General features: G+C 37.3%; 1 long non-coding RNA gene across 1 annotated transcript; it reads left to right on the forward strand.

The window, feature by feature from the left end:
- The first annotated feature begins 36544 nt into the window (after window positions 1-36544).
- LOC137850206 (uncharacterized) lies at window positions 36545-58577 on the forward strand. Its single transcript, XR_011092358.1, has 3 exons — window positions 36545-36793; window positions 43840-43925; window positions 57514-58577. It is a non-coding gene; the product is annotated as an uncharacterized lncRNA (long non-coding RNA).
- The last annotated feature ends 13512 nt before the right edge of the window (window positions 58578-72089 follow it).

Genomic DNA, 72089 nt, shown 5'->3' on the forward strand with positions numbered 1-72089 from the left:
AAATAAATAAATAAATAAATAAATATGTCCACATCTTATGTCTTATTCATTAGACAGACAACTGTAAGAAATACAACTGCCTGCACTATGTTGATTCAAGCTGGGGAGTGCAATGTTCTGAGAATTTCAGAGCACTCTGTGAATGTATAAAACTACATAAGCAAAGTCTTCTTCTCCCTTTCCCACAAACTTGCTCATGTGTGACCCATTATCAGTAACTGTTCAAGATATGCAAAGTAACAGGGAGTACTTGTGTTTGTACTACTACCACTTACCACTTACGTAGTAGAAGCCTAAAATCAAGGCCTCTGCCAAGTGCTGTCATGAAATAGGAAACCCTCAAGTGCCAACTTATTCCTCTATTACTCACATAGGGCAGGCTGTTTCAGTTCATCTGTGGGATTTACATTATCAACAGAACAAGCCAAGCTGTACTGCTCAAGTGGTGCAGCAATGACCACCGGGTGAAGATGGGTATCAACATGCCAGACTGACGTGTGCCTGAAAACTGCCATCAGTTACTGCTTATGATCTGCCTTTCTTGCCACTGAATGTTTTGCTTTGCCTTTCCATTTCAAGTAAGGCAATAGCTGCATTGAAAGGACATAAATTTATGGGGCTAAAGTGGGAGAGATGAAAGGCCTGCAACATCCATGGATTTCAAAGACTGTCTTAAATGGAGAATCACACTGGTTCTACACACTTCTGGATTTTTCCCTATCTGATCCTGCTGTGCCATGGCTACAGGAGTGCAAACCGTGTTGTGAACCCTGTGGCCTTTCTATTCCCCACATGGGAGTAAAGGAACAGCTGGAGGAACTGGAATTATTTACATGTGGGCAGACTGTATAACTGAGGCTGAACAGAGATGAAGACATACATATTGACAGGCAGTGTCTCTTGATGATTTTACCTTCTTTCTCTCAGGTTTTCTTTTATTTTCCTGTAATTTTTCCTAAAGCCATAAATCTTGCTACTAAATGCAATTTTTGTAAAAAATAAATAAATAAGTAAATAAATATACACACGCTATATATATAAAAAATCATTCTATCTGTGACAGACAGAGGTGGCTCTCAGCAAAATAGAGAGTTGCTAAGAAATACATAGATGGGAGCAGTAAATAAGGTATGACTCATTTACTACATTATCAAAGTGTGGTTGCCTTTGCCACTGTTGGGGAGGAAGGAGAAGGTGGTGGCAGCAGAAGTAATGGTCCCTTTCTGCAGCAGCATGCACCATCCCCTGCATTTCCCCTCCCTTCTCTAGCACCAGGAAACCACAACTCTGGAGCACCTAGCTCTCCCAGGCCTGCCCTATGCTGCAACTATCTGCTCACCAGTTTTCAAGAAATGCATGGGAACCAAGATTTTTAAGATGCAACTCTATCTATAACATTTCTATGTTACTGCTTAAAGTGTTTTAAAAGGTGGTGACAGTGTGGCTTCACAAGCCCTGTTTCTGTCTGAAATGACACATCTGCCATCTCCCTGTGACCTGGAGAATTGTATCCTCCCTCTGCCCTGAAGAGGGGCAGAACAGATTCCTCTCTCTGAAAAGGTCTAGAATCCATACAACTTGGGGCCCTGATGTAGCAGGATAAGTGTTGCTTACTTTCACTTAAACGTGGGCTCAGAAGGATCAGGGTTGAGTTTGAAAAAGATATTTAAGTTAGTTAAGAACTCTTGAAAAAAAATATCCTTATTGTACTTAGTTACTTGTACTGTGTTCCACCTTGTCTACACACACCAAGTAAGGAAAAACAATGTAGTGTTTTGAGAAGTTTTTATTTTTATTTTTTAATTTTTATTTTTTTCCTTCAAACTCTATACATTTTTATTTTAATTTTCTAAAGGTTTTGTCACTTATGACAGGAGAAGGGAGATTGCTGTGACTGAACACAATACCTACACAGAAAAATGTATAATCAGAATTAATCCAAATTCACTTTTTAGCCATAGATAGAACTAAGCATTTTTAGCAGATGATTCATCTCAGACAGAGGAGTTGCAGCCCTTTCCAATATCCAATCTTTCTGAGCTCTGTCACTTTTCCAAGCTCACCCACAGAGGTCAATGACAAACAGCAAGATTGGAAATATTTTCCCCTTGTTTAATTTCTCCTTTGATTTTGAGCTAACCTCTTACCTGCCTTGTTAAGTTAGACTGTGCCTAGAGACAGATACTGGCACCTGACCTGGCGATAGCCAGAAGAGTTTCAGTGCTCTTTCTTCTAATGGGATTCTTCTGCTTTTAAGTCTTTAAGCTCTTCCAGAAGTGCAAATTTGAGGAAAATAAAAAAATGAGAGCAGCAAAAAAAAAAAAAAAAAAAAGCCTTTTTTTTTTTTTTGGTGGATTAATGTAGCATGGTGTGGGTTCTCTATTGTTTATGATAATAGCATAACAAAGATGGCAGCTCCAGCCTTTCTCTAAGCTGTACAGCCTCCTCCTGTATTAGACTACCTGTCTTCACAAAACACACCTATAATGATTAACTTCTTTATCTCTGACCTATCACACGATTTGATCTAACATGGGTAGACAAGACAGACACATATTTATATATATCAACACACATAAGCACACAGCATGATCACTAAATCCTATTTAGATAGGCAAGCCAAAGCTGTAAGGGTAGAGTACCTTACAACTAAGATGTTATCTCAAATCATTTAGCTGTGATTATCAACATGAACTACATGTATACAATTTTTGTGATCACACCTACATGAGCAGTTTGCACTTGTCTGGCTCAAGAGTGTAGTTTAAACACTGCATATCCCGAGCTGAAATTATCCATGGAAATTAGAGATACTTCTAAATTAAACTGAGTCAGCTTTAGTGGCCAGGTGGAGTGTGGGTGGTGTTGCCCATGGCTTTCTTGAACACGTTTTACCATCGGGGAAGTGGCGGAATGCTGGAAGGGTTGTGAAGTGGTCTGGCTGAGCAGTAGCAAATGTAAAACCTTTTGACCAAGTAATCTCCTTACGCAACTTGGTGTTTGTTTCCACACCCTGAACACTATCTGCTGCTCGATGAAGAAGTGTGCCGAGGAACATCGGCAAGGCCCAGTGACAAATTTTGGATCCAGTGGGGTTGGAACATGACTGGCAAGGCTGCTGGCAGGTCCCCTCACCACTGTATATTAGCATGCTACTCATCCAACAGAGGCAGAATACTTACCATATTGTAGTTGTCAACACATTCTGAAGAGTATTTCTTTATTTACAACTCACTTAATATATGAGAAAAAAAGACAATCCTCAAGTTAAATGCCAGTTTTACATAAATAACACTGAAGTTAAAATCCAACCCTTTACACAAATGTTGGAAGCCTGATTTAATTTCTGGGAGAGTTGCCTTAGCCTTCTTAGTTCCCTACAGCGCCTTTCTTACTGAAGACAGAACAGCTCTGGCATCCAGTCAATACCAGGACAAGGCTTTCACGAGTACAAGCCCATCATTCACAAACTTATATATGATTTCAGCTGTTTGACAGAAAAATAACCACTAGATAACAACACCCTCTACAAATGGAGAAAGGGTTTCTCCAAACCAAAGTTAAACTGGGGTAAAGATAAAAGTCCTTCTCTCAAAGTACATCCCAGGCCCCTCTCTCTTTTAGTTTCCTATCATGTTAGCATTTAATACTTGTTGGCTTCAGGAAGAGAAAGGAGATGGCATTTCTGATGTAATGTCACAAACCAGTCATTCTAATTCTGTCTTCATAGTGAAGGCAAAGGTCATTGGGGGTAACTGAAAAGAAACCAAACCCAGCAATTGCATCTCCCTGTGTATTGTACTGACAGAGAAATCTGGGATTCTCTTTACTACAGGGAACAGTATAAACACTATCCTTCACCAGTACTTTTCTATCAAGATTGATTCTAATACTAATGGAAATGTCAGTGAAAAAAAAAAAAAAGTATATATTTTTCAGAAGGAAAACGAAGTGCGGAAAAGGAAGGCTGTGATTGCTAAAACCAACATAATAAATCAGAATCTTAATTTGGCTTTAGAGGGGGAATCCCTACTTTGTGGAAATTGCTGTCAAAACTCAGAAAGAAAGAACATTAAACTAGAAGAATTAAACTAGAAGAGAGGTATAACAGGACAGAAAAAAGGCTTACTAACAATCACAGCCTCACATCTAGAACCTATAAAAATAGTCAATATTGAAAAATATGATTTTGTTGAAATAGAGATAAAAGTAACATTTTCCTGAACAAAAATATTATTTACATAAAAGACAATGAAACAAACTGATGAAATAAAAAACTGAATTTCACTCTTTGAATGCTTAAAATAACTATTTTAAAATTTTTAAATTAATATGAATTCATATAAATAAAACACTTCAAAATAATAATTCTGTTGAAAGCATTTTTTTTATCCTTTGCCTTAAATGACAGATCTGAGGTACTACCAGTCACTGAAGTCCATGAGGTGGCACACTCACTATTATGCCATTGGTCTTCAACTTGAAAAAAAATATTCTGTGTGTGATATGAAGGCAATAAGATCAATGGCAGGAAAGCTAAACTAAAGGCACTATAGCAATTGGATTGATGAAAACAAAATCCAACTAGACTTTGTCAGTATAGACACATCACAGATTGAAGGCAGACAGGATGGTGCTCCAGAGACAATCTATAGAGTAATACACTACATAATCTAATTATGCAAGAGCTTTTCATCAAAATCTAGTGGCATTTCCTCATAGATTTGTCCTCTCGTATATTTTGGTTTAATATTTTAAAATCCTCCAGCCCATTATCTATTGCTGTCTATACTTCAATCTCTCTAAATCTCTGGACCAAAATAACCCATCAGACCTTAGCTCCACTGTCTCTAGTTCATTGACTTTTGCTTCATTTTGGTGCCAGGCTTTCCTTTACTTCAGCTATTACTCTGACTCCTGAATTAGATTAAATGACCCTAGGGACATTCTTCAATGTTCATATTGATGTTCTCTGCAGCTATTCATCGTCCTAATCTATCATCTACTAATTAGTAAAATTAACCTTTTGTATTCAGTACCTTCCAACTAACAAAATCCCTGACACTGCAGCAACATCCCCTGACTGCAGCAACTTGTCAAAATGGTGATATCAATGAATGGATGTTGTGACGAGGCCAGGAAACTCCATACTGTTAAAGGTGTCCAACACACCCTGTTACATGAGTATGTTCCTTGGCACTTGAGTTGAAATATTTTCATAAGGTGAAGTTCAGAGGAAGAATACTAAACTATGTGAAACAAGAAAACTCATTTTTGCCTAGCATTTGGTTTTTCACACTCATTATGTTTTCCATGTTTCTTGGCTGTCTGCTTAACATCTTGAAATTTAAGCAGCAGAAACAAGGATCACATAGCAGTACAAACAAAGTCAGTGAAAGCTCAGCTGTAGTTGCATGTGTTGCATGATGTTAAATATGCCATAAAATAAAGTCTCAAGGGCATCCAAAATTGGTGGAAAGTTTCATCTCTCAGTGACTCAGTTCACTACCTGCAAGATGGACATAAACCCCCTCTGCCTGTCAGCTTAGAAAGTTCTTGTAAAAATAGATTCAAAATTATTATTATTGTGAGCATTAAGTAAAAAGTAGATTCAAAATTATTATTATTGTGAGCATTAAAAGAAGGACTATTGCACATACAAAACAAAACAAAAAGCATAAACTAATATTGCTTTGTGTTCTGGGAGAGAGCTTGAAAAGAGTCAGTAACAAAGGTCTCATATCACATACTTAACATGAAGAAGCAAAATCTCAAATAGCAGTGAATTTGAGCTGTCCCAGGTAGCCTGAGATCCTGAGTTTTGATGTCTTTATCTATATCAGTGCTAATAACCTTCTTGGCCCCTGCTAAACTATTATATATATTGAGATATATCTCAATAGCTTCCTGGTAACTAAGGTAGATTTAAATTCTTTAATATAAGCACAAATATATACAGAAGTGTAAAATGGCCTTCAGAACAGATTTCACAATGGCACCTCTTTTTCACACAGCCGTCTGACATTGTTTAGAGTCAGAGGGTACTTTCAGTACCTGTGAAGTGAGTATTGCTAATGACAGCAGCTTGGAAGTGATTCTTCTAAGAGTTTGTCCTAGCTGGGAGAAATATAATGAAATTTGGAAAAATCTGGAGATTTGCTCTTGATTATGGGATTTATTTAAGAGTTTTGAATCCAAGACTCAATCTCTTCTGGTCAGAAAGCAGCCCTAGAAAAGAAACAGCAGTAGGCACAGTGAAAAATAGGATTCAAAACTTTCTCAATTATGTGGCCTCAAAACAATACTCAGTTTTCAGGCTGTCTAGTTATTGGAGTGACACTTGTATTTTCATTTCAGTCACTAGTCACTACTGCCTGAAAAGTTTTGCACTCCTGAAATCATTAGGGCTGGTATCACAATGTTTCCAGCAAGGTAGATCACAAGGTAGCAGAGCTTAGGACACCCTGCATAGCCTCACTTGGAGACTCCAGCTCACCTGTGACTTCTTTCTTCCATTTTCTGTGGGACAGAGTTGAGGTTATGTCCTATACTTCCCCAACACCCTTCTCCAAAAGAAAGCCTGAGGCTCACAAGTCACCCCTCTGATCCTTTCTTTTCCTGTACTGCGTTTTGTGCCAAATAGACCTCCTGCTGCAATCTGTTACAGTAAATTCAAGAGATTATGATAACTGTTGAAGACAGGGAAAAGTTTCATATGAAAAGGGACTGAAAGGACTGTTTTTTTCTTCTCTAGAAAGGAAATAACGAGGATGAGTGTGATAAATGAACATGAATCAATAGCTGGCACAGATAAAAAAGATAATGAGTCTATGTGTTACAAGACATTAAATGCTGCAGTAAGACATTGACTGATATAAGCATCAATTAATGTAAATAGAAGGTTATGAATGTAAATCTAAGAAATAAAATATTTTTCCATATAATGTATTGTTGAGCTATGAGACATACCCACGCTGGAAGCCATCCTGGCTGAGGATTTAGGAGTGCATGAAAGGACCAACCATTTACAGAGACAGTAAAGATATCCAGAATTATAATAGTTAATGCAGACGAAGTATTGTAGAAGTTTAAAAATCCATTTACCATGCCCTAGCTATTAGGGAAGATATGAAATGACCTCTGTCAACTGTGTGGTTTTTGCACCTTCTTCTGACATGCCTGGTACTAGTTACTATTTAGACAAGCTACTAGACCAGATGGATCACAAGTCTGATCCAATATGGTAACTCCTTATGTTCCTAAATGAAGATATTACCAAAGGCATATTCAAAACACTTTTGGAAAATCTCAGCAAACTAACACAAAAAATATCTATGAAATTGCCACCTTCTGTCTGCTAAAAGAATGTCAAAGAATAATCATTTTATTCTTGTCTAGCCCAGTATGCTCTCTCCTTTTTCAGAGCAACTATAGTCTTCAAACTGAACACTTCCTGAACTAATTTTTTTTTAAACTTATGAATCTGTCTTTTAATAAACTAGCTCTGATCTGTATTCTGCATGTTAGGTTTTATCTCCAAATGTTTTACCTGGTCAAATTCTGAAGCATCTACAAAGTGTTTTCAAGGTGGTTATATTTCAATGCTGGAACAATGTACATGAGGGAATTTATGGCCCTTCAGTACGGCAAGAGTGTTATTAATATAAAAACAAACAACAGAGTAGGCAGTGCTTACAAGAAACAGGAGAAGAGAAGGCATATTTTCCAAGACATATTTCTGATCCCCTCCCTTATCACATCTCTCCCTCCAAGATACAAGCGGTCCAATAAAATTCCTCCTTCCTTGGTAACAGCTTCCCTTCAATCACCAGTAACTCAGTTCTGCACTCTCATGTAGCACATTTTTCTTCCATCCCTAAATCATTTTGTTTTCATGATATCTGATTATTGAACCACTGTAGAAGTGCTGCATGTGTTACATGCAGACAAGAACTGGCTCATCGGTCCTTGTTCTCCACTTTTAAAACAATCTTGGGCGCAAGAAATGAAGATGTACTCAAAAGGCTATTCTCTGCTCACTCTCCCATCCAGTAATATTTTACAGCCATTTTGCATAGAGGAAACCGTACAGTGAAGAATCAAGCCAACTCCCCAAAGCAATGATAAAACAGCTTCTGACGACACATATTAAAGCCTTCAATGCAGGATGCAAATGACACTGCTGCACAGTGCCCAAGAGGACATAAGAAATACATTATTTCCCAGTGGATTGCTTCCCTGGAGGACATGGACGTTTCTCTACCTAAAAAGAAGAGAAAATAAAAAAAAGTCTAATAACAAGCTTCATGACATTGCCTCCCTTAGACTCCCCATTCAAGTTCTCTCCTACCAGGTCTTTACCTACTAAATTTCCAGGGACATCCTGAACATCTGTTGCAGAGGGGTCTTCCTGTTCTTCCTGCAACACTACAGGAGAGTATAGTACAACTGGCACGTTCACAGGACATGGGGAAGGTTTTCTTATTATGTCTTGATCCATAGGCCCCAAAGCCAGAGAAAAGCCGAGACAGCATGCTGTAGCTGAAGACTATATATTTATCTTCATGGCTACAACCATGTGCTGTGCCCATATCTTTACCATTTACCTTAACAACTGTGTCATGTCCTTATCCACGATTTAACACAGAGGCTGCAACCCCATTCTACCATTCAATAAAGTGACAAGGACAAAAGTATGAAACTTAAGGAAAAGGGTAAAGATGTGACCACATGTATTTATAGCTATTTTGTTCACCTCATGGCCTCATTGACTCACCTAAATGTATGTCTGTGTATGTATGTGTGTAATGGTTTACAGGAGGCCTTATAAGTATATGGCATAAAATTTCTATGGCAGATGAGATTTTGCAGACATAACAAAGTTACTGACAGCACAGTGGGCAACTTGAGACACCCTTAGTAGTGATTCTTACAGGCTGAACTTTACCAGTGGCTCTTTTGCCATTTCAAAGTGTATCTTTAATACGTGTCAGATGTATAAATGCATTAATCAACTTGCAATAGAAACTTTCCCACTTTCAGACGGCACCCTAAGTCATTTTCTCCTGGTTGGTTATATGCCACACTTTTACTTTCTATTTATATTTTTATTTATGCAATTTTGCTTGTCTAGGTACAGAGCAGGCCTGTCAGTTTGACCTCAGTACCAGGGAAGCTCATGGAGCAGATCCTCTTGAGAGTCATCACGCAGCACTTGCAGGGCAAGCAGGCGATCAGGCCCAGCCAGCATGGGTTTATGGAAGGCAGGTCCTGCTTGACGAACCTGATCTCTGTCTATGACAAAGTGACGCACTGGGTGGATGAGGGAAAGGCTGTGGATGTGGTCTACCTTGACTTCAGCAAGGCTTTTGACACCGTCTCCCACAGCATTCTCCTCAAGAAACTGGCTGCTCTTGGCTTGGACTGGCACACGCTTCGTTGGGTTAGAAACTGGCTGGATAGCCGGGCCCAAAGAGTTGTGGTGAATGGAGCCAAGTCCAGTTGGAGGCCAGTCACTAGTGGCGTCCCCCAGGGCTCGGTGCTGGGGCCGGTCCACTTTAACATCTTCATCAATGATCTGGATGACGGCATTGAGTGCACCCTCAGTAAGTTTGCAGATGACACCAAGCTAGGTGCGTGTGTCGATCTGCTCGAGGGTAGGAAGGCTCTGCAGGAGGATCTGGATAGGCTGCACCGATGGGCTGAGGTCAACTGTATGAAGTTCAACAAGGCCAAGTGCCGGGTCCTGCACCTGGGGCGCAATAACCCCAAGCAGCACTACAGGCTGGGAGATGAGTGGTTGGAGAGCTGCCAGGCAGAGAAGGACCTGGGAGTGATGGTGGACAGTCGTCTGAATATGAGCCAGCAGTGTGCTCTGGTGGCCAAGAAGGCCAACGGCATCCTGGCTTGTATCAGAAACACTGTGACCAGCAGGGCTAGGGAGGTGATCGTCCCCCTGTACTCGGCTCTGGTGAGGCCGCACCTCGAGTACTGTGTTCAGTTTTGGGCCCCTCGCTACAAGAAGGACATCGAGGTGCTTGAGCGGGTCCAAAGAAGGGCGACGAAGCTGGTGAGGGGCCTGGAGAGCAAGTCCTATGAGGAGCGGCTGAAGGAGCTGGGCTTGTTCAGCCTAGAGAAGAGGAGGCTCAGGGGTGACCTTATTGCTCTGTATAAGTACATTAAAGGAGGCTGTAGCGAGGTGGGGGTTGGCCTGTTCTCCCATGTGCCTGGTGACAGGACGAGGGGGAATGGGCTAAAGTTACGCCAGGGGAGTTTTAGGTTGGATGTTAGGAAGAATTTCTTTACTGAAAGGGTTGTTAGGCACTGGAACGGGCTGCCCAGGGAGGTGGTGGAGTCACCATCCCTGGAAGTCTTCAAAAGACGTTTAGATGTAGAGCTTAGGGATATGGTTTAGTGGGTACTGTTTGTGTTAGGTCAGAGGTTGGACTCGATGATCTTGAGGTCTCTTCCAACCTAGAAAATTCTGTGTGATTCTGTGTAATAGAATCTAGTTACTGAATGGGAATATGAAAACCATTTTGGATTGCCAGCTGGTGTAAACTGTCTAAAGCCTGTTTTTTAAACACTGAAGTTTTTTGATTTGTGTGGAACCAGTTTATACTAAGAGTCTTATTCCTTGTCAACAATGCAAAAGGAGATATAATACTCTGTGATGTTAGTTTATCTAAGCAGAATTCAGGGAGGCAGCATCTGTGTAAGTTTTAAGCAGATCTCAATTTTGTAACAGTGAATGTCTCAGTCAGCAGTCATGGGAGGAAACAGCAGGAGCAAAACTGAACAGTAGGTGAGGAAAGGCCCACTCAGGCAGAAAGCAAGATAAACCCAAGATCTTTATCATTTTGTAGGTATGTGAAGACTGGAATACAGTACACCTTTCAGAAGGGATGTTTGGAAAGAATCAGACAACAGCACAACCACACTGCACAGCTGGAATTGAGACATTTGAGCTAGCACCAACTAAATCAGTTCCAGAAAGAAAGTATCTGTATTTGTAGCATAGCACCCTTGTTAACTAGGCCTGCTAGGAGATGTAAATTATTGGTTTATTTAGAAGTACCAAGTGACTGTGGCTTTGTTTCTTCCATGAGCCAAGCTTGACCCTCGACCTGTGAACCTCTTCACCAGGTGTAACAACCTCCACTATCTAGCCCTTTAATAGTCTGTTTGGTTTTGGTTTCCTTTTAGTTTGGTTTGGTTTGGTTTGGTTTCAGGGGGAGGGGAATATACTCAGGCATGCAGTTTTTAATTACAAAAAATTATTTTTAACTTTAATGGAAAATAAAGAACAAGTAAACTTTCTAGGGGATAAATACTTGCCATTTAGATCACCTGCACTTAAAATCATTTTAATGGCAAGCATAACTTGTCTTTCCACTTTCAGCAGTCTGACATACATGCATAGACTGAACTTCTCAACTTTAAGTAGGTGAAAACACTTTTCCCCAACCATGCTAGCCTTCATGTTAACCTGAAATATCATATCACAGTAAACCTCAGTTAAGAGGTTAAGCAATGCTTAGAAGTTATGCATGCTTCAACTCAGGGTCAGCAAAAGTTAACAGTACAATAAATTAAAGTCTTCTGCAACAAAAGATGAACTTGTCAAAGAAATTGTGTTATGGGAAATACCTGATGAAATGAACCCATGAGAGGTAATTTGTAACCCTCACCCTTTGTACTCAAAAAGCAGCCCTAAGTATTTGTCTGCACTTATGCACTCAGAAGTACAATCTGCAATGAATATTAATTTATTTCAAATACATTTTTTAAAACTGTTATCTGGGCTGTTTTTTTTTTTTTTGTTTTTTTGTTTTTTTTTTTAAAAAAAAAAGCTCTATATTATATGCAATGGGAAAAAAAATTGAATGGATCTGTGGTCCAGTAGAGCCATTCACACTGTGCTTAGTTACACCTTTTGTTTCCAAGAACAGCAAGTATTGAGGGGCCTCTCTCTCCTACCAGCACTCTCCTTGACCTCAGCCAGGCCCCACGGTGGCCATATCCCTGCCTAGCTCTGGGCCCCACTAAGCCAGGCACCACCCTAACACCCTAACACCATCCTGTCCTTTCCCAGTGGGACCTGGAGCTGGTGGTGGCATCTGGGGATGGCAAAGCCATGGCCAACCCCCTGTCACCAGCCCCAGCCCATCCTGGCCTGCTGGGGACAGGATAGGGCTGGTTGGGGAGGGAGGCATTGTAGCACCCTGGTAACCCTGTGGCCACTCCTCACTGCTGCACTTCAATGGGAAATTTTCAGTGGGGCTGTGCTGGGTGCAGGTGCCCAGGCAGTGGCCCAGGTCTGTGGGGCTGCTGCATGAGGTGATGTCAAGGCTTCCCCATGCCAGCCCCAGCTGGCCCCAACGGTCCCACCGCAGGGCACAGCTGGGCCCCACAGCCAAGATGGCGGCACCTGAGACAAAATGTATTTAAGAAAGGGCAAAATGTTGCACAGGAGTGAGGGGAAAAATATAGTGTGAGAAACAGCCTTGCAGACACCAATGTGAGAGAATATGGAGGAAGAGTATTTGCTGAGGTGCCAGAGCAGAGATTCCCCTGCTGGCTGTGGAGGGCCAGGCTGCAGCAGGTGAATGTGCCCAGAGGGAACTGCAGTCTGGGGAGGACCCATGTTGTAGCAGCCCTATTTGAGCCCTTGGGAAGGGCTCATGCTGGAGCAGAGAAAACACGTGATGAGGAAGTAGCTGTTATGAAGACAGCCCAGCTCCTCCCTGCATTAAGTCTCACCAGTGGGGGAGAGGTGATTGGAGAGAAGTTGAGCCTGGGGAAGGAGGAGAAAAGTCTTTACCCTCAGTGTGTAAACTTTGGGATTTTGTTGTTGCTTTCTATTTCCAACTACCAGAATTAGTAATTAAATATAGTAATTGGCAATCAATTGTCAGTTTCCACAAGATGAGTCTGTTTAACCCACAAAAGTAATTGGCAAGTGATCTCCCTGTGTTTGTGTCAAGTTTTCTCACTCCCTCTCTTCCAGTTTTCTCCCCTCATGCTCTTAAGGACAGGAAGAAGGAGTGAGTGGCTGGGTGGGAGTTTGACTGCCAGCCAGGACAAACCCACAACACTGCATTGGTACAAAACCCATAATGAAACAAAATCCAAGGGAAGGGGGCAGAAAGGAATCGTGTATCCCTTGTCCATCCAGCCAACTGACTGCTGCACAACGTCTGATTGGCTTTATTTATCCCAGTCATCTATACAAATGAAGTCTGCCTCAAATATTGGCACTACTAAAGGAGTAACAAGAACGAGCAATAAGCATCACCAAACATGTGATCAGTGATTTGGCACAGAATATATTATTTATTAATGCTTTTTATGTACTTGGCTTAACCTAAAGGATTACATTATGCTTTGATGTACATTATCAAAGTAACTATAACACTAGCACGAATTTACAAAACATTGTCAACATTGGTAAAAGTTTGGACAGTATCCAACATAAAAACTAAAACTAAAAATAAAAAAAAAATAATAAAAAAAAGTACTTGTCCAGCAGTAATTTAGAGATGGCCATAATGATCTTTTCAATCAAATAGTTACACAGGGAATAATACAATTTTCTTATCAGTGGTTCCCCTCAGCTTGTCTTTACTCTCCTAGCAAAGACAGCACTGAACATACCAAACTACCTTTTTAAAACATGCAGAATGAATAGTAAAAGTTCGAATAATGTAACAGGATAATATAGTTACTACATTGTTCCAAATAGTAGTTCTAGGTATTGCCTCATAAAGCATCTTTCCTCCAAAAGCCTTCCTCTTCCCACATAAGCTTTTAGGTGAAAACAGCTCTATGTTCACATACAGAATCATCTCCTTCTGAGTGCACTCCCCTTGCCCTCTCCTATGAAGGCAGAGGAGCTGCCATTCCATTTCCTATCCATTTCACTCCACAACACTTAGTCTGCAAGATAGTTACTGTATATTACATTTTCGGATTCATGTCTTCCTTTTCCTCTCATCTTCTTTTTGCTGCCTCAGGATTCCCTCACCTTTTCTTGTCTTCTGCCAGCATTGTCAGTCTTCCTGTTACTTTTCCTCTCTAAAACTTTCCCTTGCTCCCACTCTCTCCCTTCCTCTTGTGCTTTTCAAATAGTCACCGTTTTCCCTCTTATTCCATAAAAATATTTGATTGTACATGATGTATGAGGAACGGCTGAGAGAGCTGTATTTGTTTAACCTGGAGAAGGTGAAGCAGGAGATCTAATTGCTCTCTTTAGCAACCTAATAGGTAAAGATTGAACTAAAGATTGATAATAAAGTATTTTCAGAGGTGCCTAGCAAAAGGATGTCAGATATTAGCAGAAGCAAGGAAAACTGAGGTTAGGTGTAAGGAAAAAATTCTTCACAATGACAGTGGGTCAGACACTTTAAAACTGAAAATTTTAGAATGTTGTATTGCTCTCAGTCCAAACAGCCACAGGTATTTTCTGTCGGGTATTCTGCTGCTGTCCTTTTCATATATTTATAGCACACAATAGCATGATTATCCAATTTATTGCAAATGCTAAGATATAGCCATTTCAAAAATTTTAAGCAATCTTTACAAAATATTACCAAGCAGATTTTCTCCAATCATACTATGGTAAATCTTTCTAACTGAAAAGCTAAAAATCTAGTATCACTCCAAAATACACATATATACCATCAAAGCTTTCCCTTTTCCAGAAGCACACTGGAGGGAATGTCTACATCTCCTTTTAAGTACTTCTGCAAAAATGAGGCATTTAATTGGAGAACGAAAAAAGCCTCTTTTCACACAGGCTACGGGCTTTGATATCAAATTATAATTTTGTTCCTTCTTGAAAATTGTGTAAATTTTTCTTGTACTCAGGAAACAATATTTAATATTGCAACATTTATCATTTCATTAATTAGGCTACTTTGTAACTTTCTCAGTTTTGCTAACCAAAAATGGTGATCTAATATAAACAAATAAAGTTCAGGTACAATGCTAGAATCCAATCCATAGTATTGGATTCAGATCTATAGCTATGTTGAGCTATGTATAGCTTAGTCTCCATTGCTTCAATATGTACATAAGACATCCACAAAACGGAAGAAGAGTTAGCTGTAAAACATAGCTTATTCGCTTGGAAACAAATTCACCCTGGCTATTTTGTTCTATTGTCCTGGTTCTCCACTGTCTGAATCAAACCCCTCCATGATGACAACTGCTAGTGGTAATCATGTCTTCTTGTTCATGTGGCTTCACATGAGATGATACTGGCTGAATTACAGGAAAGAATGATGAACAAGAGTGAAAGAACCTTCAAAGGAGATGTACTCTGGCACTCAGCCCCACAGATTGCACCACTGCCAGGACTGAACACAATTCTCATTTTTCACTGCCTCTGTACTTTTCCACCCCTACAATTAATAAAACCCTAGCCAAAGTAAAATCCAAACATTTGATTTGACACGATTTATTTTTAATTTTAATGAGGAGTCACGTTTGTTCGGGAGGAACAAGACCGGAGGTAGATATGTGTAAGGAGTATAATGCCATTACTTTGTATCTCAGATGAACAAACAGTAGGAAATCAAGGAGGAGGGAAAGGGGGACAGAATTTCACCTCTTGGGGCTGGGTAGAGCAAAAAAGTTGGCTTTCCCTTCAGGTCTACTGACCATTGGTTTCACACTATTTCCATTAGTTCTTCCAAGATGTATGTAGTTTCGATTCCAGTCCTCACATGTTTCCCTCCCTCCTCCAAGAGTTCAACTCTGTGCTGCTCCTGTCTTTCCCTAGGGAGAGCCACAGGCTGAGAGTTTTTCTGTTGTAGCTGTTTCTGGACACTGAACAACTTTAAGAACTAAAGCTCTGAATTCTCTGTTGGTAACCACTGGAGAGAACAGAGCTGAGCTATCTCTACCCAACAGCCAAAGTTTTTGGCTTAATAACATGTCAGTGCAGGCTATCATCAACTGTTAAGGATAGATATCACATAAGGAAGCAAAGCTGAACATTGCTTTGACAGAACCATTGATTGATATATGAATAAAGATGATATAGGAATAACACAGGTCATTTTTGTAAACAGTCAGTAATTGCTGTTGAAGGGCAATGTAAAGAAAAATACAAATGATTTTGACTTATTAGTAGACTATACAAAATGTAGACAGTTAAATAGTGGAAAATCTATATCTCTATATTTGATATATAAAAGGATGGTGAAACTACAAAACACAAAAGCTAGCTGTGCAAAACAGCAGTACCATGGTAATGGCTCCAGGAGATGAGTGGGTGATGGTGGGAAACAGTTCTGAGCTTCCATCCTTTTCCCACTTGACACTGATATGCCTGAGGAGTTTTCTATCTACTCATTAGTTTCCCACACAGCCATCACCTCCTTACAATATCACCTCCTTACTGTCTGGGAAGATGGTGCATGTGAAAGAAGCATTCATTTTTAATGCATTCACAGCAAGATGAGAGCATGCTCATGTGCTCAGGGTATTGTTATTTGACATGATAAAGTACAGTTTCAGGACCTTCACTTGGAAAAATTGGCTGGAGCCTAGTTATTCAGGTGTAAAGGTGTCCTGAGAAACTGCACATGCAATGGGACTGGTTAGCACAATTGCCAAGGTCAAAAAGAGTGCAGTTGCACACACCACAGACCTAGTGAGATTCATCATATGGTCTAGGAGCTTGGGACTCTGTGATAATAGGAAATTGATTCACTTTAATGAGGTGGATGTAAATATCAACTTCTTTGCACCACTGTATATATTATCAAGAAAAGATTCCAACTGAGTTGAGTTGAACAACTCTTTTGACAAACTGCAGGTGTTGGGCCTGGCATGTATTCTCTGACTGCTTGGGGTTGCTTTGCCCTGGTTGTCTACAGTAGATCTTACAATACAAATGATTTAATTTCTCAGTTGAAGAAAAAAAACAACATGGGGCTGAAATGTCTTCTGTCATCCAATGAAAGGAAAGGATAAAACATACAGTACACAGAGCTGCTTTATATGATTATAGCAACTTGAGTTCTGAAAGAAAGAAGGCTCAGAAGAGATTTCTTTTCCTTCCCAGATAGAGCTTTTGTGAAACATTGTCCTAAACAAATAAAAGATTTTTACTCAAATGATCTACCTTGCTGTTTTCCTTTCCTTTGAAGAATCCTGTGGTACAATAGGCAACCCATCAGGAATAATTAGATTATACGGCGGCATCCATGGAAACAATACAGCTTTTGAAAAGAACTCCTACAGAAGATCTTAGAAACCACATCTATTATGGATATCTTTTACTGTTTCAAAGACAGCACAGCTCCAAATTATGGGAACTAACAGTGGGGCAAAATCTGACTGCTCCGTGCTTTGTCCCTTTGTCAATAATTATTACTACATGAAACAGTCAAGTAGTCACAGAAGAGAACATTTGGGTGACAGGAAGAAGTTGTCCATGTTTTATTCTGAGTTTTGGGAATCGGTAATGAAAACTACATGTATTTTATATTGTATGTTTAATAAACTCACACCTTTCATAGTCTTCAGTTTTTCTCTAAGAAGGCAGTTGTGGATGTTTCCAAAAACAAGAAGGAAGCAGTATCAGACAAAGTCATCTGCATTTTTGGGCCATGTCTCTAGCAGCAACATAAGCTGCAAACATATTGGCCTTACTGTGGCCATTTTTATGGCCCAAGGTACTTTATCTGTTGCACTATATTAGTGATTTCAAAGTTGGAATTGTCTTAAAGGTGATTAAGTTGGAAGAAAAAAATAATCATGGATGAGTATAGTAGAAAACAGGAAAGAAAAACACTGGTTCTGTTTCTCAGTTACACATTTTGAATCACCAGAGGAAGCAAAGACATTTGACTTGATGATCCTACATATTGCGTTGCAGATGATATGTATTTCACACATCATTCTGTATTGTTATAAGTCTCACTGTCTGTCTGACCCCATTTTCACTGGTGTCATTGTCCTTCTGAGGTCAGGAAAAGGACTTACATAATGAATCATTTTCTTTAAAACAAACAAAAACAAAACAAGAAAGAACAGTGATTGTGCCTTACTGACTAACTACAGTTTGGAATTTCAGAACTACCTAGTTAACTGAAGAAGTCAAGGCTTTCTGAGCATCAATGAGACGTACTCCAATGTCTCTGCTACACAGCCACGTTCTTCTTTCCAGAACTGGCCCAGTAGCATTGGTTAAGATGCCCTCAAGTGCACCACCAATCTACTTTTATGACACAACAGGCAGAATAGAGGTAGGACAATAAAAAATTCACCCACTAAGCCCATTAAATCTATGTATACACTGGGCTAAGTGCCATGGTAGGATTTTTCATAAATGTAGGTTAAAGATTTCTATACCAGCAAGTGAACTAAACCCCCAGTCACTCAGGACTTCATAGAATGTATTACCATAAGAAGGTAATACCATACCATTCTTAAACAAGACTGAGATTGAACTGAAAGCTAGGCACACAACAGAGGAAAATGGTCAGATGAAAAAAATTAAGAAGATAAATATTTATCACTTTATATATATATATATAAAGCCAATACACTGTTCAATGTACTTTTCTAATAAGTTTGTATGTGTGTGTGTGTGTGTGTGTGTGTTCAGAAATAGGATTTTCTCCCAGTTCAGATGGTTTTTAGGTGTGTGCCTTTCCACTCCATTTCATTAAAAAATCATTAGTGGAACCAGCAATGGAGAATATGGAGGCTGCAACCCTGGAAAGCACAATGTCTGTAGTAGCAATATAAGTCAGGAGTCACCTCCATTTCTGATGAATTCAAGGCCTGACTCACAGATGTGGTAACCATCCAGTGTTCCCACTTACGTTGTATGGAGTGTTGAGGTCTGGGTAGCTCTAACAAATGAAATCCTTAACTGCTGTCACTAATCTGGAGAAAGCTTGAAAGACTGCTATTGAAAGTGCAGGTTGTGCAGAAAGAGCAGTGCTGTTGCTTTATGTATTATCCTCCTAAAGGAACTCTTACTATTCAACTAAAAAGAAATCTATTTTCAAATTTTCCTTATCTTGAGTCTGGAGGATTATGGAAGTAATGAAAGCTTAAAAACAACAATAAAAAGAAAATATATGTTGAAACCTTAGAAGCTAGGTAAAATGCAAGATTACGTTAGGCAACAATGGGAACAAATTTATTTAATTAAACAACGCTGTTCACTGTAGTACACAGATTTTCCACAGAGGTGTGCTAGCTCTCCAAATATCATGACCCACGCCCTTCTGTTAGGCAACTAAATGTGCTGTTATATTCTCAACAATGTCCACTACTGTGTCTCGGATTGCTAACCCTTTCCCACAACCATTTTATACACAGCATGTTTTCAGGAAATAACAGCAAAATAGCATAGAGAGAATCTGCTAAAACAAAAGATGATCTATATTTTTAAATTAGACAGCACAATTAGTTCCTGTCTGAAACTGGTCTTCTTTCTGAAGGGACTGACATGGATATTAGCTTTTAATTCATCACAGGGTTTGTGTATGTTATTCTGGGAGAATTCTGAGCAATCTTTAGAGTGTGCAAGATGAGATTTTCATGCTGTTTTGACATTTGTCTGCTTCCAGGAGCCATTGTGTGATGTTGTACCATCATTATTGCTACCATCATAATTGTAAGCTCCTTTTGCTTTTACATCAGACTGATTTCTCCATTATTCAGATCTATTTAAACCCCAAGGATGCTCAAGCACATCTATTGGTATCTGAAAAACAGATAACACAGTGGGGCATTTTAAATAAGCCACATAATCAGGAAAGTAACAGAGAACCAAAGGTTTAACAAAGGTAAATCTGGGCAAAGGGGGGGGGGGGGAGTGGAGAGGGGAGGAGAAGGAAATTTCACTTTGTCAGCTTTTTGTTACTCACAGATCCTTAAAAACAGATTACCTGTGATTTTAAAAAGAGTTCATTCTATTTGAAGGGAGTAATGACACAATAATTTTCAGCCTACAAGTAATCACTTTAAATTGCCACAATGTGAATGCTGTGATAGCTTACTTTCTCAGCACAAAGCTCATGGTATTCTAGTGTAGCCAATATGGAATATACATTTATTGGTCCATCATCAACAAGGCGTGCATTCCCCCCAAAGCTTGGCAGTTCTTTAAAAGTGACTGCAGTATGAAATATAAAAAAGGGGGACAGAAACGATTTTAGAATGTGGCTGGAAGTAATTGAACCTCACAATAATGTATGGGTTAACTCTAAGGTTGTCTTGGAAAATAACACTATTGTTTCAAAGCATTATGTAGACATGGAGGAAGGATACACCTCACCAAATATTACATACATTCAGTGCAGATATCTGAAGTTCTCTATGTGCTAAATATAGAGAAAGAAGCACACTTTAAGCATTAAGTGAAAAAGCAGCTATGAAGCAGGCTTAGTTGTCCTGAGGAGTCCCTCAAGAAGTGTAAGAGAGGTTCTGTTAATTTATTCTTTTCCCTTCCTCTATTATATTGCAGTGTAAGAGCTCTGCTTATGGAAAAGGAAGCATGGACAAAGTACCCTTTCAGTTAATCAGTCATCTGGTTGGTGGGCTGTCCATGATGATGGGTTGTTGCAATCTGCAGCTTGTGTTGAGAAACTCCTCAGATCGTACCAAAACTGGTGGCTCCAAGAGCTATAAGCAGCTCAGCTTGTTCAGGGACAATTAAAAAACAAACAAACAAACAAACAAACAAAAAAAAAAAACCAAAAACGTTGTAACCTTCCTCTCTAAATCAACAATCCCCTAAAATATCATCTTAGACAGAGCCAGGGCATTTATCTGGCTCTGATAAATGATAATAAGTCTCTGATAATAAGTCTCCAATGAATTTTCCAGCTTAGGGAACTGCAGTCAGGGTATTGGACAGGTACCACAGAGCTATAGCATACTGTGAGCACTTAACAAAAATGTCATCTGGTAGACAAGAAGTCCACAGAGGTCACTTTTATATGACGATTTGATTTACAGGTTAAGAGGACAAAATAAGCTGATTCAGACATTTTTGCATTTGCATTTTCATGTCTCTATAACAGGGCTTGACAAAATATTTTTAACTAAGGTCTGCCAGTGATTTTACCTAGATCTTTTGAGTAAGAACCTCCATCCTTCTGGCCTCAAAGCTGGAAACTGAAGTAGCACACTGTAGGTGCTCTTCAAGAGACTTTGGTAGGTCTCCTTCTGTAACATAAGAGATATAAGAGGACTTGAATCTGTCTTTTAAGCAGCCTCATCTTCAAATAAAACCTGGTTAGACTCTGAAACATGCATTTGAGAGATGGGTAGTCCATCAAACAGGGGATGGAAATTCAGAGAATGAGCAGAAGAGTGAGGTTTGCCAAAGGGTTACACAGCTATTAGGTAAAATTAAAACATTACAGTAAATACTAGAAAAGCAAAAGGAGGAGAAATTATGGGCTTTCAGGGTAGTTTTAGAGGGAAAATGATCACTGCTGAGTTCATAATTTGCATAGATTATTATGCAACTAGTCAGTGTTTCAGCACAACAGGGGTCTCTCAGGAAATCATGTACAACCTTTGTCGGCTATAGCTGTAAAGAGCCAGGAGGTTGGGCCAATGCCTTTCCATGAAGGAGCACAGTGACTTGTTCAAAGCTCTTTTGCTACCAATAAAGCAAAGCTATTAGTGATGGAAATCATCAAGTTGCCAGACTTACCCAGCTCCACCCAGAGAAGGGGAGAAATGCCTGTCTTGGAACTCTACTGGCTGTATGAGCACACATTTCCCTTTGCATTTAGAGCACCCTTTCAGCAAATACAGTGTTGGCAGGCTGGTGGCATACCAGGAAGGTCAGCAGAGAAAAGTAAGCAATTTCTAAGGCAACAGGCTTCAGCGAGTGGTGGAATGGTCAGACCTAATAGCCAGAGACATGCTGCCGAGTCGAAGTAGCAGCAGTCATGGTGAGGAATGGTCGTAGTCCCTCATGAAAACAGTAGCGACTGCACTAACCCTTTTATCTCAGCAAGTGCTAAATGGGCTGTAAATCTGGCTCTCCAGGGCTCTTCAAAGCACTCTGTTGCATCACTAAGCCTCCCTTCACTCCTTCCCCCTTGGTAAAAGTAACCCAAATCCAGTCAGTTCTGAGCTCTTCATAGCTGGGACAGCAAAACTTTTATCAGCTTTTCTTGTACCTAGTGGAAGTCACATTTGTCCTCTGCAAGAGCAGAAAATCTTACTGACTTTCTTCAGGAGCAGTGGTTTGGTGAAGAAAGAGAGAAATACTTTGAAAAAAGGGGTACTTGGGGGTAATGGGGAGTAGAAAATCCTGATATAATTGAGTGGGGTTTTGACAGCTGTCTGTTTGGCCATTCACCCGGTGTTTCAAAGTCAGATACGTTGAGTAACCAAATGTTTGACCTAAATTTCAGTGCTCTTTGAACAATTTAGCACTACTTAAAGGATTCCCAACTATCAAACAAACCTGAACACAAAATGCCACCTCTATACATGCAGAAGAGTCTGTATTGTCTATCCATATCTGTTTGGAGTCTTTCAGAAAAGTCAGTGAAGTTAAAAATAAAACAAAACCAAAATATATCTTTCCTATAGTTTATTTCTTTATGAATGCCCAAAACACTTATTTAAATTTGTGTTCAAGAGTACTTGGAACTTAACTTTGACTGTCTCTTTGTAGGAAACCACAAACTTTAAATCGACATTGAACTTTCCCAAAGATCTCGAGGATTCAAACTGATGATTTTGATTCAGATCCATATGTAGTCATAAGGTCAACCTCTGATTTTGGTATGTGTTTTTTTTAAATTGTATTGTTGAGAGTGATCAGTAACACAATTATAATATTTGCCATGTACCAAATGCATATTACTGCATCTCAGTGATTGCTGACTAACATCAGAACATCAGACCTTCCATTTTCCTTCTCTCCTTTTTTTTTTTTTTTTTTTGAGGGAACAAAATTTCAGGGTGTGAGTGGTGTGACTGTAGTTTAGAAACTATTCATTGCATGTTTTCAGAGGTATTATAGAAAAAGAGTTAATTTTGCTAATGAACCATTAATTATTTTTCACTTTCCACTTTCCTTCCCTGTTCTTTTAAACTTCACCCACCCCCAATAACAAAAGACAAGAGACAGTGTGTATCCCTGGTCACTGACAAAGAAAAGCAGCTGCAGAAGTGATTTCTAGAGATACAGGTAAATGTTTTCCATTTAACATTTAAATCTCTCTTTCTGTTGCCAAACCAGATCCCAGAGAGCTTTTACATCACCCAAATTCTTATTCTTTTGCATTATCCAAGTTCTTACTTTAAAGACCAATGTCCATTTCTAGAATCATGCTCAGGAACACGCAAAAAGCTAAGGGGATTTGAATTGGTATCTTTACATCACTAATGATCTCAGCCAACTAAGTAGTCACAGACCAGATTTTCTTGGGTCTAGGGCCTACATCAATAATATGAAAATAATATATTAGAGTATTAAAACTTAGACATAAGAGGAATTTGAAATGCTATTGTTCTCAGAAAACCAAATAAAAGCAGATATACAAATAGAAAAAGAAAGTTCATTTCCAGCAGTGATGACTCATGCATAAAGCAATGAAGGAATCATGGCTAAACCTAATGCTAATTGTTACTGTTGATTTTCTTAGCTTTTGCATGAGCAAAGGTCTGAGTGGTGAGAAGTAATAAATCAGAAGAATGGCTGGGATACTGGACGGTATAGGTGAATGTAACCACTCATCTGGGACTACAGGGAAAGTCAGGAGATTAATGTATGACCCTGATAGCCTGTTCTGTGTTGCACCCCATGCTGAATGAAGCAGAAAGTGTAGGACCAGAAACTAAAATGAATGTATTGAATATATGCACCCTCTCCACTAATTATAGAACCTTCACCTCATCTTAAATCTGAGTGCTAATTGTATTTTTAAAGGATCTGACTAGTAAAGATATGATCCAGCATGATGCTGAATTCCATTACCACTCCTTGGCTTTTGAAGGAATAGGGGAAAGACATCATCTTTATGGGATTGAATCTAAAGGCATGGGAAGCCTATTTTAAAATTGTCTAGACTGTAAACGTGTGACAATAACATCCAGTCTGAAAAACCCAAGAGAAGCTGAAGCCTGGGTGACTTACGTTGTATTTAAGCTGCTCCAAAAAGCTGTTCAGTAGAGAGAGAAAGAGGCAAAAGCTGAACAATTCCCAATGAAAAACGGATGATGAGTACATGAAAAAGATACTTGAACATATTATTCATTCAAAAAGGAAGTAAAACCAAAACAAATACATTTAATATCAGAAGAGCAATGAAGAAGATTCAACAGAGCCTCAATAAAATGATGAAGTTGGTTGAGGAGGAACATTCAGCAAGACCACAGAGGTTTTTGATTTCCTGAAAAGAATCATTGTCTCTTAAACCATTCACCTTTTCATAAGTTTGAGGTAGGTAATAGTAGTGCTGTCCTCAAAGCTAAGGGGACTGGAGGGTAATTAAAAGTGAGTTCCATTAGGAGTATCTCAGACAATTAGTGATCTATATTTAAAAGGAAGTTTCTTTTCAAGAAAAAACTTCTTGCTTCATAATAAATGAAAACAGTGGTGCTATTCAGAGTGCTAAATTTCCTCTAAGGAATATTTCAAGAGAATAACAGTAAAAACACATCCTGTAAAACATGAGTTGCACATATGGATATGTTTGAGGAAGCCTTAGTTTTATATCATTTACACAAGCAAAATAAAGACAAATACATGAGCTTTAGTTTCTTCTAAAACTATAATAAAGCATTACCTGAGTGTGTAAAAAGGGACAATTACAGGATTCCACCAAAACACCTACTTGTTCCCCTAGAAAGTCAAAGCCATGTGCCCAGTCCAGAATCTGATTCAGTTCTCTAATAAATAAGAGTCTATATATATGTAAACCATCTGACTGTTTCTTTTTTATATATCTATGTTAAATTTAATAGGTTTGGAAGACATTTTAAAATTTGGTTTGCATTATCACCCTTTTTCTCTCCTTTCTGACCCTGTTTCAGAATAAAATATAAAACACTACTTGAGATTTTTGATTGCTTCTACAGGATATGTAAAACTGCACAGCTGAAGATAGTGTACTCAGCCTCACTATTTAGATCTTCTGGTTTGTATTTTTGTCCAGTTGATATCTGTGAGAAATTCCTACAGACACAGGATGAGTCAATGATTAGAGAAACATTTTGCTTCATTCTGTGGTCACTTTCTGCAGGGTTCAAAAGTACTGCAAAAATATGAAGCCATAGCATTTTAAGAGCAGAGTGTGGAAGAGGACTCATTAGTGCTTAAAGTCAGCCAAAGGAGTGCAGAGAAGAAAAAACAAACAGAAAACCCCAAACCAAACCAAAAAGATACTAGAATGATAGAACCATAGTGTTGGCTGGAAGCAACCTCTGGAGGTCATTTAGTCCCAACTCCTGCTCCATGATGGACCATTGCCAGCACTGGATAAGGTCACTGGATCATGGCTTTGTCTAGCTGAATCTTGTAAATCTCCTAGCATGGATATTTCACAGTGTCCTGGGGTAACCTATTCCATGGCATTACCACCCTCCCAGTGAAAAGTACTTTCCTAATGTCTGATTTGAATCTCCCAAGTCAGTGTTACAAATGAAGTCTCAACTCAATCTGAATTTAGTAATATCTATAAAAGAATATTTATAAAAGGTATAAAAGGCAAGTAAACAGCACTGGGTGTGCGGGGAGTCTATGCTCTACCAACATGCACACAAATATCAAGCATTCTAAATATATAGAACATTGCTTTTACATACTAAACCCGAGTACATCTATACTTATGTACAATCAGAAAAGGTAATAAACAATCCTTTAAGTTTCATGACTTAACAGTCTCCATTTTCCATTCCTTTTGAACAATATGTCTCACTTTAAGTTGTCAAGCAACTTAACCTTCGGGCCTTATGTATCCCCGTTCTTCCCAGATCGAAGAAAAGCATATCCATCTCCTTTTCAAGGCCAATGAGGCCTGGGTCAAAAGGCATATCCAGGTCACCAGGGGGTGTAACAGCAAAAGCCTTCGATGGCTGTAGCAGCAGAGGGTCCGATGGCATGGCAGCTGGATCAGTAAAGGAGCCCGCAGCTCCCTCACTGTCTGGCAAACCACATGTTTCCGACTGTGGTCCCACAGGGATCTTGAAGGCCTCAGAGATTGATTGCCAGGTGCTGAGCAATCCCACTGCAACCTTGTTGTTTTTAGTTGCAGAGTCCACTCCCCCCCCCCCCCCCCCTTGACCTCAATTTGTTTCCATATTTCAGGATCATAAACCGTCTGATTGTTAATAAGGTGAATAAGCTGTAAGGTTACCAGGACAGTCTTTGCTCCTAAGGCCGTATGATTCCCCATAATGCGCAACTGCTTACCAGCGAGAGGCAGTTGTGTGCGCAGGGCAGTTGTGTGTGGGGTTAATCACCCTTAAGCTTTCTTTTTGTCATATCAAAGAAGTGTAGTCCTTTCAGCCTTCAATTGTATATCAGGTGGTCTAGGTCCTGATCATCTGAAGAGCTCTTTGCTAAATGCTCTCCAGTTTCTCGGTGTCCCTTTTGAACTTGGACATCTAACATCAGTCACCAGTCCAGGTGTAGCCCTACAAGTTCCGAGTACAGTCAGGTGCTGCCCTTCCCTGATCTGGTGGCCCAGTCCCTCCTGATGTTGCCCAGGACATTGTCTTGTCCACAACTGGAGCACACTGTTGGCTTGTATTCAGCTGAGCATCAGCTATGAACGTAGTTCCTTTCCATCAATTACCACTCACCCAAGTGTTTCCTCACCAGTTTCCTTCACTGGTGCAGAACTATGTTCTTGTTGTTGAACTTCAGGAGGTCTTTCTTAACCCAGGTGTCACAGGGTCCCTTAGGATGGAATTTCTCTTATTTATCTATTTACATATTATTTAAGTATATCTGTAATGCCATAACTACCTCACAAATCCCTGATCATTGTCTCCACAAACAGGTGAAGAAGATGCACAGTCAAATAATGAAATCCTAGCATACTGACCTTTAGAAATGTTTGGAAACCAAAATGGATTGCCAAGGACACAAGCAGAACAACCAAAGTCTCATTTTGGACACCCTTGAAGCCTAACCATAGTAAGTCTAGCTAGTGATCAGGCTACTAAAACTCCAGTGGACCAGGAAGTATTTCAAAAGAGAAAGAAAATGTGCATAAAGCCAGAGCAGAAAATCAACGTAAGGAATAGAAAATCCCATATATATTTTGAGAATAGCTTAACTGATGACAAGGTCAAGATTCAAGAGTGGTATCCCCATTTTTTTCTTCTAGTAGTAACTAATGCTACAGCATACACATAAAGAAATTCATCTCTTCCTTCTGCTATGCAAAATATTTTTCCCCTCATGTCTCACTGCTATGAAACTATTCTTACAAAGTTTTGTATTATTGAATATCATACACTTGTTTCAGCTATTGAAAAGCACTGTCTGGGAATAGGTTTTCCTATTTTGATCTCATCATTACTAATTGTGTAACAAACAGACATAACCTCTTTGCCATGAAGCAGATTTCTCATTGTGCTAGATACTGTACAAAGAGAGAATAAAAGGCTGATGGTGTGTGGGAATTGGTTTCTTGTGTCATGTGGTATCATTTCAGCTTCCCAGTAGGAAGACTGGCATTTGCTCTAAGCAATAAGGCAGAAATGAAATAGATTTCCAGGAGAGATAAAAAACTTGTAAGAATAAGCATTTTTTAGATATTTATTTTCCACGACCAAAAGGGACATGAATTTGAAAAATATAGAAGAAAATACTCATTAATCTTTTTTTTAAAATTATTTTATAAGTATATATTATCCATCCTATTTTACTGACATCTACAGATTATTTTGCTTGTGCAGAGTTACGTTTAGAATGGGTACAATTCCACTGACTTTGGTGAAATTCCACCAGGCATGAAAGGAGCCCACCCACCGACTATACATTTTGAAAGCAAAGCTGTGCAATTGTAACAGGCACCACATTATGTCTTTGCTAAATTCAAAGACATTCTTCTACCCAAGAGCTCCCCCCCTTTTTTATACACCTTGCTCCTTTCTTTACTTTTTATTACCACACTGCTCCCTGAACATGATTGTATCTGCATTTTATTAAGATTACTGCTACTGTTTAAGAAACACCATATCTCACTGCATCATGCTGTGTTTTAATATTTCCTGTTTTATTCTACTTGTATTTCCTTTAATAGATAAGTATATATTTTCACATGCAACAAAATCAGACTGTTTTAAGGAATAAATTGATAAATTGGCATCTAGAATACTACCAAACATCCTAACTCTGTGCCAGGCTCAGAGGAAGTATCAGGGCTTCCAGTTACATTGGCTGAAGAGTCAGACTATAACCAGCCAGCATGAGATTGTCTGTCTGCTGGAAATGATTATTGTAATTATTTAGGCTTGAAGTGGTGCCCTCTGCTTCCTCGTCAAACATAGGCAAGGTACAAGAAACCCTGCACCCAGAATCATACAATATAAATACAGCCTTAAACATACAAGCCATCAGTGAGCCAAAGTAGTTTCTAAGGGGAGTCAGGGAGGATGGAGTAGAGGAACAAATTGCTTAAGGAAGGAATAAACCTGCCAAAGTTCCTCTTGCAAAATACACACATGTACATGTATGTGTATAAGGTATGTATGTATACAAACACACTTTTTATAGGGCAAGACTCAGCCTCTCTCTCTCATTCTGAAGAACGTCCTGATTCTACAATAGATTCTATGTTTGTACTTTGTAGGCACACTGGAATCCTTGGTTAACTGAGGGAATCTGCATGGAGATGCCATGAAGAGACAATTGCAGTCTCGGGACTATACACTTAGAAGAGTCCTGTTAAAAGAGCAGCGTTACTGCACATGGGTACAAATGTTGTCCATGACTTTGGACTATACTACAAGAGGAAGAATCTACTATGGCTGTCAGTCAAATGGGTATTGCCAATTTAAAACAGGAATATTAATTAACTGTATGAATGCCCCTTCCCCATCATGCCTTCCTGTCCCAAAACCTATAGTTTTGGAGGCAGAAAGAGAAGCCCTGGGGACAGCCTACGGACAGGTGCTAAGGTGTCAAAGTAAATTTGGGTGCAAGAGCCCTGTGGGATCCAATGGATTTGGTTAGGCTGTGTTCAAAGCAGTGCTTGTAGGTTTGCAGTGGCAAAGGCCAGCAGACATTTTCTGAGCCATCTCTACTACTTAGTAAAATTATGGCCTGCCATTCCTCCCTCCCTCCCTCCACTTTTATTCTCTTTTATACTGAAATCCTGTACTATATATCAACCCACGTTTGCAAATTTCTCTCTAGAACTTCTTCCTTTATTTAGCCAGTATATTCTCTGCCATGTAAAATGGAGTAATTGAACCCCCTGCACTACCACCACCTGCCCCCCCCCCCCCCAAAAAAAAAGCACAAACACCAAACCAACAAACCAAACCATACGCCAACAACAACCAAAATAAAACAACCTCCTTTCTCTTCCAGCCTACCCAAGCTGTAACATGCTTTGGTCTAAGGAGAAGGGAGTTTGGTCTTCTGTGAAAATAAGACATGGTTCTGACAACAAGGTGTGGCATAAAATAACAAATTACCTGGAGAACCATTTACTTGATTAGTTGCTTCTTCTTCATGAATTTCAAACATTGAAATTGAAACATATTCAGCCTACCAACCTTCTGGTCTGAGACTACCCAAAGGGCAAAGGAAAAGCAAAGAAATAAGGATGTGCAAACAGAATAGGAAAGGACTTGGATGACTGCCCAATAATGAAAACTGATATCACTGTAAGCCAATGTAATAATTCATCTCAGCTGATAGATCAGCTAACTGCTAATATATTGTGAACACAATAGACAGTGTGGGCTCTGTAAGATGAATGTTTTTCTGCATGCAAGCTGCAACTAAAAGGGCTATTTTTCCCTTTCATTAATCTAGAATAAAAAATGGTTATAATATTACATATCTCTTGCCTTATCTCTGGCAGTTTCTTCGTGCTGAAATAGGAGATTGTTGCAGTATGCAGCACAGCTTCTCAGTGTGCTCTGTGTGAGAGACAAAAAGGGAGTCATTCACGCTGGAAAATATCTGGCAAAATTTCAAAGTTGCTTCCTCTTTTAATAATTCTTAAACATGGCTACGATGTGTTCCTGAAATTTTAAGTACATTTAGATGTACATTTCTGTTCACTGTTAGTGAATTATCCTTCCACCCCACCCCCTTTTTTTTCCCCTGTATAGCTTCCGGTGGTTCAAGACTAGTGTGATTCTAAACGGAAGTACAGCAAAATCTAGTTATCATTTCTGGAATCTACAAAATCCTTAGGCTGAGCAGACTTTTGTGACACATGACTTATGAAGCGCAATGCAATACACAGAACAGGAGCAACTTACCTCTGATAGACCTGACATGACAGGCAAGGTAAGATCAAATATAATAGTCTCTAACACTCTCTAAAATCTATTTGCATTTGACACTTACACAAGAGTATGAGATTGGAAGACATCTCCTCAGTCATCAAATTCTGCCCCCTGCTATCAATGACAACCATATCATAGTCTTCTTGACACCCATCTTCCCCCATGGCAGACTCCTTTTCCTTACCTTGCTTCTACTTCTGTGAAGAAATTAGCATTCATTGCTGCTAAACATCAGCTTACTCTGTGTACACGCAGAGTTTTCATATGTTACCACAGACTGGAACTTTTCTTTTAAAATATCTTGGAGGCTAACACCTTCTTTCAAGCTTACTGATCTATGTGTAGATCACATAGGCAATTCCTGAGGAGTCTTCATGATATTCCCCTTTATGGCCCTTCTCAGACCTGCATGCTTGGTTGAAATCTGCCAGTGGTACTAGGAAAGTGCTAGGAGGGTAAATGAAAGAAAGCGACCTATTTTGTTGATTTCTTTTGGAAGACTCACAAAATGGTGGCACCAAGGCAACTGCTAGGAGCTGGTGGACTTCAGTTTCTCCTTCCTTTCCTCTCCAAGACGAGTAGACTTGCACCTTTATATAAAACTTTTAGGCTAGAGAAGACTGTAGGACAGACTTGTATTTTTTAATACATTCATCCCTCTTTTTTAAAAAAAAAGATGTCCTTCTTTCTTTGCAGTGTTAAATTCCATGTAAAATTCTCCAGAACATATACTAAATAAAACTGGCTAAAATGACATCTTATGAGCATGAAAATGATAGAAAAGAACCTTGTAAGCTGTCAGCACATAGACAACAATGGATGCCTCTTTTGCTTATTTTGAATTGAGATTTAAAAAACATTTTTTCTCTTTTATTTTTATTTTTTATTTTTATTTTTATTTTTCTCCTGTACTTTTTTCCTAAGAGAAAATGGATACTTAGCAGTGTTTGAGTAAAAGTATTGCAAACTATATAAAATTATCTCACTTTAAAAAAATTAATTTATTATTGTTGTTGTTGTTGTATTTTAATTCTGTACATTGGGTGAGCATCAGCAGTGCTGCTTATGCTTTCCCCTTGCCCCTTCAAATCACAACTGTTTTTGTAGCTTTCACATCATTCAAGGATTAATCCCTTCATTTCACCTGAATGCATTGTTTTGATATTGTTGTGAAAGCAAGGAGAGTATTTCCTTCTGATAAATGGGTCTATCTCGGTAAAAACTTCTGTATTTTGGTGAAGAATCTCTAGACTCGTTCAATATTGAAAGGAACAGCTCAGAATAAGTCCCACCGAAGTAATAGACCTAAGGGTTTAGACCCATCAGCATTCATGATGGGAAGGTGTTGAGAGTGCAATTCAAATCTTAGCAGAAGGTAAACATAGGTATCATATTTACTAATTGGTAAATTGTTTACTGTGAATCTGACATCAGACTGAAAATGAGGTAATGTGTTGGCTCCTACCTGTTAGAAAATTTACTTGACTCTCTTACTTTAACTGTACTGTTGTCCTAACTGCAGAATGAATCTATTATGTACCAGGGCTGATATTAGTGCTTATTCTTGAGTTCAGTAAAGGAACACTTTTCATACACCCACACATGGCCCTTCAGTCTTCCAAAAATGATAGGTTACAAAAACAATAAATATGCTAAAACAATGAAAAAAACTTCCAGAGAAATGAATTCGGGTAGAACTTTGATGTATAAAAGTCAGCTTAAGTGAGATCTGACAGCAAAATTGATGACATGCATTTTCTGTGATTCAGAGATATCGTTCAGTATTTATCTCAGTGCACAAATAAAAGCTCTTACTAAAGCTTAAACCCAACATACAGAGAAGGAAAAGATGGTCTTGTTAATGTACTTTAAGAGGAGCTAAGGAGGGCTGGAGTCAATTGCTGACTTTCCTACAGACTTCTTGCAGGACTCTTGGCAAATCACACAGGACATGTCAACACCATGTCCTGGAGGCCACTGAGTGGCTTCTGTTAGCATCACTGGTGCCAGCTGTGGGACACAATAGCTTGCCAGCACATTCCAGCAAGCCACAGTGCCAATGACTGGACTGGGGGCCAGATGAGTTTGTGCCACACAACACTGAAGCTAGAAGACCAGCCCACATGGGTCAACACTAGCTTGGGCTTCTCACATTGCCCAACTCAGCATCAACAGGTACTTTGTCTCTTTGCCTTAGTCCCCCATTTGTAAAGCGAGGCTAAGGCACAGTTATAAAGCACCGTAAAAGGAGCATTGTGCACCAATAATTTCAAATTTACTGATATTTTTTTTCTTTATCTGAATGAAATATGAATAAGAAAAATAAGAACATTCCAAATAGTCATACCAAAATGTTCATTGTGCTTAATTTCAGTGCTATGAAATAATGACTGAGTCTATAAAGGCAGACTATTGCATGAAAATAACCTGGACACAGGAAAGTTTACTTTGATGTAGTTCACTGGAACTGGGCAGTAGAACAGTATCTCCCTCCCTCATTTTCTCAGGAGAAAGGAAGAAATATTTTTTTTGTTTTGTTTACAAAACTAAAATGAATTAAGTTGATACTATGCCATTGAAGAGTTAAATCCATGTATAAAATACTGTAACAATTTATTGGAAAGAAAGGGAAAAAATTCTCTGGAAGAGGGAATTTAATACTTTTGTTGGTGTATGGAAAAAATCAGTATGGGACAGTAACCTGCAGTGATATCATTCATTATCACAGTATCCAGTCAAAAAATGGCAGATGGCCAGTTAAGTACTTTGATGTTGTTTAGGTTTCTCCAACCATATCTACAAGTGCATATACCTTTTATAGCCAATGATGGACAAGAAAGCTGTTTATCAGATTTGCAGCTCTAAGCACTTATAAACTTACTTAATTTCGAACAATAAAATAACTGTTCTCCTTTCAGACTGCCACAGAAATGTAGTGTTTACTTGCAGCTTTTGAAACCAAAGAAAACGTGTCTTTCTAGTTATTTTCATAACTAGTACAAAAGTGTATTCTCATGTTAACAGCTCTGAAAAGCATTATGTATAGGTTGTAATTTACTATTTTCAGATGCAAGATTTCTCTGTGAAATAGACACAGTTGATTCATAGTAGGTTTTGCTCATATTAAAGATATATAGACATTTTACTTCTTCACTTGGAGAAAGCTGAGGGGGCTCAGGAGACTTAGAAACTAAAGTTGTTTATCTCTACTTCAAGGAAAGCTGTGAAACAGTTTACAAAAGTGTCACCTCAGTGACTATAGGACTGAAAAACAAATGTAAATTTCCAGTACAGAATTTGTATTTTGATATATTCCACTAAAAAATTGGAGGCCTCACATATCAAGAAAATAATTCCCTGACTTATCTGTATGCAAGTAATATCAATATAGCTCAACTAGCTTGTTGGTGTGGCTGGGTGGCCAGAAAAAATGATTTTTCCTTCAGATTACATTGGTCTGCTTTCTGGAAAGTGAATTGTCTTTATGGGTCCTCCAGAGACCCATAAATATTTGAAAACTCTTTAAAAATAATCATCTGGGGCTTCTTGGCGACTATGTTGAGGTATACATTTCACAAGTATGTATTCTCACAGCACCTCACAATGGCTTGCTAATCATGCATTCCCTGGCTCATTCACATACATAAAACTACTGCTGTACATTTGGATGCATTTATAGCACATCTATAGAATGTATTTTATTTGTAGCATAAGGGCAAAAGAAACCATTTCAGTATGAAGACATAATGCCCACTCAAACCTTGACGCTTGTTCGCCATCTTTAGAATATGCAAAAATATTTTCTTGCACTTTTAATAGAATTAAACTGTTTTCAGCTATGTGTAAAACAAAATAATTTCATGCAATTTAAGTATTATGTCAACTTTATAAAAAGGACTTATACAGATTAAAAAGTGTCCTATTTGTTTCTTTTTTTTTTTTTTTTTTTTGTTGAACAGTTGGTGGACATACCTTGTTGGACAAAGTTAACAGTACCTGTATTTGTAGTTAACTTGGGATCATCTTGTATGAAAATGGAACACTCAGTCCTATAATGATCAAATGTGGAAACATATTTAATTTAGTAATTAAGGGACACTAAAATAGTTTATTAAAAAAGAAAAGGACACTACAGAATTTGTTGCAGTTAACACATTAACTAATTGCACCTCTTTAAAAAAAAAAAAAAAAAAAAAAAAGCATTAGGATTTTTTGATTCAGTTGAGTGAAAGATACTATGCCTCTATTATTGCCAAACCGCAAAGTTAAGAACCTATCCAAAATTTGTGGGATTGTACACAAATAACATTTAATGATACTTTCTGAGTATTTCCTGATTTTATAAAACCTCTCTTCTCTCAATGCATGCATGACAATGGGTTTTATCAGCTCTAAAAACGTTACCATGAATAAATGATTTCAGTTCCAGCTGCAGCAAGAAGGCTCACTCCCTCCCTCTCCTTCCTGCCAGTATGATCACATGAATGCCACAGCTTCATAAACCACAACAAAACTGCCTGCAGGACAGACTAAATTTGCCAAAATGGACTGCACTGTATCAAGCAACTGCACTGATTACAATTGTAGGAGTACTTACACCAAAATGTAATGACTGATACTTTTCAATGTTGTGCTCTTAGTAATAAAAAGCTAGTAGAAAAGAGAAAAGGAAAGATGACCCTACAGTCAAGGAACTAAATTCAGATGTTTCAGTTGATTTCGGTTCTTTCCTTTCCCTGAAAGCCCTTAAAGACTCCCATGGAAGCTATGTGATCACCTCACTTCCTAATCTATTAAACAAGGATAAAAGGCTGCCTTTGCATGTCTCATCTATCTAGCAGCATACTGCTTGAAGATGCAATTTCTTTCTAGAGGTACATTTAGCACAAAGCTTTGTGAGATCTTAATCTTACTGAGGACCCTTCTGCCATAAAAATATTAGGAAATCTGTGTTGCAAATCATGTAATTTATAGCACTCTGAAGGTTGGGTGGCATCTTTTTTTTTTTTTTTTTTTTTTTTTTCTTTCAGATTTCTACTCATTAGCTTTTACAGATGCAGAGTTCAATCCTGAGCTTTAGCCAAGTGTGACTTTGATAATCTTCCCTTCCCCCTGCTGCACCTTGGCTGCCTGCTTGGCTCTCAGACAGCAGTTATTGCCATCCCAATTTCTGCATGCAGCGTATGGCACCAGAAGACTATTAAGGCAGCCAGACATGCACAGCCAGCATCCAGGCAGACTCTTTACTTGCCGTGGAGGGTTAGGTTTATGAAGGAGTTGCTAGAGTACTTGTCTGCTGTGCAAGAAGCTCCTATAAATACATTCTTCTTTGCCAGGCAAATACTGAGGGGAGAGGTTCACACAGTTTTTTAGGGAGATACATATTTCCACTTACACCGTTCCAAAGCCTCAAAAGAAGACAACAGGGCAGCCTGAGTTTCCCTTCTATTGTTGAGATTCACTGATTCTTTCCTTGGATAATTGAATAAGCTTCATGAATGTATAAGCATAAATCACAAACAAGCAAATCTACAAATCAAACAAATCTTCCCTTCCCCAGTGCCAGCTTTGCCAAACTTCAGCTGAGACAGCAGATGACCTTTCTACTACTGAGGTGTTCATTCTGCAGTGGCAATCCCTGCCTGCCAGCCAGAGCTTGAGGGAAGAAAGGAAGCCAGCTTCTCTTTTCTGTCTACACCCAGGAGTAGACGGCTTCCTGCTTCCGAAAGATCCTGATCAACATTTACATACATGCCAATATATTTGTGTATATATTATATATTTATATACATGAGTGTATATATATAGATGTCTTTAGAACATATTTGATTAGCACTATTATTTTTTCCCCTTTCCCCAGGATTTCTGTGTAAGTGATAATAATGTAGTCCATTTTCATATGGCTCTGATTCAGCTTTATACCTGGTCTGGAGGTCATAAACTGTGCTTTGTTTCAAAGGAGCAACCAGAATGCTATGTTTTTATATTTTTGCTTCTTGTCATAATAATTAAGAGCCAGTTTCCAATGTGTTTCACTTAGGTCTGACCTCCTATTAAAGTCAATATACGTGTAACTAGTAGATTGTTGCAAAATGCCATTTAGATTATTAGAGCCTTATGGGTGGTAAAGTAAAGCAGTTACATAATTTTTACACAAATAATAGTAAAGATGAGAAAACACTTGGCTGAAAACATCTTTAATAAACTGCTCTGAAGCTTTACAGATATTGGGATTCATCACAGCTGAAAAAGGACATGCAAATCTGAAGATGTAATGCATCTAGAAAGGAAGCACACTCCTCTACAAGTAAGTCTTCATCTTTTTATTCCTGTTATAATTTTCTCCAACCATTCATACCTCCCATACATCCAGACAAGAATTATATTAATATGCTAGCAAAGGGGGATCATTCTTGAAATTCTCAGCAAATAAATTAAAAAAATAAAAATCAAAGATCATCAAACACGAGTGTCACTAACCAGCCCAGTTATAACTACGGCATATACGTGCTCAGAGGCATTGTTCTTCTGAGCAGCACCTTAGATCCTGGTATATGGGCAATTCAACAAAACGAGCCTTTACACACCTTTCTTCATCCACTCCAGGGAAGAAAAGGATTAGAATCCACCTCACATCATCCACATTGGTAGTGCTAATCAATATTCAGTATAGCTAATCTATCAGCTGGCCATGTGATCTTAAAATTTCATTGCACAGACCATAAGTTCCTAAGACCTGAAAAATTCGAGGTCAGCAGTATAGTAGATCAGTGGGCAAAGAGCACATCAAGACCTCACCAAGGGCACAACTGGGCCTCTGTTAAGCACATTTCATGCTGGAGCAGCAAGATGTGCCACAATATTTTTCATAATCACATCTTCTCAAGGTGTTATCAGGTGCAGAAGCCTTGGTGGTCCTCTTTTTAACCAGTTTTTATTTTTATTTATTTTTCTCTCAAGTCTACCAATATATAAAGATAATATTTCAAGGCCCACATATATTGACGTATTCAGAAGAACAAATCTGATCTCAAAGAATAATTTTGCCCTATAGGGAACCATGAAACAATTTTTTTTACTTACCTTTTGGACTATTGTCTCATCACATAAGCAAGTCTGTGTTAGCTTACCATTGTTTCTATTTCTTTTTAGCAAGCCTAGAAAATTAGCTGATCAGTGTGGTTTGCAGGGGATTCCAGCACTGTCATCTTCCAGGGTCCTATTTTTTTCCTAATTGGCCTGTGAATTGTCATGAAATCATAAAATATTTCAGAATTGGGCTTTTCCCAGATGGTCCCAATCCCAGTGTACAGACTTTTTAAAAAATAACAGGTAAAGTCCAATATAGGCCACAGTTTATCACTGTATGTAGTGATCCTTGCCATCATTAAAAATAAAAAATTAAAAGCTGTAGTAGGAATTTTAAGAAATGTTCAATGTCTTTACAAGTGACTATGGCACACATAGTTGTATTTCCTGCAATAGGGGATAGCAGATTATGAACAAATAATTTTCATAATTTCACAGCACTAAACTGTCACTAAACAACTGACACTGCTTACAGTTGGGGCTGCAGAGATAGGACATACCCGTATACACATTTCAGGTTCAAAAGAAAATCTTCTTAGAAACAACCAAGATAATGTACTGTCTGAAACAGATGAAGAGATAAGAGAATATGAGATACTAAATGGGTGCCAAACCAGATGCTAAATGACATAATGTGGTGGACTATAAAGCTCTGCTGTAACTGAGCATATGTGACATGTCCAACTGTAAACTGGTCTGACAATAATCAAGAGATAAGATATAGACACATAAATATGTGTAAAGTATCCAGAGCTCCTGTCTTTCCAGCCATGGGATGCAGCCTACTTACAGGTGAAGTATAACTACTTTTGAATTCCAACATAAACCACTTTGCTCAAGATCCAGTTTTGAATCGTTCAATTTTAGGCACAGCTGTGAGAAGCATGATGGTGTCTACATGTTATAATAATGGGATTATCCCATAATTTTTTTCCTGCAACCACTGAAGCAAAGGAAGGTTTTGCCTTTCTTCTGTTCTGGAAAACTAGGAATTAACATGAGACATGTCTCTCATGTCTTCCTATAGTGAAGGCTATAAATATGTAACAAGCCTTTGGATGGTGGGAAACCAGGAATCCCTTATAGATGAAACACCCATATAAAGGTAGAAATTTTGTTTTCACTACTTCACATGGGTTAGAGAGAGATTTATGTCACTCAGCATTTGATCTAGCTTCCAGAAAATATTGCACTCCACACTCTGTTATATTTCTGATCAATTGTGCACTTTAAGATTAGTTAAGGAGCGAGTCAAAGTGAATCAAAATGAGAGAGATTTTCCACATTTCTTCTGAAGGTACAGGTCATTGAAAAGTAAGAGTTAAAAGGGAAAATAGAATGTGACAGAAAAGACTTTTCACAGTTTGTGACTGTGTTCAGAAGAGAAAAAGACTAAAAGGGGCAGCCTAAATGTCAAATGAGAACTAATGCTTGAGGAGAGAAAGGAAATCTGAAGCTTTCGTAGAGCAAATATTCCTCTTGACTTCACTTGGTCTTCATTCACTTTAATCTCAATGGGTCTGAATCATTCAGACATCAGCTGAGCCCTGGAGATAAATATAGAGATCCTGTCTTAAGTTAGTAGATCAAGAATGGGAACCCAACAAATGCAAAATGGGCCCAACTAAACATCTGGTATGTGAGAAAGGGGGAATGGATGGTTCCCCATATAATTTAATTAATAAAGTTGTAGCCTGATGCTTAAATGCCTTTTTTTCAGCTCTTCAATGTCTTAGTCTAGCTAAGTATCGGCCATGATTTGTCTTCTTCCTGTGACTGGTTTAGCTAGAGATCTGTCCATTTCTATTGCCTATTATTGATAATACTGATCACAATGAATATTTAAGAACATATATCTTAATTAAATTTATCAGAATGTGCTTGCCCAAGCAAAACTTGTTTTCCATTCTCATGAATCAGAATAGTTGATCTATTTCTTCTGACTTATGTGCCTATATACACTTTTAAAAACCCTTGCCAAGAGAACTGGAATGGGAGCCACCTGCTTAAATATTTTTTTCCAGTGTCATAAATTTTAGAATAAATAAGTTTGTAGATTAGTGTATATTTTTGATTCAAGTAATTTGGCATGTCTTCAGAGAATAAGAAAAATTCTCATCTGATTTTCTTTGCATTTAATAGTCTTTGTATGTGTTCTGAAACATGAAGAGCTTCTTATATACTTCAGTACCAAAGGGCAGATTTAAAATCACTGTATCTAATTAACATTTAAATCTTAATCAGAACTTCACTACTTACGGCTTTGCATATCATAAGCTGCAAAGTAACTTCAGGATGAGCAACTATTTTAAGATTTGTTATTCTATTTTATTTAAAAGGTCTAGACATATAAATCAGAGAAACAAAGTATAAAATATATACAGTAAATTAAGTTTCAAAGGATAGCATATTAAAGGAAAGTTTGAAGAGACATTAGTCAGGTTTAATGGATAAAAGTCAGTTTTAATGGATAAAATACTTCAGGATTTTCTTCTAGATTTCTTTTGTACTCCCATGAGGATTTAACAAAGAGTCACAGCATTTGAGATTCCTCACAGAATATTTATGCTTTCTGTGCATGTGTGACTTCAAGGCTCAATTCTGTTTCTACTGAACAACATGGCGAAATTCCCATCAACTTAAAAGAAAGTGGAATAGTGTCAAATAGAAAGAGTTATTGGTGCCTAAAGAACTGGCAGTATTTTATCTTTAAGGACTATTTCTAACTAATAAAAAGATTTTCTGCCTTTCCCCTTCCCAACACACATAGATATTTAAAATCAAAGCAGTCTGTTCATAGGGTTAGCATTAAAATACTAATATGAAAGATGCTGTATAATTGGTCAGTTTCTTTTAGTAGCATAGTAGTCTTTAATATATTGTTTCATAAAATTTGGAGCTTTAGTTTTAAGATTCCCAGTGATGTTCTGACCAAATGTGCAGAACTTTAGCTTTTGTCTTGAAGATGCTCAGGGGGATATTTACAATTTATTTTAAAGATTAGAGAAGAAATTACTTCTACAAACTCTGCCTGTTTCTAAAAGTACAGTAGCAAAACTTCTAAAATATTTAATAGTGACAGGTGGAGCTTCACTGAATGATCACATCACTGTTTTTGAAATAGTGACATGATTTTTCACAATGCAATGATATTGCAACACAACATCATGGCTAAAAGTAATGACCCCATGACACTGAAATACAATTATCAAGGTTATTAATACTATGTATGGCATACATTTAAGAGAGAATAACACAAATTGGCACAGATAGAGTGAAGGATTACTAGAAAATTTGAGGAATGGAGAGCTTTTCTTACAAGAGGTATGTTTCTTAGCTAGAAATATATCTAAACATATGTGTCTGATACATCTACATGTGTGTACCACACTTCTAGTTGTCTTTCACAGATAGGGCTAAGCTACCTCTGCTCCAGACAAGCTGAACTAGATGTACACCAGATCCTATCCAAAAGCCACAGGAGTGCTGTAACATGCCGAGCTTCTAAAGCCAGGATCCTGGCAGGGCTTACTAACCCCAGCCCAGAGCTGCTTCATGCAGCTTCACTGCTTTGACTTCAAAGCTGCCTCACCCTCAACTAGCTCAGAAGATAGGCAAGTATATTCAAAGTATTTCAGGGTAAACAACAGGAAGACACAGAGCTACTCAAGCTAAAGGAAAATGTCAGAATAAAGTCTTCTCAAACCAAATCGGTCTGGAAATGAGTAGGTTCATAACCAACAAAGAAGAAGATTTGAGATGACCTTTCAACTGGACTAGTGAAAATCTAAAATCTAGCCATTTTTAACAAGTACTTTCTGAAGAACATTTTAGAAACTCAGTATGCATATCTACAGGAATTGCATTTAATACCCACATAGTTCCTCCTAGGCATGTGCTCCTAATAATTGCTTAGACAAATAGATTATGTAAAATCTATAGCCCAAGTACTGGGAAATCTCTTCTTATCCTGCTGAAGAGAACATGGATGAATCCTGCCTCCTTGAGGTCTGAAATGCTTAATGGTGCAAGTGTTTCATGGATAGAACTGCAAACTTTTGATGTATTCAGTGCCTTCGGTGCTTCACGGAAGCATTCACACTACTGGATGCCTATTTGTATCATCAGAAGCTATCTAGTTTCAGAAAAAAAATTGACCTGGTAATTTTGTGAGAATGTTTCTTGCAAATTTTTTAGTGTATTCATTTTAGATAAGATTAATTTTTATGTTGTTTGAGGTTTCTTTTGAGATAGGCATAGGGATGAACTTATTCCTGTTTCTCTCCAGGTTTCATTTGAGTAAGATCTACAGAGATTTCATTTTATTATTATTATTATTATTATTATTATTATTATTATTATTATTATTATTATTATTATTATTATTATTATTATTATTATTATTATTATTTAATTTTGAATCATGATTTTTAAAAATATCAGCAAGCACATTTCCAAAAAAAAAAAAAGCATCTTATTTGTCTTAGCTGCAGTCTTCAGAAAGCTGTGAATTCTGAATGAAACAAGTATATCTCCTTTTCACTGGGAGAAAATCTTTCCAAGTTAGTGATTCATCACTGAAAATACATAATTGTCTGTAAGCATGGGCAGCAGCTTAGGTGCATTGATTTGTGTATTACAGTGATTCCAGGGTATGGATGCTGTAGAAGTGATACTAATTCAATAGTTAAGGAAATACTTATTCAATTCTTACTCTTTAGTCCTGAAGACAACTTTTTCAAAAGTTTTAAAATTAACTTAGATGAGTAGTTTTGGTCAGGACTCACCTGGAGTACTGTGTCCAGTCCTGGGCTCCCTGGTACAAAAAAGACAGGGTTCTTCTGGAAAGAGTCCAGCAGAGGGCCACAAAGATGATACAGGGCCTGGAGCATCTTCCCTATGAGGAAAGGCTGAGAGACCTGGGTCTGTTCAGCCTGGAGAAAAGAAGACTGAGAGGGGATCTTATTAATGTTTACGAATACCTTAAGTGTGGGAGACAGAGGAATTTGGCCAACCTCTTTTCAGTGGTTTGTGGGACAAGGGGCGATGGCCACAAAAATGTGGACAAGGGGCAATGGCCATAAAATGGATCACAGGAAGTTCTGCACCAACATGCGAAAGAACTTCTTCACAGTGAGGCTAATGGAGCACTGGAACAGGATGCCCAGAGAGGTTGTGGAGTCTCCTTCTCTGGAGATATTCAAGGCCTGTCTGGACACCTACCTGGGCAACCTACTCTAGGGAACCTGCTTTGGCAGGGGGGTTGGTCCCAATGATCTCTTGAGGTCCCTTCCAACCTCTACAGTTCTCTGATTCTGTGAAATAATGTAGCTGTTAAAGCACTGAAAGTCCTGCATCCCATTCTACAACATTTTTGAAAATTACTCCTATTAAAAACTGTTTTCACATATGTATATCTTGTACTCCAGTACTCTATGTGTCATTAACAGCTTAATCTTAGAAAGACCATGAAAAAAGTTATACAGATTTAAAAAGGGACTTGTGGACCATGTATAATTTCTGTTACTTTCCATTTCACGTTGAAAAAAATACATTTCAGAAAATATTTGAATGTATAAGAAAAAGCAAATCTGTAGGTGCATATGTAGGTAATATAATAAAGCTTTTTAGTGTTACATAAGGGAATAAAATAATTCCTTCTGAATCTATTTTTAAAATATATTAAATCCGTGGCACAACTGAGATTATAAACTTTCACCATTCCCAGCAGCTATAATAACATGCATTTAAAATCTCATTTTAACAGGAAAAAAAAAAAAAAGTTAAGCAGGAATATTATGGCATCTACTTGTTGTATTCTTTACAGAAACCAACTTCTTCACTCTGTTCCACTGCTGCGGTTCAGATAAACATTTTGTCAATAACGAATAGAACTCACTCTTTCCTCTTTTGCAAGAGACCCAAAGATTTTGATATTCAAGGAATAGGAAAGTGTACATTCATTTATTGAGTGCTCTTTTGGAGAGAGATTTCTTTTAAAGTGCATGCAGGAAAATGTATAATTGTTACTATAAGTTTATGTATAAATTGTTGGCTATTTTGGAGATGCAGTTAGGTTGGGCTTTTAAAGTAACAATGTTTATAGAGATTTTACCTCTTAAGAATTAATAAATACATCTATGTCTAAGTTGTAGGTTAAACATATATTTTTTCCCATTCTAATTTTGACAAAATACAATGTAATATACATGTTAGAAATCAATTTTCTAAGTTCTAATGAAACTTCAAAATTTTCATCTACAGAGAGAGAAGTTTGAGCAGAAGTTTGAGCAGCCAACTGCCAGTTCCATTTTCTAGGACCCTCCCTAGCAAGGCAATGTGGAGATAAGGTAAACCGTCACCTTAGTTTTGCAGTTTCCTATGGTTATTTAAGTTACATGGATGTGTCTCTTCAGTTTCCATTCTGCAGTGTTGAGTAAATGTTCAAGCATTTAGCAGGCAAGAACAGGGCTTCAAAGTAGTTATGCCTTCAAAAAGCTCTGATGTACTCGCAAAGGATTAATAAGAGATTATTGGAAAGTTTCATATTAAGTACCGTGGGTTCATTATATTTAGACACTGAATGAAGCTGATCTCTGTCAGAATTGTTTGCTAGGACTGAACTCTGAAAAACACAGCACCAGGGCAAGCTGACATGCATGAGGACATGCCCTCAGTGCAAGAATGGAATGTTTAAAATTCTCATCAGTATTAGAATGAAAATGCACTAAGCAACTAGAGGGAGTTTAAATATCTCCTCAACCTGTACCATTAAACAAAACAAAAAAAAAAAAAAAGGAAGACTGTTGTCAGATAATTTCTGGCAGTAATCAATGTTTTAATAGCTTTCAGTTTTCTTTGAAAAATATGCATGCGTACTTAACTGTGAAGCTTTATTTCAGAACTCAGTTCTAAAACCACATAAAAAAATATAGTATTTTTCTTAAAAAAAAGCGGAAGACACAGAAAATATTCTAATAGATCTACAAATTAAGAATTAATCTTAAAGTTTTAGGGGTTTTAGTTTTAATCTTAAAGTTTTAATCACCCATATCCTAGGAATGGGGTTATAACTAGCATCTTAGACCTTCAGAAGTGAATTTTAGAGGAAAACAAATAATTAAACAAAAACAAAATAAAACAAACTGAAAAACAAACAAACAAACAAACAAACAAACAAACCACAAACAAAAAAGCAAACTGTTGAGCAAAAGAAGCCACCTACTCCAGAAAAATAACTTGCACTGAGTCCCTGCTTTGAGTGCAGGTTGGATCAGGTGTCCTCTAGAGGTGCCTTCCAACCTAAATTATGCTGTGACTCTATAATTCATACAGCACTCAGAAGTCAAAGCCCACAACAACTCACATTGAGCAGTCCATGTCTTGCCAAACACTGTAAGTCAATCCAGTGACATATGCAATGAACTATATTACCTTGTGGTTAATACCAGGCCCAGCTGTGATTACACAGTATTGATGAAGAGGATAACAACAGTATCACAAGCCAGAGGCATTCTCCATAAACCAATGGAGAACACTCTAGCAGAAGATGAATGAGAGTCTATTTTATCATCATAAAAGCAAGTGAAATATTTACTGAGTAGGACTAGCTGCACCAATGCCAAAATCAACAAAATTAACACAGAAGGAAGGAAGTACATGAATAAAACTCAGAGCTATAAGGTTATCCATACTGAGGGAATATGAGATTTACTGCATCAGTAAATAAATCAGAAAAACAATATTTAGGAAGAAAGCTGATACCACCTATTTTTCTAAAGCATGGCGAATATTTCTGGAAGATATTCTTTGAATAAACAGAATCTGCATACTTCTTACTTGGATATTATTTCACATTCAAGGCATATACCAAGGCAAAGTAAATAAAATTTGTAAAGATAAAAGATGAAGAGATAGTATATCTGGAAGAAAATGTATAATGAGTAACTCCATAGGCTACAAAGAGCTTCTGTAAAATCCCTAGTTGAACAAAACCTTGGAAAATATTAGCGGTACCTTACAGAACTGTTGAAGCCAGCAACAGTATGCTTATACCAGTGGCAATGAATGGATAAACATATTATTGAAAATCGTGAACTAGGGTATGTGCCTAGTGCACTGCAACCATTAGTGGTGTTTTGTTTGTGGGACCAGAGTAGCTGGAAGACAATTTCCCACAGACAGAGTATGTATAGTGTGGGTGTTGCATCCTCAGGACCAACAGGCAGATCCACATCTGCTGGTCTGTCCTACTGGATAATGTGGACATCACTGCTGTGTCTGCACAGCTCTTCTTCATCCACCTGATACTTGCTTATATGCTATGGATACTGATGAAACCATGTCTCAGTGTACTCAAATACAGGAGTCCTTGTGTTCTTTTCTAGCAGATATTTTTTAACCAACATTTGGTCGTAAACCTGTCAATGATACTGACAAAAGGACAAAAGGAGTATAGCAAATATGTCCCAGTCAGGAAGGCAGAGAATATCTTTTCATTTACAAATGCTGCAAATAGTGGGGAGACTACACAGGTAGATTGTATTAGAAACAAAAACAAACTTTTTTTTTTTTTTTTTTTTCCCCAAACACATATTATAATTTCCAGGGTTACTGTTGTTGGGATTTGGAAAAAAAATAAGAAAGGCTATTAGGTCAGAATGCCCAGAACATCATGTTTTAAATTCCAATTATCATTATAAAACCTTTCTGTTAGTATTAAGTGTGCTTTTACTGTAAAAATCATGTTTCTTGTTGTGCTAACAATAGGGAAGACACACACACACAAGTTTATGTACAGAAGTCTAGCACAAAGCCTGGAGACACTTGACAGTTGTATTAAATGAGGAGCTGTCACAGCTTATTGTATACATCAAAAAATAAAAGCCAAGCAGCCACATTGGAAACACAAGAGTTATTTGCTCTCCTCTTCTGCTCTACTTCCAGCAAACGAACTGAGTCCTATTCTTTTTTTTGCATAGTTTGCCAGTGTAGGCCAATACTGTTATAGATAATATGCTTATCAGAACCATTTTCACTTGACATAGTGACATAAAGCAATAGGCTGCAAATAAATAAATAAGAATTTAATTTTTCACGCAATACAGATACAGATATATAATCATCATTCCCTTCGCTGAGTGCAGAGGAACTAATAGTGATTATGTTCCCAGCCTAGCTACTCCAGTTGACTAAAACAGTTGTGTGGATGCAAGCCAGGGAGTTATGCTCACACACTGAGTTTCTGCACACAAATGAAGCACTTGCAAATGTGTGTAACGGTGCTCTTTAGTAGATCTGGCCCCGTGTGACTAATATTTCTTTCCAGAGCTTAGTATTCTCTAGTACTGTGTTATGTTCAATGTTAATTTTCACTTGATTTTAAAGTATATATTTACTTCTTGGATTGTTAGGCAGTACATTAAACTTTCAATAAATGCCACTAATTCCTACACCCACTGAAACATAATTTACTCCAATGTTTTAATCCAATCTGTACTGCATTGACAAGAAAGATTATTTGCCAATGTTTTGAAGTCAGGCAGGGTGAGAGGGAAGAGCCTTTACATTTTCCAAGTTTATATCTAGGCCCCAGATGGAAACAATTCTACAACAAAAGAATGAAATCTGGTAGGATATTCTTGAGATCTCGTAAGTTCAGCAGCACGTCACTGGTACTGAGGCCAATTTTCCAGAAGACTAATTTGAATTGCAGAAAAGAAGAGGAAAGGAAGGCCAACTGGTATTGTACATTAACCCGTACACTGCTGAAGTCTGGTGTTAAATGGGAATTTTGTATAATGCAGTGCACATTATATAATTAACTCATGTTACATGTTTGGCTCAATTGTTAGTATTGGCTGATAATGTATGTGCCTGTGGTTTTTAAAAGGAAAAGCCTTCAGCACTTTAAGGCAGGCAAGTGAAAGATGTGAAATTCTGTTACTGATTACAGTACTTACAATACTTTAGAGGATCTGTATTTATAATCCTAATGTTTATCTTTGACATCAGAGGCTTCAATCCACAACACTTAAAAGCTCTATACATTTTGTTGCAAAAAGCTACCACTGAAACAAATAAATGATACCCTCGTATCAGCCCACATATCTTTCAAAATAGATTGTTCTACTAATCAGCGAGCAAAAACAAAAGGCCTTTTAAAGCCTGCCAACAAAGATGGAATGAATTACTTCTGAGAAGCAAGACTGCAGAGCTGGTAGCTTGCTAAGTAATGATTCTTGGAGACTATTCGCCTTTCAGAGTTCTTTAAAAAAGTTTCATGGCAAAATTAACATCCAATTTAACATCTGTTTCCTAGCAGAGGAAAGATGGCCTTGTGGATTAAAGTTGAGGACTTCTGGACTCAGATTTCCTGGGGAGCTCTGGCCAAATCACTTAATCTCCCTCTGCTCCATTCTTTGTCAGTAAAATGGGGGATAAAAATATTTCCTAGGGCTGCCTTTATCACTTACAGTGAAAGCTCTTTTAGTGGAGGTTTGTGTCTTTTATGGGGACACACAGCTCTTATGACAAAGTGGTTCTGATCTCAGGTCCTTTGGGCCCTATTGTATGACAAATGAAGGAAAGTAATCAGAGAACAGGCTGATATATCACACACTCAGGAAGTTATACAGACTTAAGATGACAGAAAAAAAGTCACTAAAATAAGATATGATTTTATGGTTTTCAAGGTTTATTTTATTTTATTTTTTCATGAAACTACCAGGAGTTTCTTGAATTTTGTGAATATTTTTTGTGAAAAGTCATCATGACAGACAATCACCCTCCACAAGGACGCTGAAGTTATCAAAATTAAAGTAAATAAATGGAATTCATTAGGTCTGTGAAGAATCTTCAGCTCAGAAATATTGTCTATTTTGAAAAAAAATCAGTCCTAGATAACTTTTAGACATGAAGCCAAAAACCTGATGTTTATGCTGAACATTTTCAATTGAAATTGAAATAATTTCAATTTCCACTGAAATAATATTTAAAGTGTTTGTTTGTTTTTAAAGTGTTTGTCTTCCCCTAAAGAAAGGAAAATTTCCCATAATGCCTATAATATCAAGCTTCCCATTCTTAAAAGCAAACAAATATATTTCTTTAAAGAATAACAGAATGGTTAAGGTTGGAAGAGACCTCTAGAAGTCCTCTGGTCCAACCTACCCTGCTCAAGAAGTGACACCTACAGCAAGTTGTCCAGACTGTTTCTGAAGATCACCAAGGAAGGAGATTTGCACAATATCTCTGGGCGATCTGTGCCAGTGCTTTGTCACCCTCACAATAAAGAACTGTTTCCTGATGTTCAGAGGGAATTCCCTGTGTTCCAGTTTGTGCCCACTGGCACCAGGCACCGCTGGAAAGCACCTTGCTCTGTCCTCTTTGCACCTTCCCTTCAGGTATTGATAAGATTACCCCTGAGCTTCCTCTTCTCCAGGTTGATCAGTCCCAGCTCTCTCACCCTGTCCTCGTAGGAGAAGTGCTCTAGTCTATTGATCATCTTGGTTGTACATTGGACTCTTTCCAGTATGTCCAGGTCTTCCTAGTACTGGGGAGCCCAGAAGTGGACAGAGTATTCCAGGTGCAGGCTCACCAATGCTGAGCAGAGCAAAAGGATCACCTCTCTCGACCTGCTAGCAACACTTTGCCTAATGTAGCCAGGAATTGGCTACAAATATTAATTATTATTAATTAATATTATAAGCCTTCTTAGCAGCAAGAGCACACCGGTGACTTATATTCAACTTGGTGTCCACCAGGACTCCTAGGTCCTTTTCTACAAAACAGCTTTCCAGATGGATTGCCCCCAGGAATATTAATTTAAATTAAATTATTTTAACTAATTTGAATGCTTTAAAATGTCATAACTAAAATGGTGACTGTGTGAATGAAGAGATTTATCAACCTGTTTGAGACTAAAAACTGTTTGAGATTAAAATAATAATAATAATAATAATAATAAAATATATATCCAAAAGACATGAGATATGATAATATGGAAATCTGATGAGTTTTGAACCTTTCTGAAGTAAAGAAGTCATTTTATTTTTTCTTGCAGAAATGCTTGGATTTTTTATACTGATAGCTAATATTTAGTTTCTATGAATGTGCTCTCCTGAAGGTTGAAACTCTTGGTGGTTTGAAAATGGAGTTTTATTCCTTCTTGTGCATTGCAAATTTGGATTTCTTCAATCAACCTGCCAATCAACTTCCTTCACTGTAAATACATTCTCTGAACAAAACTGAAGTCAAAAAGAAACACAGAATGGGGATTTCTGTTAAAGATTATAATTTTTATCTTTCATTTCATCTTTCATTTATCTTTCACATATCCTTCTCTGTTTCTAGAATTGCATGCAAAATGGCATGAAAAGCAGAAGTCAGGGAGCAGTGAAGCAAAATGAGGGCAGAGGGGTGCAAGGGCAAACACAAAATGGAGAAGACACAGCAAGCTGAATGAAAAACCATCTCATCTTAGAAATTTTCATGTTCATGCAGTTCTTCAAAGCTGGTTCAAGCAGAAAACGGTTAAATGGAGCATAACCAGAAATGAACTAATCAGTTGTTGTGTACTCATTACTGCTCAAGTCAGCATAACATTTCTTCACAGAGGAAGTAATAGCTGTAGTTGTCATATTTTGATACATTGTTAATCTCAGCTTTTAAGCAAAAAATAATTTTGCTCTTCTGATGCAAATCTCATCCTTCTGAACTATTTTTTTTTTTCAAATGAAAAAGCTACATGTACTAGAGAAGAAGAAAAATCTGTAACTAGACCTAAGCAGATATAAAAAGATAGTTTCCACAATAATGCACCTGATTGTTTAAATTATATTATTTGAACTTTGATACTGCCAATATGCTCATCACTGCATATGTTATGACCAGGAATGTATTGTAGACATTTTTATTAGATAATTGTGATCAGGAGAGTTTGTGTGTAAAAAGCTTTGAGCAAGAGGTTGGACTGTGGGACTTACATGGGTTTCTTCCAACCTAAATTATTCTATGATCCTATGAAAATAAAATTTTGTAATTATGCATATCTAATCATATGGTGTTGATCAGGGTGTTGATTCATCTCAATTGACTCATTAGAAATCAAAAGTGCTTATCTCTCTGAGATACTCAAAATCAAACTATGAGCAAAGAATTGTCCAAAATAAGTTGTCCAGTGACCTGTCAAGCAGTGAAAGTATTTCTAGAAAATTGTAGAAATTGTAGAAGTCACAATCAGGACAAAGAACAAAACTAAAGCAAACAGATAAATCAACAGCAATAGCTTATATGATGTGTGTAGCTTATAGGATAATAGCTTATATGATTGTGAAGAAAGGGAACAGTCCTAAGATCCCAGAGCCCATTTTTCTGTTTTCCTTTAAAAAATTTCTTCATTTCTTTGGGATGCCAAATTATTTAGCTTCATTATTTACATGTTTTTCTGATTTGTGGAAAGTTCCAGAAAGGACCAGATTCTGCAACTTTTATACACTTTGGTGAGTATCTATCAATTTAAGTTGTCTCACTGAAGTAGGTAAGCTTGTTCTTCTCTGTACTTGTTTGCAATGTGAAAGCAATCTCTAACACTAGATTTATTTCTCCATATTTCCACCTGGTATTTACATACTGTACTTTATCACAGTTTGAGTTACAAATCAGTTTATGCACAGAAAAGTTTGGCATTGGATGGCAATAAGCTAAAGCCCATATAACATCTTGAACAAGATGTCTTCAATGCATCATCTTCTTCTATCTCTCTTCTATTTGTAAATTATAAAGAAAAATAATAGTGGCAGCAGAGAAGACATAGTGGACATAATAATGTATGTTTAAAGAAGACTTTCATGCGTATAGTTAAAACTGTTGGCTGAAACATGATGTGAGTCATGTTCCATTATAGCAATGAAATATCAGCCGACAAAATTTGAAAAAAAATACAACTCAGATTTCTTCTCATTTAAACAGGCTGTGACCTAAAGAAATTAAAATGTATATAGGGAAGCTGGATCAAAAGCATAAAAGACAGAACTGGGTCTGGAACCTTCCACTCGCCCAAAAGTGCATGGTCCAGTGGTTCAGTTCCTCTTGATCCTGAGAGGGAAATGGGTGCCATCACAAAAGATGCTGAAGTCAGTGCTCAGGAGTTCAGGAGCTTTTGCACTTGGAGTTCTCCTTAGCATATGGAACTTGTTGCTCTTTACAGAGCAATAAAGGCTGGGTTTTATGCAGGATCCTTTCCATTTCAAAATACTTTACTTAAATAGTTAATCTCTTATACTTTGTACAAAAACTAGTTCAAATTAACTTCCCCATGAGCTTTATGAATTTGCCTATGTGTATCAAAGTGTACTTTGAATCAACTCTGAATAAAGGATATGAAAAAATGATACTAAAATGATGAATTGGGAAGGTAGCCAATGGGAGGAGTACATACCATACAGAGATTATGAAAATTCAGTGTAATATTTAAACAAAAAATCAGGTGTAATTAGCCTGCTCCAGAATGATCTCTTTCATTTTTCAAATCTAAAAACAACTCTTATGTGCATATTCTTGAAGAAAGCAATGCAGACCCATAATACCAGAGATCCAGCCAGTTTGGATTTTTCTCCTGCTTCAAAATCTCTTCGTTTACAGCTGTCTTCAGTTTTATTTAGATAATGCTTTCAGATTTCAGAGTTACTTCTCTATAAAGTGCTGTAGCATTCTTTTCAATGAGTCAATTACTATCAGTCTTGTCTTCATTTCAGAACACTTAATTTTTGTGTCCCTGTTTGGTTATAACTCACTTATATTTAAAAATTATCAAATATTTTCTTATGAAAATCCTTTTCATTAGGAGTCTCTTCCTTTATCCCATTTGCAAAAAGATTTTATCCCATTTTCTTTATCCCATTTGCAGAAAGATTTTATTTCTTGGCTAACAAGCTGGTTGTGTTTGTTTGCTTGTTTGTTTTTACTTGAGGAATGTCAGACAGCTCCTTTCAAAACTGTCTTTATTAGATCAGAAAACACAACAATTGAGAAATTTAGATTCATTAAAAATTATATATATTTTTTCCCATTAACACTGCCATTGCATTTTATAACGTATGTTAAAGAAAATGGTTAAGTGCAGGCTTCCTAACACCCTTGTATTAGCTAAAACACTGACCACATATTAAGCACAGTGTACATTCAACACAATCACATGCCTCAGCCTTATTTCCTTACAAATATAAAAATACAGTCACACCACATCAAATACACAAGATGTTATTGCTCAAACCATAAGTAAAGATAACTTTAAAACAGATGTACAAGATCACTCTAAGGACAGTACTCTTCTGTGCAATATCTATTTTAACTGAGTTAAACTCCATTAATTTCAATTGTATTCATCTGAATTTACGTGGTGTGACAATGAAACACTCTTTTGGCAGATATGCTATCCTTCCTTCTTGGAAAAAAAAGATTGTTTTGCCATTTTCTTCATAGAATTCATATATTGTTTGTGCTACAGTAGTCCCTGGAGATTCAGTAAGGAATGGGGAACTGGATGCAGGACAGGACAATAGGACAGTTGTCCTATGGAACATCAGAGTTTAACTAACAGAGCAGACGTACTTTTATATGCTTTCCTGAGAGACAAGAATAAAACATGGCTAAAGCACTCAATCCAATGATAGATGGATAAGGAGAAGCCAAGGCAGCATTTCAAATAAAAGAGTATATTCTGCTGAAGAAGAGACTGTAGAGAGGTGTCCTGTGTGGCTTTTTATACTTTGTGTTCTCTACAATAGAGTCTAGAGCAGCTGTCACCAAAAGGGAATCTTAGTTACAATGGATAGAAAGCATAAGGGCTGTTGAGATGTTTGCAGGTGATCTGAATGAATTTAACTGAGGACTTTCTCATGGACTTTCTAGAAGAAGGACTTTCCCTGTTGTTTTAAAAGATGCTGAGATAGGAAAGAGATTTTGTGTGGGTCACAGAAAATCAAATATGAAATCAGGTTGAGACTTTTTATAGTTTTTTATAGCTAAAACCACAGTTGCAAAATATCTTAATTAGTTTTTCTGGAAGAAAAAAAAATGTATTTGAATTCTCAGAGGGTTAAAAAGGGAAAGGAAAAAATATGTCAATTTAGAATAAAACATCAACATAATAAAGTATACATGTAATCTACAAAATCAACTAAGTACTGCAGAGAGTCAATACAGAAGATTGCTAGTCCAACTTATTTCCTATTAAATATGCAGGACATGGTAAACCAGATGAAATTTCAAAGAATCCTGACACTTGTATCTACTTAGAACATTCCAATTATTATTATTCAGATAACCTGCAATTGTCTTTACTCTGACATATGGACTCATCTCCTTTTACCCTTTCACCCATTTTTCAGTCAACTTCTCAGTTTAATTTAGTCTTCCAGATTCCTTGCAGTCTGTTCAACTAACAGTTACTAAAAATGTAAACCACCTCTACTTTTCTGTCACTAAAAGCAACATACTATATTAGGTATTGAATATTATCATACCTTGTCAGTCCTACTGGGATTGCCACCACCATGTTTTTTTGTTGTTGTTGAAAGGCTTTCTGTCTTTCTCACCCAATTTCATCTATTAAGTATGTGATAAATATGATGTCATTTCTCCTTTAAAGCACTACAGAAGGAAAAAACCTAATCCCTACTCTGCCTCCATTTTACAGATTTTTCTTTTAAATATGCAAGTCTGTCACTTGTTTCCACTGTAGTTTTTTGCTACTAAACAAAGAATCGCTTTGATTACATCAGGTTCAAATCACTAAAGCATACTAGCAAGTGGACTTTATGACATAAGCAGTTTAAATAAAATAAAAATAGATTACCAAATAGCTTTCTTTCTTTCTTTTTCTTTCTTTCTTTTTCTTTCTTTCTTTTTCTTTCTTTCTCTTTCTTTCTTTCTTTCTTTCTTTCTTTCTTTCTTTCTTTCTTTCTTTCTTTCTTTCTTTCTTTCTTTCTTTCTTTCTTTCTTTCTTTCTTTCTTTCTTTCTTTCTTTCTTTCTTTCTTTCTTTCTTTCTTTTCCCTTCTTTCTTTCTTTCCCCCAATATTGAAAAAAATAAAATATTATTTTATTCTTTTGCAAAAAAAAATTGACTCAGAAGTACCTCGATACACGTTATGGGAACATCAGGTTTGAGATCTCAGGACTGTTTCCTTATGGGCTAAATTTCCTAGCGGAATTGTATCTCTTTTGACACATCATCCTTTTAAACTCTTGCTAAGCTACTCAAGTGCATGATGAGAGGCCCAAATCTGCAGCATATCCAGGGGACATGTTGTACTTTTACTGGGGATTTAAGAAATTTCTCTGATTTTGCAACTGGGCATATTAAATATTTGTGAGATATTTGACCTGCATTTTTAGCCATTGATTATAGGCATCCATTTGATTCAGTTGCCTAAATTTACATATGACAAATCTCCAATAACTTCTACTGAATAATTATTAACTTCTTTGTAAATATTTTTGAGGTAGAGAGATTTGTCTGCACATTCCTGAAATGCACATTTCTGGAAACTTTTTAAAAAAGGAAACTCAGACTTTGAAGGATACAGTTTCAGTCACTTTACAACAAATTCAGAAAAAAATCTTCAGCAATCTTCCCCAACCCAAAGACTATCCTCCTGTTTGAGTGGATCCTCTGCTAAGAGCATTCCAACAGTGAAATGTGCCATTGCAAAGATGGGTTGGAATAAGCAGTCCTGGGGACTCAGAGGTCATGGATGTTCACAAGCCTTTCTTATCATCTTCACTCCCTTGAAACTTATTTCTCAAAGACGCATCTACTACCAAGTGGTTGGCCTTGTCTGGTTAGGTTTTCTTCCCTTTTTTTTCTTTCTGTTATTGATCAAATCATAACCTCTGTTTCAGTCATCTGTGGATAGCTGAAGAACACAAAGAACACAATATAAGCACTAAGAGAGGAAATATACCTTTAAATCTGCATTAAATCCCTTGCTGGAACGTTATGAAGAAAATTGGTATTAGGCAAGATCCTCACCTGGCGTAGATTTGCGTGTGTCTATGAAAGTGAACAAGCTATGAAAACGTATCTCCACTGAAAGTCTGGTACAATATGTTTTATAAATAGGAGAAACATAGATTCTTTCAGATAGAGCTCCTGTAATGTAATTTTATTATAAATTTTGTATCAATAGCATGTTTCAATTTGTATCCTAAATCATATTTTATTTGCTTGGCTTCTTAAATGTGTTGAGACAATCTCACCAGAGGCCTGCTCATTCTAGAAAAAAAAATCCCACAGTGTAATCGTTCTGATAGTGCCATATGAGATGAATAGAAGATAATGAAACCATGAGAGGCTTCCTCAATCAGAGCCTAGTTAAACTTCCTCTTTTTGGATCTTGTCAAGTGTGTTTAGTCTTTTCTTTTTATCTTTGGGGTGATGATTCTCCCACTTTCAGCTCTCTATTCAAATTGGTTTAGGTGGTTCCCAGAAGGGAACAGCAGAGATATTAAGAGTGTTTGTTTGATATTTGTATTCGATGTCTTATAGTTAAATGGTACTTATTATGAAAGGATCAGCCCTCTCAAGTGGAATAAGATGAAACTGTTACCCTCTCAAGTGAAAAATCAAGTGGACAGATCAAAATGTTCTACTAATACAGATATTTATGGCTCTATTTTGTTAAAATTACAGTATTCCCCACTAACAATTCATGATATCCACAAACCTCTACACTTTGTACTTCAGGTACTGTATCAGGAGGACTGAGAGAATGAGAAAATAATAGCTTGTTGCATGGTAACTTCTATTTGGATATAAGCTATTATTATTATTATTATTATTATTATTATTATTATTATTATTATTATTATTATTATTATTTTTGTATGTGTGTGTGTGTGGTTATTTCTAAAATTACATTTATGTTGCAATTCACAATGAATTTGTAGTTCTTTCTTGATTTGTTATGGTTAATTGATAAATATTTTCCACATGTGTGAAATTTTGATACAACTAAGTTGCTGAAGAGTGCTCTTATGCATTTAATCCCATGCATTTCTTCATTGCAACTTCACATGTTTTTATACTGTTATAAGGATAAGGTGTTCGTACATACTTATATCACAAAAGAGTGCAGTAGAATGGTATTTTTTGTTTGTTTGTTTTTGAGTAAATCTTATTATAACCTCATGATTTGTAGTCTGAAGCACAATTTTACATTTTATTAATAGGTGATTGTATGTTTGGTGCTATGGATGAAAGGAAACTTTGATAAATTAAAACTTGAACACATTCAATTTTACCACAACCTGTCAGTGCTGTTTGCCATTTCACACTTGGCCCCTGTCACAAATATTTCAGATAGTTGTGCCTTACCCCACGTCATCATTTAACTGCTTAATACATTTCTGATTCACCTTGCTACAAATTGCAGTGTTGGCACAGACATTGAATTTTATGATGCATTTTGAAAGTAAAAGAATTTAAGTAACATACTGCATTTGTTTGTTTGTTTGTTTGTTTGTTTTTGGTTTTGTTTTTGTTTTTGTTTGGACTGTATTGATGCAAACCAAGATCCCCAAAAGGATGAATTATATCACTGTCCTATGGCCTACATTTTGAAAAAGGATTTGATTTTATGATAAACACATTTCTGCCATTACAAATAAAATAAAAACAGATTTACAGCGCCATGGCATTTTATTAGGAAAATGTGAAAACAACAGTTTTACGATGCACAGTTTGTGGGCTAGTACATTCCTAAGTGTTATTACAACTCAGCAGAGTACACGTTCTCATTCCATAGGCCAACCTTATCAAAAACACAAGTGGGAACACTTTCCAAAAGCCGACAGTATCCCTGTTACAGTCTTTCATCAATAGGTGCTCTGGTAGTAATCTCCCTTTTTTTGTAACTACCAGTTCCTTTGTATTACAGCATTTCTCCTCCCAGCAAGTTCAGCTCCTTGATGAAGGCCGAGGCAGCCCTGCCAGCTCCAGATCTTGGCAGCTGCAGTTGCGGGCCAGGCAGCTGCGTGGCCCCGTGGCCCTCCCCAGCACAATGCCTGGCAGGCAGCAGCCTCAGTGGCTGCTGCTGGCTTCTGCTCAGCTGACAATATCTAAATCAAAGTGCTCTGACTGGGCCTGGACCAAAGCTGGACACAACAGGCCGCTCGGCACTTTCACAAGCGAAGCCACCTGGATGTTGAAACAGACCTGAGGGTCCCGACGTTGGATATTCAGGGAAGGCACCTCAGGCTTGCCACTCCAACTTTGCTTAACAGGAGCAGACCTGGGTCAAAGGCTGACTGCTATGAAAGACACAGCTCTGATATTTGAAAACCTAAGCATGAGTTTCCAGTGCTGGAATAAGTCACCACCTGCACTTTATATTACAAATTAAACTGAATTATGACAGCACTCACATGGTAATTTTGACTTACTAGGTCCTTTGTCTACATTTTGTAGTTCCTTGGGTAGCTATACGCTACACAAAACCAAAATGTAATAGATATCCTAAGAAAAAAAATAATAAAAATCCCTGCTCACAGAGTGCTGTTTGATTTGCTTGTGGTTTTTGAAATGTAGTACAAAAGATCCAGAGAGCTATATTATTATTTTTTTTTTTTAAACATGCCTTGGCATCTCATTGTCAAATACCTATAATACCTAGAAGATGCTTCTTTGTGTTTCTTATGACCAAATGATATGTGGGCTACAGAGATGTGATGTGATAAGGACAGTCATCCTGCTACAAACGATTCTACTAAATTAGCTGTACTTTTATTCCAATTAACTGCCTGAACTAAAAAGTTAGCAAGTATGCTACCATTGGCCAAAAATACCCAGCCTTCATTCAGCTGACTTGTTTTAATGACAGAGACACCTGTGCTGAATTCTCAAACAGCAGTCAATCTACAGCGTTCGTTAGATCCCTGAAAGCATACAGGATAAATGAAACCAATAACTGAGACTGAGCACAAGGCTTTATAATGGACTCAATATGGCTCACACTCATTGGGCCACCTATGTGACTTGAGTCTTTTCCAAATATATTACTACAAAATCCTCCAGGCATCCTTTCAGACCCCAGAAGCCTGTAGAACCTCTTGAATCTTTTGCCAGATCCCACAAACCTGTAGATACCCTGGCTGTTTTGTTTTGACATGTGGATTAATTCTTACTCTTTTTGCATTGATTTACCTACATTTTAAAAAGCATATTAATATTCAGAGAAGGAGGAAAACCAAATAAGACAGAAACATGCTCTATTGATAAATTTTGATGGATCCGCGTAGTCAATTCCTATCAGTTATGCCTGTCAGTCTTCAAATGCAATATTTTTTTCCATGTGATCTGTGTCAACTTAGCTTACATACTACAAAGTTCTTCACTGAAAGGAAAGGAGAAGGAAACAAAACTACTCATGACTTCTAATCAGATGGAAAAACAAAAGCAAAACAAAACAAAAAATATTAACACCTAACAAACCTTACTGACACTATATAGAATTTAACTGAATATCAACAGGAGGTAGATTACATATGTGCAAGTAAGTAGGTAGGTTTCTGGTTAAGTTGTCCTGTGGGCAGTATTCTCTAATAATCCCACAATACTGATACAGGTCAGTGGTCTTTTTAAGTGAATATAATGCTTTCATATTTTAAGGTTTTAAAATGCATTAAGAATACTTTATCCTTTAAAACTAAAAGTCTTAAAATCACAATAAAACACATAATTGCTAGATTTGGCAGCAGTCCTGGAACTTTACTCAGAGGACAGTCTTGTAAGTATGGTATAACTGACAAGGCATAGGAGTTAACAGCAATGGTTTCTAGACTTGAACTGAAAAGGCGTTATCTAACCTGTGTTTGAAGAACACATTGCAGGCTATGGATTTGAATCCCTTGCAGTAGCAAAGTGGACTCAGAATAATACAATAGTTACCATTTACCATGTATAATGTGAGCTTTACTATACCGTTTCATAGAGTGCATTGAATCTTACCAGGAGGACAACGTTGCGTGTCAATTCCTCTCCAAATTGTATGGCTTTTTACAAATGTGGGTCACTGTATGCTCAAAATGAAACTGCAGCAACTTGGAAAAGTTGTCTTATACATAATTTAACAGCTAGGAATGAGTATGCTTTCTGTTATCAGTCAGATTTGAAAATACCACAAGTGATACACAAATCTTCAATAGTGTTTCCTTCAAAGCTCTCAAAGGTTATAAAGAATACACTGCCAATATCTTTACAATATACGTAGGAAACATTACTCCCATTCCATTGACATATTATAAAGACTTCCAACAAATAATATGCATTTGCTTAGATTCCAGGCTCTGTATTAGGATGTCTAAGGATGTTTTTTTGATGGTGAAGCTCTATAGAGAAGAGTGAGTTGAGAGGGACATGCTAACAAATTTTGATACAACAGTAGTAGAAAGTGAGAAAGCAGGGACATGATCACAGCCTTTTCCACATCTTGTGGCCTTGATCATAGCTGCCACTTGAGTCAGTGTGAGAGAGCTCATGTCATGTTCAACAGCTGAAATGTGAATATGAGTAATGGTTGGAAGAGTAGTAAAATCATGAATTTTTAGTAGCTGATATTCCAATTTTATACTACCTTAGTTTTTTGTCAACAAATCAAAATAATTTTATTTTCTTTGAGTGCGGATTCAGTAACACAATCAGATCTGAATTTTGTTGTAAAAATATCTTATCTCCTCCAGAAGCCTCCAGTCAGTCAAAGGTCTTTAGTATTGCCAGTTTCATATTACTGTGGAGATTGTTCAAATACATTAAAGACAAAAATGAAGACAACCAAACTTCCTTTCATATGATGAAGGAAGTAAATACTGAAGGGATTTTATTCACATTTTTTTTTTTTTTCTCAAGAGCTAATTGAGAAAATTGAAGAATTTAAGTGATGAAAAATAAATATCATTTAAGGAGTGAAGTGGCATGTAGGGGAAAATTATTTGAACCTCTGGGAATATATTAGTACTGTGTGTAATGAAAAACAGGACAGGAATCTAATCACTGTAACTTAAAATAGATCCTATATACCACCAGTGAGGTCTGCAGAATTGCTTTGAGAATCAAGCCTAAAGCATACAAATAAGATCACTTACAAGGTTTTTGATTCTCTGATATCAGAAAGATACAATTCAAGGATTTTTCTCAGACTGATCAAAATATTATATTTACCAACAAATCACCTGCTGCGGCCAAATTAAATGTAACATTAGTTGTAATTACAGCTTTGAAAGGTTCATTTGGATGCTTGTGCATGCAGGCTAGCAATGGATCCTTATTATTTGTGCTGCAGCAGGTCATTTGTGGTCTGGGGAGGTTCATCTGCAGGTCACTGAATACAGGTAGCATGAATAATTTACTTTTTTTTTTTTTATAGGTAATGCAAGAAACAGCTTATGCTATATTTAAAAACCCATGCTAAATGAAAGGGTCTTAAAAAAGTAATTTGATTTATTACAGATACCAGAAAATTTAAAGTTAAAATGCTCTCCACATACAAAAGCATAATTTTGAATTCCTAAAGGCACTTTTAGTATCTGCTATCTAATTCCAAGCCAGTTATCTTTCATATTTATAATTCTGATGATCAGATACAAGATGTGACTTCACTTGTAAAGATTTCCTGAAAAAAAAAAAAAATAGTTATTGCAGAACAAATAGAATAAACTACACTGTAGTAGTTCTTTGCTAATATAAGTTAAAAATGATTTATAACATATGTTTGTGTTATGGTCAAAGGCCCCAGACTTGTTCTCAATTCCAAAGATCCCATTGAATTCAGTGGGATCTGAAGGCTGAGCTGGTGCACAAGAAACTGTGTCAGATCCAGTAATCCAAACATAGAAGTCAGATGAAAAAGAGAGGTACTCAATTAGATGAGAAAAATAATTTTTAAAACTGCAAATATAAAGACATGTGGGTGATGGGAATGAAATTGTCCTGGAATCTAAATAAGTTAACAACAGATCACTTGTTTTAAAATTTCTAGGAGTTACATATTCCAGTACCTCACTGCTTTTGTGGGACCTCTTCTGAAAATCTGGGAGAGCAGAGGGCAGGATAATTCAGAATAACTGCTAAGGAGAATAAAATAAAGATGGGTAACATACCACTATGATGTCAGAGATGCTAATTCTCCAATTCTGCTTACCTACAAGAGGTGAACAGTGTAATAGAAATCCATGTAAATCCATAGGAAAAGAATTGGCATGTCTGCTGCCACTAAGGTGTCACTAAGGTGCCACTAAGGAAGTGGCAAATACTAAGAAAACCTATGGAATTATTAGAGCAGAGTAAACTAGACTTAAAAAGGTTCACTGAGTCTATATTATCAAAGCAAATGTACTGCAAGCCTAGGTAGTCACATGACATGACTTCAAATAGTCCAGGAACATATTTTTTCCTTTCTGGCAATTATACACACTTGGTGAATTTTATCCTTTCAATGTCTTTCTAAGAGTTTGCGTACTGTCTAGTAAAATGGGATCTGCTCTGGGCTTCTAGCATCTACGGAAATCATCCATATCATCATAATAAGCAGCAATTGAAATTACTTCCATCTTTGACTTGATTAGTCAAGTACTTTGTCAAAGCATGAATGCTCTTTTTTCACCTATTCTTCATTTTGACACGTTTCAGTGGCTGTGTCTGTGACACTGCTTTTGAGACTGACATCTGTGAAAAACTACTTATGTTTACAGCATCTCTTCCTGTTTTCAATTTTTACAATGTAAATCTTTAGTAAGTTTGTCAGTCTTAGCTGAACAAGTGTTTTACGGCATAACCTCAAGTACTAGAGCTGGACTTTTTTATCTCTGGAGACAAATCCTAACCTGTTTAACTCTCACCTAATATATATACTCTCACCTAATTATATTAAAACTAGTGAGTATAGGAAATTTAAATTATTGTGGAAAGTGACCTAGCATGTATGAGTATGTTTAAATGTTGTGATTAGCAGTTCTGGTTAATGATTCACAACATATGATTTTTGCTTATAAAGCACTGTACCTGTGCTTAATACTGTAGTTAAACAAAAGACTAGTACGTTACCCCAAAAAACTTACAGTTGTGGTTCTGATTCTGGAGACTTATCCTTAGGAAGTGCTTGTTCCTCTGGAGCCTATTTCTCTTCTCTGTTACTCTTCCTTCTGAGACCCACAGGGCCCTCTGCAGGTAAAAAAGTCCAGATACAGAATCAGAATTAGTACTGAGAAGCAGAGGATACAGTAAACCTGTAAGCATGGAAAGAAGTATCTGTGCTTCAGTCTAGAAAAAACACAATCTTAGATGTAGATGGGACACATATTTGGCTAATGGTGTTTTACCTTCAGTTCAAGTGTTGTAATGAAGCAATAATAAAGGAGTCAATTGTATGCTCCTATATATAGCATCATTAACCAACAGCAGAAACAGTTAGGACATGAGAATAGGGTTGAACAAGGATTAAAAAAAAACAACAACAACAAAAACCAGCAACAACATCAATTTAAATAACAGAAGCACAAATGAGAAAAGGAAATGAGAAAATGAGAAGCATCTGAAATTCCCTGTGTTATGGAAAAAAAAAAAAACAAACAAACAAAAACAAACCTCCAAGAAAACTGTTAGAAGATCCCTTGGTTGAAACATTTAAGAATAAGCATATACACAGAAACTTATTGAATATGACAAATACTTGTTGTGAGGGACAGGACTAGAAAATAGGCTCTTAATGTTTTTCAGACTATCTCATATTTGAACAGCAAGACAGCTTCACACACTATTAGCAGGTTGTCTCCTATTCATGATCACTCTGTTTCCCTTTGCAGGAGCTTATAAGGATATACAGATATACATCTGAAGTTAATGAGGATTTAATACTCGCAAAAGGACAGGTAGCAGCCAGAAAAAAAAAAAAAAAGGCACAGTATATGGAGAGCATAGACTCTACAAATGACAGAGAATCGCTCATAAATTAGATAATTGAGCAAGTTTTCCTTCTCAATGACTCTTCAACTTTACTGGCAAACATAACATGGCAATATCTTCAAATATTAGGTGAAACCATATTGATTACATTCTCCAACCAAATGCCATCATTCAAGAATTATTTCTTTGCACTTCATTGAGAAGTGACATGCCATTGCTTCTCCTTTTGTTTGGCTCCTCTGTTTTCAGTACAGAACACTACACTAAATAAATAAATAAATAAATATACAAAAATTGCAACTAACTGGAGACACTTTCTCAAATTCCTATCTATAAAATTTTGATTTTGGAATGTGATGCTTGCTGTGGTTGTCTGGCAGTGATTCTCTGCAGACGACAAAATGCCAAAGAATGGCATTTGTCTAGTCCTTAATGAAAACATTTTTATAAAACAAGGAGAACAATATCCCTAGAGCTGGTTCATTCCACTCCATTTCACAGCAGAGTTTCTCACTACTATACACTTTGGAAGAACATAGGAATCCTCTAAAGCCTCTTAAGCCTCAAAACCTCTTTCCCTGGTAAAAACACTAATTCTAAGTTTCTAAATCACCTAGGCACCTTTATTTATTTATTTATTTATAATATTCCATAACTGTTTTCTAGCCCAGTTCAGGATATTCTTAGAAAGCTTTACCAGTTGATATCAAGTTGGTGGCTGAAGGAAGAGTAAGAGGAAAAAAAAACATTACGACATGCCATATAAATATAATTTCCAAGGAATGAATTAGAAAACTCTTTGAAAGTTTGTCTTACACTTCTCTACATTGGCTAAAATGGCTGTTCAGTCCTGAACTCGGGAGTGTCCAGAGAAGGGCTACAAAGGTGGTGAAGGGCTTAGAGGGGAAGATATACAAGCTGTGACAGGAGAGGTTCAGGCTGGACATAAGGCAGAGATTCTTCACCGAGATGGTGGACACACACTGGAACGGGCTCCCCAGGGATGTAGTCATGTCACCAAGCTTGTTGGAGTTTAAGAACTGTTTGGACTGTGCTCTTAGTCATATGGTCTGAATTCTAATTTTTGGATAGACCTATGTGGAGTCAGGAGTTGGACTCAATGATCCTTGTGGATCCCTTCCAGCTTGGGATATTCTATGATTCTATAATTTTATGAGTTCAATTCTGGTATATTCAAAAGGTCTTTGGAAAGACAACTGTGTGAGAATACTCGAGCGATTCTTCAAGGAACATGTCTCTGGACACATCAGCTGAAATTATGTCTAGGGCAGAATGTTTTAAAACAGAGAAAAAAAAATTGACAAACTAGTAGTGTCCCTTCTACTCCTTCAAGTCTGACAAGACCACAGAAGTGTTCCCTCTTGAAATGACTACACATCATGAGTAGATGACAAAGTGAGGGGGAACATTCCTACTGAGGTCAGGATAAGTATTATATGTAATCATTATATGTTCTGTAATAGAAAGTAATTAAAAGCACATGAAATATGAAATTATGAAATGTAAAATATTAAATGAGATTTTATTTCTAAATATACTTCTTGTTTCTGCCAACAGCATGGAGCATTTTTCAACCCATTTTTCAACCTGCCTCAGTCTTTAACAACATAGTATGGTTTGTGTTAACAGCCCTCTTCAGAAGGAAAGAGATACATTGACTGAGATAATCAGAAATAATCATTGTTATAATTGAAAACTTATAATATTACTAGGTAGATACCAGGTAAAATGAGGTAAGTATAGAAATAGGAGGAAAAAGAAGTAGAATATCAAAGAAAATCAAGAAACTGGGCATAATTCATAGCACAGCAGCAAAAACAACTGCAGAAACTCTCTTGCAAATATAACAAAAAAAAAAAAAAAAAAAAGATAACCTTAAAACTTAAATGTACTGGTCATATACAAGTTAATGAAGATTGGAACACTAACAAGACAAATGTGCTGGTTAAGGTGAACCACAAGCATGTCAGTAAAATTAATGGGTTAAAACTGACTGAAGGAACATTTAGCAAAACTTCTTAATAATACCTATTAGATTGTAGAAATACTTCCCAAGAGAAGTGGTGCAAACCCATTGCTTGAGTCATATGCAGTTGCACTTGGACAAGACAAAGGAGAATGTACTCTGAGGAATAATCCTGCACTGGCAGGGGATTGAGGAATGGACTAAATGACTTAACAAGGCTTTTCCAGCACTTTTTGTTGTCTCTGGCAACAGCTTTATCAAAAAAAAAAAAATAATTCATGGATCTATCTTCCTGCAAAATTCCTTACATTTTTTGTTGTTGTTGTTCTGCATTGAAACACTGAGATTTTAACCTTATTTTTGTATGTCCCATTTACAATCTTACTTTCTATTCTCAACAGTATCTTCCTGATTTGAAATAAAACTTTTATTCTAAGCAGAGTTTTATTCTAAGTCTACACTACCTCTCAATATGTTATGATGAAAATCACTACATAAAACCATTTTTACATCAATTTTTAAAATTTACAGGTGGATTGCAGCACTCCACACCAAGATTTTTTTTTCAATTGCACGTACATCTATACATCTCCTGCAGGCCTCAGTTTATCTTCTCAGAAATGGACTTTTGCTATAAGCGCCATAAAAATTAGTTCTGATCTTCCTCAGAAATTTTTGTCTTGAAGCCACTAAGCAAGTGAAATAACAGCAAATTTACTTGGCCCAGAAAATTCAGTATGGACCTGGCAGTGACTGCATCTTATCTGGCTTCTCTCAGTTTGTGAAAAGGCAGAACTGCAGAGGCCACTATTTCCCAACTTGTCTTGCCCTAATCACAAATTCTCTTGTTAAACAATCCTTGTGAGTCTTGCTGTTTTGGACATAGTGAGAGAACAGGTGGGAACTACCTAAAATAAAGATCATTCCTTCCCTGTGAGGACTGTGGAGAGCAGAAAGCTTGACCACTCATGATCTGACTTTGTGGTTTGGCCTTTGGACAACTAGTTTTCTTATTGCTCCACTACTGTTTCTCTGAAACTATTTCCTTCCTGTTCATGCTCACCTCCTGCCTTGAAATAATTTATAAAAAGTAAATTCCAGAAATGCTATAATGTTGGCCCAGAAGGATTCATTATCCAAAGATAAAATATCCAGAGCAAATATTTAAAAACACAAACACACAGAGAAAAAACAAAACACCCCCCCCCAAAAAAAAAAGAACAAAAAAAAAAAAAAAAAGAACAAAAAAAAACAACAAACAAATGTATTCTGGCAAAGAGATGGGTCAGATTTATATCCTACTTTCTCACTTCAGAAATCAAGAGGTAGTGGTTTCTCATTATTGATTTAATTTTCAATTATTTTATAATATTTTAAGCCTTTTAGTTATTTAAATGTCTCGTGACTGAAGCACATCATCTAAAAAAAATTCAAAATAGAGGGAAGGCAATACAGCAGGGCACAAGCATTCTGCAGTGCACTGATGATATCTTTCTGACATAAGTGATCAACGAGCTGACTAGCAGAGGTACACTGCTGAGCCTCATTCTTGGAAATGAGGAGAAACTGGTCATAGTTGTGAAGACTGGGGACAGCCTTGGCTGCATTGGCCATGAGATGGCAGAGTTCGAGATCCTGAGAGGGGTGATAAGGGTGAAAATTAGTATTACAACCCTGGACTCAGGACAGCAGATATTGGCCTGTTCAGGGAATAGCTTCAAAGTACGCCATGGAAAATGGTCCTGGAGAGAAGAATGGAGAGGGGGTTGATTTTCAGGGATTATATCCTTCAAGCTGAAGGATTTTCCAGCCCCACGAGCAGGAATCCAAGAAAATGTGGCAGGAGGCCTGTAGAGATAAACAAGGAGCACCTGACAAAATATAAAAATGAAGTATCAGAAAGTGGAAACATGATCGGAAGGGAGACAGAAAGGTCTCCTAAAGATATTTCATCAGCAAAAGGAAGATGAGGGAAATTTGGACCCACTGCTGAATGGGGCAAAGGACAGTGACAGGGGACGTGGAAAAGGATAAGTTACATACTAACAAGGCCTAGGCACTCAATGCCTTTTTCACCTGAGTCTCTTCTATCAAGATTTGCCCTCAGAAATCCACAGGCCCTTGAGACCTGTAGGAAAGTTTGGAGCAAGGAAGACTTATCCTTGGTGGAGGACCATAATGGAATATTAGGCAACATTTAAACAACTTGGATGTACACAAGCTGCTGAGACCAGATGGGATTCATCCATGACTGATGAAGGAGCTGTTTGATGTCACTGGGAGGCTATTTGATTATCTACAAAAGGTTGTGGCAAGTGGGAAAGTTCATGAGGATTTGAAAAAAGAAAATGTCACCCTTATCTTCAAGCACGGCCAGATGGAGCATGTAGACAACTACAGGCTGGTCACCTTCACCTCAATCCCTGGGAAGGCAATGGGGCAAATAATCCTGGAAACCATGTCCAAGGATGAAAGTCAGGATGGTAACTGGGAAGAGTCAAAATAGATTTGTGAAGGAGAGATAATACATGACTGACCTGATAACTGTCTATGATGAAATTATGGTCTTGATGGATGAGTGGAGAATGGTGGGTGTTGTTTACTCTGCAAGGCTCTTAACTTTCCTACAAAACCTCATAAGCAAATTGATGAAGTATGAACTAGATAAGTGGACAGTGAAGTGGATTGACAACTGACTCAAATGCTAGATTTGAGGAATTGTAATCAGTGGCAAAAAGTTTAGTTGAAGGACCGTTCCTAAAGGTGTACTCCAAGTGTTGATACTGGGGCCAATACTTTCCAATGTCTTCATTACAGACCTGGATGGTAAGACAGAATATATCCTCAGAGAATCTGCAGGTGACACAGAACTGTGAGGAGTACTTGGTACTCCAGAGGGTTGTGCTGCTCTTCAGAGGGACCTCAACAGACTGGAGAAATGGTCTGATGGGAACTTCATGCAGTTCAATAAAGACAAGTGTAAAGTACTGTATCTGGGGGGAATGCACCAGTACATGTTGGGGACTAAGTGGACATGGTCCTGGGCTACTTGCTATAGGTGGCCCTGTTTGACCAGGGAGGTTGGACCAGATGACTTCCAGAGGTTCCTCTGACCTCAGCCTGTGATTCTGTGAACTGACTGGAAGGCGGCTTTGCAGAAAAGGATTTGGGTGTTCTGGTGGACACCACATTGACCATGAATTAGCAACGTGCCCTTGGAGTGAAGATGGCCAGAAGCTTCCTTGCCTGAATTAGAGAAAGTGCTGAAAGCAGGTTGAGGGAGGTGATCCTTCCCCTTTGCTCAGCCTTGGTGGGACACATTTGGAGTGCTGGGTCCAATGCTGGGTTCCCCAGTATAAGAGACATGGACATACTAGAGCAAGTCCAGCAAAAGGCCACAAAAATGATTAAGGCACTGAAGCACCTGTCACATGAGGTTGAAAGAGTTAGGAATGTTCAACTTGGAGCAGGGAAGGCTCAGGGGGATCTTATCCATGTGTGTAAATACCTGATAAGGGGAGTGAAATGTGACAGAAAAACTTGACTATCAAAATGTTTGGTTGGTAGAGAAAATGCAAAATGTTGAGCCAGATTCTGCTCCATTTCCATCTTTCTTTCCCTTGCTCTGAAAAGCTTTGGGATATCATTCATTTGAAGTTAATTTTCATAGATGAAATGTCTTTAAATAATTAGCTGAGCCAGAATATCCAGTATAGTTTTACACATGGTTTTGTGGCTGAAGTCAATGCCTGTGACCACTGCTCAGTTAAGCAACTTCTCCATACTTTAAACAATATTGTTTAGCTACTCAGCCAAGAGGAGGCATCAGTTCTAAAACTTCAAAACTCTTTTAATTTGAATGTTTGTAGATACTGAATTACCTATGGTAACAATATTTTGTAAGTGAAGGAAGTGAGGCTTTCACGGATAAATTTCATAAAGTTTTGACATTTTCCCAGTAATATATATAGTTGTAAGAGCCACCCTAAATTATTTGTCTGATATTCAATATTAAAACCATAGATGCTATCACCTGGGAAATCCAAGCTAACTTTGTTCTATATTTTTATTTCTTTTCTTTATTGAAGTTAGCTATCTAAAAATAAAAATGCAGTATGGCAAGCCAAGCAGATTTTAAAGACTGCCTTAACCTTTCAGGCGAAGAACTGTCATGCAGCACAGAAAGTTGAATAACATAAAGTTTGCAGGGACAGACAGTATTAGGAATTACAGTCTTCAGATTCTTTTGGCATAGTAAGAATTTTTTTTTTTGATTTTTTTTTTTTTATATGAAAGATATTGATACCTTTGTACTTTTGGAAAACTTATTCATAGACTGACATGTTTTTGGAAGTACTCAAAATCCAGGTGAAATGAAACAATGGAATAAGTCAGCACCAGGCACAGTTCTGTTGAAGCCAATGGAACCACTTCACTTTCCACTTGCTGAGGGTATGACACAGTATTGACAAAATATACAATGCTAGCCTTCACATGTGAATACAGCTAGCTAAGCATATGTTTCTGTTACAAATATGGTGATATAAACATACATCCATATTAAAATATAAAGTACTAGAAAAAAAAAGACATCTATTTGGATTATTGAGAAAGAAAAAGGAAAAACTCAGATAACAAAAAAGTTAATAAAGCAACTTCATACTATAATGGTCAGATTTATTTTTCCTCTCAAATAATCATTCAGTTCCTGGCTGATTTAATTTTTCCTAGTGGGAAACTTTTCCTCCATAACTGCTTTCTTTTGGAACTGATTTGAAGTTCACTAATTTGAAAAACAAACTCTTACTTGACAATTCATAAATATTCTCTCAGAGGTATTTCTAGTTCAATATGTGCTGAACTTCGCAATGTTTATCTGATGTTAAAATTGATATTTTACTAAAGAGATGTTGGTATTATAGACTCTGTAGATGTGTTTTCTGAATAAATAAACACTATACTTACATATATATACACATTGTTATGTATATATAGGTTATATTTATATAGTACTCCATATGCAGCTAAAAATGCAGAGTTCAGCATAGCTAATTTCTGAAACTGTCAATCAACAGCTACTAGGTTAAATGTGTTGCACTTAAATCACTTAAATTTTATGAAACAGTAGAAGAAACCTTTCTCTCTGAGAGACTGATTTTTTTTTTTTTTTTTTTTTTCTTTCCTGCAACTATCCCAAAACATGTTGTATTTGAAGCACAAATAAAGAAAAAAAAAAGCACCAAACATTTTGGTTCATAGCATGGAAATAGACTGTTGTATTGGAATCTGCTCATAGATTGAGGAAGGCAGGCATTTGGGGATATGAAGAAGCATATTTGTTTATGACACAAGCCCAGTGCACAAGAAGGGAGGGTCCAAATCAAGTTGAAATATGTCATGACTACCTTTGTCTTTTGCACACTTTTTTACTATGGAGTACCTTAAATGCTACATTTTAAAAATTGAAATGAGAAATATCAAAGAAGAATGAATGCATAATGCTTTGAAAGACCAATGAATTAGCTACTTATCTACACAATGGTTTCATTACTTTCAGCAAGAAACATAAATTTCGGCAGCATAGCAGCAGTATCCTATGGTTTGACAAGGTAACTACAGATGAAAATGCTGAGAAGGTTCAAAGCTACCTTCTGGAAGGGTTTCTTAGCAACAGACAGGACCATGAACCAAATGAAGAGAGTGTGATGTAGTTATTTTTAATGTTATAAACCAAAATGAGATATTAATCCCTCTAATATGTGTATTTTTACTATGTAACCAGCTAAAATGAAATACTGACACTTCATTACATTTAAAGATTTGACCGTGCCTGTCTGGTAATCATCCACAGCATGCAGAAGAGAAGGCAAGAATAAACCTCCAGAATAAGCAGTGTCCTACAAACAAATCATTTTGCTGTATTGATTATCCTTCATGGGAGAAGCTGTAAGGGAGTGAATTCAAATCACTGGCAATTATAAAAGCCCAAATAAAATCTAATTCATAAGGGAGAAATCTCTTTGCAATTCATCCAGAGAAAACCTCCAAATTATATAGGTTGGGCTTGTAACACTATGTGGCAGATGAAAGGGGAATTCAGTTTCACTGGGGACTAGCTAAAAAATGAACAGTTCTGCAGTAACTATTTTAGCAGTTGGGAAATTAAGCTTCCAATTGTCCCTCATTAACAGATGCGCAGTCCTTTCCTCACCATAAGCTATCTCCATAATGCTCATTAATTCTTTCCTTGAAACTCTGCAGTCACACACAACTTGACTGGCAAAAAGTTGCAATGGTGAAAGATTTTCTGTCTTCTGTTACAAATGACTATTTTCACAACAGATTCTGAAGAAGGGAATGAGTCTACCTTCTCCATTCGAGTGTATTGTCAGCCAGGTTAGTGCAACCTGTCAATGAAGGGTTTGAATTAAGCCAGTACTGAAGTACTTAGGGGATGTTTATATTTCCTTTTCTACTGGTTAATCTGAGAGGATAATAAGAAAAAGCTGGGAAAAAAAAAAAATAAATACATAAGGAGCACAGTGAACACTTATTTGCTGAGAAAAAAAGGA

This window comes from Anas acuta, chromosome 1 (assembly GCF_963932015.1).
Source record: "Anas acuta chromosome 1, bAnaAcu1.1, whole genome shotgun sequence".
NCBI classification, from domain to species: domain Eukaryota; kingdom Metazoa; phylum Chordata; class Aves; order Anseriformes; family Anatidae; genus Anas; species Anas acuta.